Genomic DNA, 72,089 nt, shown 5'->3' on the forward strand with positions numbered 1-72,089 from the left:
AAAGGCTTCCTTCTGTGACACTAAGTGCAGAACTGGAACTCTACTCTTTGATTGTTGTCTAACCCATGGTGGTTTGAGCTCTGAGCTCCTCTGTTTAACCAGTTCCTCTTAGTAGGCTCTCTGTAGAGCCGACTCAAAGTTAGTACAGTTTATGTGCTCTGCTGAATGTGAACGTTTTTGCGGCTTTTTAATAAAATAGCTCTCAGAATTTGATGTACAAGGTAAGTGATATTTGTTGTGATTTTTAAATGATTTTCTTAGCAAATATGGAAATTTGAACAGATACTTTTGCATACATTATTTTTTGGGCAAAAATTAACTTTCTTTTCATATCTTGTGTAATAAAATTAACTTTTCAGTCTGTTCTAAATTAAGAGGAAAAGAGATGTACCTTTTCTGTGACTAGTAATAAGAAATTGACAGCATCTGGGTTTTTGCCCTTGTTAAAGTGTGTTATTACCAGATTAGTATGCTAATGAAGAAATTGTATGGCAATTTTCATCTTCAAGTATAATATTAAGGATAGACATTTCAGGGCGCTAGGGTGGCTCAGCCGGTTAAACGTCTGCATTCGGCTCAGGTCATGATCCCTGGGATTGAGCCCCGGGAGCCTGCTTCTCCCTCTACTTGCTGCTGTCCGTGCTTCTGCGAGCTCTCTCTCTCTCTCTGACAAATAAATAATAAAATATTTTTTTTTAAAAAAGGATAGAAGTTTCCTTAATATGGTTTGACTGCATAAATTACAATCTTAGAAGTTGGCTCAGATTTGTTTTTAAAAGAGAATAGCCTGTAAAATTGTATATTGTGATATTGCTGAGTTCTGGGGTATAGTGTTTATTTTTGTATAGGTGTTACTGTTTGAATTAGAAAAGTAATAGTTGTAGCTTCAGACTACATATACAATATAAGATCATTGTTTACAAGAATGATGTATTCTTGTGGACAAAAAAGTCCACTATGAAATTGTATATTATTATATGTCAAAAAAAAGAGGAATTCCCTACATCTTTTTAAAAACACAATGAAGAGTCTCAGTTTTAATTTGGTTTTGTGCTTTCTGGAGCCCAGCTTGTTGGAACACTGCTGTTGGGTCTGATTAGATTGATGTCATTATAGTCAGAAATTATGCCTACTGTATATTTGTCATACTTCTAACAGGGCATTTTAGACTGTGTGAGACCAGAAATGCTCAGCAGTTTTTTAGAGGGATAAAGCACTGTAAGGAGAGACTGTGGTGGCTGGAATCTAATAAAATCCTCACAAATCTGGATTAATTGTAGAAAAGTCAGTAATAATTAGGTAAGTTAAAAAAAAATCTGACCCATAGTGCTATTTTTTATTGCACCAAAAGATTGGCTCTTCATTCCTTCTTTCATTAAACTACATCAATAGCTTTATATTCTCAACATCTCCTAACCTCATAAGATGAAAGAGAGAAGAAAATAGTTTCTTCTTAAGAAAAATTTAGTCAGGGGCGCCTGGGTGGTGCAGTCGTTAAGCGTCTGCCTTTGGTTCAGGGCGTGATCCCGGCGTTCTGGGATCAAGTCCCACATCGGGCTCCTCTGCTATGAGCCTGCTTCTTCCTCTCCCACTCCTCTGCTGTGTTCCCTCTCTCGCTGGCTGTCTCTCTGTCACATAAATAAATAAAATCTTTAAAAAAAGAAAAAAAATTTAGTCAGTATAATTTATATTTGTTAAGTGTTAAGCTGTGGGACAAGCACTGGCAGAGAGCAGCTCCATGCACAGTAGCTGCTTCCATTAGGGGTGAGCACAGAGGTTGCTGGAGCCGGGGGAGGCCCCTCTAACGTATGTAGTTCTGGTTATGGAAACATGATTTCAGTTGGACATGAGTTGTTGTATCGGATGATTCTGTAATATGCGGTGCTTCTTCATAGTCTGCTGTTTTACTGTTTCCTCACGTTAAGTGCACTTCTGCAATTTTAATGTGTGCATGGTTTCCACTATCTAGCTGTACCAAACTTGAAGTCTCTATTGTTGGACATTTGAGACACTTAACTGACTGAGTCACCCAGGCGTCCCGAGCTGTTGCCAGTTTATTGCCATTTTTAATAGCACTTGCTGAACAACTTCGTAGCTGGATCTTTTGTTTTAGGATAAATTACTAGAGCCTTTGGTAAACATTGCCAAACTGTCCTTCAGAAAGCCTAAACTAATTGACAGCACACATCTGTCAACATTTTTGGTGGCTACTTTTTCTGTACCCATTTCTAACATCCTGCTCTGCCATACTTTTGGAAAGAATTCCGTGTTCTTTTTTCCTAACTCAACTCTTCATAAGGAAGTTCTTAGAACATGTGTATAATTCAGAAGATATAGTCTCAGCTGGCAGTTCAAGTAGTTGACGTTTTTGCTGGACTGTGTGGAAGTGGTGAGGATATTGGGAATGTTGTGTTATAGGGTGAACCTCCCAAGCCCCTGTATTTCTTAAGATGGTGGTGCATCACCATTAGAGTGGCTTGAGGGTTTTCTCCCCTGTAGGAGTACCTGGTGGTGAAACACCAGTGTAGTCTTGCCTATTCTGATTAGTGCGCTTTTGTGACAGTATTGGTGGCATAGTGTTAAAAGCACTGGGAGAAAGCATATGAAATTAACACTGTGCCACCAGTAGTGTCTGTGAAGTATTTTGTCCCTCTTTGTTTTGGTTTAAGGTTTATATGTGGCGATACTACATTGGTGTTAAACGTTGAGTCAGTTAAATTGATAGCATTGAAGAAACATATTTGTATTTTCTCTAGAGAAGACTGAGTCTGAGTCCAAGGCACCTGTTGGTCAGGGGAATGAGAAAAAAATAAACTGAGTCCAGAAATCCAGTTGCTAGTGTGGGCAGAGTTTACTTCAGTGGCATTTGATTAGAATCTAACTTCCTTCCTGGGAATCAGGAATTGGCTGGACTCAGGTTACTGGACACTGATACAGCTAGTTCTGAGGTCAGCTTGGAATATTGTGAATCATGGTATGTTTGGAATAGCCTGTCTGTGGGGATAGAGTTTGTGCCTTTAGAGGGTAGAGCACTATTACAAAGAAAGGAGCAGGAAGTGAGGGTGAGAGTTGCATTCTAGAGGTCAGAGCTGCAAGAGTTGCTGCTCAACCTGTTGGCTCCCACCCTTGTCAGTCTGGACTGCTGGGGTGATCCGGATTAGAACATGTGTTACTCCCTTTCTAAAGCTTTCCATGAGTTGGCCACCTAACTTGTTACTTTACGCATTTTAACTTACTCAGCTTTTATGAACCACTTTGAATGTGTCAGAGAGTGAAGATACACAGAGGTCTCAAGGATGTCAGTCTAATAGGGGAGACAGAAGAGGACAATTGTTGTTAAGTAGGTACCAGGTACTTACTAATATGTGCCCTTTTTAATGCTCATGGAAACCTGGACACAAGGAAAGCATGATTCTCCATTTTTCAACAGGGGTCCATGAAACTGTTCCCCATCACTCAGGGACAAGGTGGCTAAGATGGGATTCAGACCCAGCATGGGAGTTAGTCTCAGATGGTGAGCTCAGATCCTGGCCAGTGTTGTGCTCGAATGCAAGTCACTTACCCCCTCTTTTCAAACATAGAGTAGAACGGTTCTTTTCTTATAAGGTTGTTTTGTGTATTTTATGACACAGATACGTAAAGTGCTTTTAGCTCAATTACTGGCACATAGTAAGAGTTAATAATAATGAGCTCTTTTTGATCCCAAAGTCACTCATAATAATCACTACCAATAATAATTGGTCTTAACTTACAGAGCCCCTTTTCTTTGCCCAGCAGCAATGTTTTTCCTCTTTTTTTTTCTTTGAAGATTTTTTACTTTTAAGTAATCTCTACACCCAGCATGGGGTTCGAACTCACAACTGCGAATTCAAGAGTCGTATGCTCCACTGATTGAGCCAGTCAGGCACCTGCAATATGTCTTTATGCAAACCATGAAAGATCAGACTCTGAGCTATGAGAGTGTTATAGGAGTATTGAAGAGGGGTGGACTGCTCACCTTGCCTGGGGTGGTTAGCCCAGACTTTCCAAAGATGCTAATCCTTGGGCTATCTGGAAAGATTAATGAGAGTCAGCTGGTGGGAAAAGATAGCAAGGGACATTGCAGTGAGAAAGAAATATAAGAGGAAAGATGTGGGAGAGTAGAAAGGCATAGCAATAGAATTACCATGTGTGGGTAGATGAGTCATGAGAATGGGACATAAGGTTAGAAAGGCGGGCCAGATTGTGTGGGGCCTTAGAATGTTATGGTTTTATCCTAAGGACAATGGGGAAGCTGTGGGAGGATTTGTTTTCAAAGTAAACTTATTTTAGAATAGTTTTAGATTTACAGAAGTTATAAAGAGAATTCCTGTGTATCCCGCTCCCTGTTTCCCCTGTTATTAATATCTTACATTAGTATGGTACATTTGTTACAATTAATGAACCAGTATTGATTCATTATTATTATCCAAAATCATAATTTATTCAGATTGCCTTAATTTTTACCTAATGCCCTTTTTCTGGTCCAGGATCCCATCCAGGACACCACATTCCATTTAGTTGCAATGTCTCCTTAGGCTCTCTCGGCTGTGACAGTGTCTTAAAGACTTTCCTTGTGTTTAATGACCTTGGCTGTTTTTAGGAATACTAGTCAGGAATCTTTAAAAAATGTTCTTCAGTTGGGATTTGTCTGATGTTCTTCTAGTGGTTAGACTGAAGGTATTGCGAGGAAGACCCCAGAGGTAATGTGCCATTCTCATCACATATCAAGGGCACATACTAGTAACATGACTTAGTCTCTGTGGATGTTGGCTTTCATCACCTGGCTGAGGTTGTATTGGTCAGGTATCTCCACTGTGAGGTAAATCACACACCCCGTCTCTGTAACATCTTCTTTTGAGGAAGATACTATGTGCATTCCACACTTAAGGAGTGGAGGGTTATGATCTCTTTCTGTGGAAGTATTTTTATTTATTTATTTATTTATTTATTTATTTATTTTTAATAGATTTTATTTATTTGACAGAGAGACAGCCAGCGAGAGAGGGAACACAGGCAGGGGGAGTGGGAGTGGAAGAAGCAGGCTCCCAGCAGAGCAGGGAGCCTGATGCGGGGCTCGATCCCAGAATATGATCCCAGGATCACGCCCTGAGCTGAAGGCAGACGCTTAACAACTGAGCCACCCAGGCGCCCCTGTGGAAGGATTTTAAACATCAGAAGTGATTTGATAGGAATTGTGATTCAGAAAGGTTGCTCTAGCCAGAGTTGGAGAGACTGACTTTGAAGATAGGTCCAAGATAGCTTGGAGAGTTCCAGACAAGGTGAGAAAAGATGAAGACCTCAACTTAAGGCAGTGGCAATGGGGTTGGAGAGAGAGTGATTTGAGAAAAGTTGAGGTATAATTGAGGGGTTCAGTAGGTTGGGGTTAGGGGCCTGGCAGGAAGTGGGGGAGGAGGGGTTCAAGATGACTTGCAGGGGTGTACACTATCAGCATGACTTACCTACCAACTACTGATGTTGACTTTCATCACCTGGCAGAGATAGGGTTTGTCAGGTTTCTCATCAATTCAGGAGCACTTGATGAAGTTTGAGGTCCTTTTGTTGTTGTTTTTGTAAAGATTTTATTTATTTATTTGATGGGGGCGGGGGAAGAGAGAGTGCATGCACATGTGTGTGCACACAAGCAATGGAATCAGGAGAGGGAGAAGCAGGCTCCCCGCTGAGCAGGGAGCCCTGTGCGGGGCTCCATGCTGGCCGCAATCCCAGGACCCTGGGATCATGGCCTGAGCTGAAGGCAGACGCTTAACCAGCTGAGCCACCCAGGTACCCTGAAATTTGAGTTTTTAAGGGCTTTATAATATTTCTGTATTTACTGTAGACTTTAATTCCAGAGAGCTCATGATAAAAAAATTATGCACTTATTTACTCCAACTTAAACTTTTAACATTTAAAAAAGAGCCTGGAGGAGAACCAAAGATGTGTATAATTTGATTGTAGGAAGATAGAATTATTTAGATACCAAAATTGTTTCTGACTTCTTTGATTTATAGAGGACAAACTGTTGTCATTTGCGAATTCTTAAATGTTAAGGTAATTAATGGGATAATATTGTGAGGTGGAAAAATGTACTTTATACTCTAGCTTTTGATCTCTTTATACTTGTGATAATTATGGTGTCTCTAAAATGTAGGCCTTGTATATAACAGTTAACGTAATGGGTTCTGGAACCTGCTGCTCATGGGTGAGATCTTGAGCAGGTTACTCCTCTCTCTATGCCTTAATTTTCCAGTCTGTAAAATGGGGTAGTGATAGTACCTGCTTCAGAGGGTTGTTAGGAAGATTAAATGAGCTAACATAGGTAAAAGTGCATAGCACCTGCTACATAGTAAGGACATATGTTAGTTGTAACAGTAGTAATAAGACTGTACTAGTAATGTCATTCAGATTAATTGACATTTCCTCTGAATGCCCAAAATAAGAAGCCAAAAATTTGGAGTCACAAAATCATCTTTGATTCGTAACCTAAATTTAACACACAGGTTAAATTTACGGATACATAGCTTTGCAGGATATAGCAAAAGTGTGGATGGCCAGTTGGTTGGTTTGTTTATTTATTATGAAAAAGATTTTATTTATTTGAGAGAGAGCACAAGCAGGGGAGGGGCAGAAGGAGAGGGAGAAGCAGACTCCCCACTGAGCAGAGAGCCTGACATGGGGCTCAGTCCTAGGACCCTGAGATCATTACCTGAGTTGAAAGCAGACGCTTAGCCAACTGAGCCATCCAGATGCCCATGAATCTACCAGTTTTTTAAAAAAAGATTTTATTTATTTTAAGACATAGAAACAGTACACAAGCCAGGGGTAGGGGGAGCACAGGGAGAGGGACAAGCAGACTCCGGCGCTGAGTGCAGACCCCAGCTCAGCGCTTGATTTCATGACCCTGAGATCATGACCTGAGCAGAAATCAAGAGTCAGATGCTTAACCAACTGAGCTACTCAGGCTCCCCAAGAATTTACCAATTTTTATTTTTAAATTTGATTGATTGAAGATTTTATTTATTTATTTGTCAGAGAGAGAGCGCCCAAGCAAGCACAAGCAGGGGGATCGGCAGGCAGAGGGAGACCAGGCACCCTTTGAGCAGTGCCTTGTTAACAGTTGCTTCTAGTCCTACAGCTACTACAAGATAAAGGAAGATAACGCCTATATAAAGTAGCACAGAAACAGTCCTTTTGCTTTAATTCTCAAGTTTGGGCAGTGTTGTTTGTAATGTCTTTTTCCTTAATTTCTAATGTATTTGGCCTTATATCTACTTTTTTGATTAAAATTATTTGTACCTTCTCAAATTCCGCAGAGATTAGTCTATTTTATTAGCTTTTTCTAGAGACCAACTTTGATTTTGTTAATCCTATCTTTGTATCTTTGTTTTTTGTTTCATTAATTTCTGCTCTTTGCTGACTTTTTATCTTATTGTTCTTTCCATGTTTTTAACTTGGATGCTTAGCAAAGTCATTTTTAGCCTCTATAACTTATCACAAGCATTTAAAGCTATAAATTTTTTGCTAAATTACCTCTTCCATTGGTTCTTGTAAGTTTGTACTGTTCTGTTGTTCAGTTTTAAGTGATTTTAATTTTTTTTGTCAAGATTTCTTCCTTAACAGATTATGTAAGAGTATTTTATCATTTCTGAATATATGAAGGTTTTTGGTTTATCTTTTTGGTTTATCTTATTATTGGCTTTTAATTGCATTGGTTTCTACACAGTATAATGTCTATGCTACCTATTCTTTGAAATGTGTTTAGACATGCTTTATGGCTTTGTAGATGGTCAGTTTTGTAAATATTTTGTAAATTTGCTTGAGAAGAATGTTTATACTTTGTTAGATGCAACCTTCAGAGTATGTCCAGTAAATAAAAATTGTTCACTGTGTTTAGGTCTTGTCTATCTTTTTTGTTTGGACTGTCAACAGATATATTAATCTCCCAGTATGGTCATGTATTTGTCAACTTCCCATTTTTCCATCCATTTTTGCCATGTTTATTTTGGTGCTGCTTTATTAAGGGCATATAAAATGACAATTGTCATGTCATTTATTTTCTTTTGTCCCACTCCTAGTTTTATTTTGTTAAGGAGTCTCTCATTTTTCTGCCTTCTACTGATTTAGAAATTTATATATACTAACTTTTAATAACTGTTCTTGAAGTTTTACTGTACAGACTTAATTTAACATGTTAAGTTAATCTTTTTTTTTTTTTTTTTTTTAAGACCTATTTATTTGAGGGACGCCTGGGTGGCTCAGTCGATTAAGCGGCTGCCTTGGGCTCAGGTCGTGATCCCAGGGTCCTGGGATCAAGTCCCGCAGGGGGTTCCTTGCTCGGGGGGGAGCCTGCTTCTCCCTCTGCCTGCTCTGCCTGCTGCTCCCCCTGCTTGTGCTCTCTCTCTTTGACAAATAAATAAAATCTTAAAAAAAAAAAAAGATTTATTTATTTGAGAGAGAGCGTGCGCGCAGGGAGAGGGGCGGGGCGGGGGCAGCGAGAATCCCAAGCGGACTCCCTGCTGAGCACAGAGTCTGATGCAGGGCTTGATCCCATGACCCTGAGATCATGACCTGAGCCAGAATCAAGCTTCCAGCACTGAACTGACTGAGCCACCCGGGCGCCCCCCCCCCAATACCTTTGTAAAGTTAATCTTTCATCTTTAGAATGGTTCAGTTATGATTCACTACCCCTGAGTTACATGTTGTTAATCTCTAGAATTTTAGCGCTGGTCTTTTTAAAACCCCTTAAATTGGACATGATTTTTATTTTTTATAGGCAGTGTTTACAAAATCTTGTTTACTTCCCATTTCTTTTTTTTTTTTCTGAGCAAATTCTTTAGTGTAGGTAAAAATCTCCCAAAGTTGTTGTTGTAGTTTGCCCGTATTTCTGAGAATTTTGCAGGATACATTCTTAATATTTCCCCTTAGCACTTTCAAGATATTCTGCTATATCTGGCTTCTGGTGCTTTTGGGAATTTACTGCCTGTCGTTTTATTTATAGGTGATTTTTTTCTCTCAGGCTTTTAGGATTTATACCAACCTTTATGAAAGGTCTTTTTTTTTTTTTTTTTAGGTATAATTGACACACAATAAAATGCATAGATCTTTAGTGTTAAGCGAGATTTAAAAATTGTATCTATCTATGTGTATTAACACCTCAGACAAGTTGAAGAACATTTCCATCACCCCATATAGCTCCTTCGTACCCCTTTCCAGTTACTACCCCTCCTCTACCAACCTCTCTCTCATTTCTGTCACCACATAATGGGTTTTACTTACTGTTCATGGACTTCATATTAATACGTTATGTAGCATATATTCTTTACTATCTGGGGTTTTTTGCTCTTTGTGTTCTTTTGTTTTTGAGATTAATCCGTGTGGTTGCTTGTATCAGCAGTTTGTTCCTTTATGTCTGTGTAGATTCCTTTGTATGGTTGTACGTCTATTCCATTCTTAATCTGTTGACGGACACTTGGATTGTTTCTAGTTTTTGGCTGTTATGAATAAGGCTTCTATTATTATTCTTTTTGTGGATAAATATTTCTCTTGAGTACATATATAGGAATTGAAATGCTAGCTAATTAGGTGGTTTTAAGCCCAACTTTATAAGACATTGTCTCATACAATTTTTAAGGTTGCACATTTTGTCTGTGGAATACCTCAATTTCACCATAATGGGACCTAGGTACGATTTTCTTTTTATTCATCTTGCTCAGTGGACACACTTGCTTTGTCTATGGGTTCATTTCTTTCATCATATCTATAAAATTATCAGGTTTTATTGCTTCAAATACTGCCTCCTCAAATCTATATTCTTTTTCTGGGACCTTGATACACATAGGTTAATCTTTTTCCATCCTCCACAACTCTTAACCTGACTTTCATATTTATCTTCTTATCTCTGTGTTGTATTATGAATAATATTTTAGATTTTGCAGCTTTTCATCTGCATCTACCCTACTTTATTTATTTATTGAGTTTTTCTTTGGACGATTTTTCTTTTTTTTAAGTACCAGCATGTTCTTTTTCAAATCTTTCTGGTAATTTTTGGTGCTGTTTTATTGCTTATTCATTCCAACTTCTCTTTCTTTAATTAAATATTTCATATGTGTTTATAATTCTGTATTTGTTAATTACAATATCTGCAAACTCTCACACTAAATAGCATTTTTTTTTCTAGTTTTTGTCATCTTTGAATTTGAGAACGTCTTGGTTGATCCTATGGTGGCAGTCTGAGTGCTTAATCCTCCAGGAAAGTTGACTCCCTCCCCCGACCCCCACCCCTTCTGCTAAGCTGAGGAGAGGAAAAAGGGGGATAGTCTTGGTTTATTGTTACAGGTTTTTAAAGTTGATTGTTGCCCACCTGTTTTTAGGCTCTAGGTCTGTAGTAATATGTCTCACCATACACTATAAAATAGTAAGAGTAGGGGCGCCTGGGTGGCACAGCGGTTAAAGCATCTGCCTTCGGCTCAGGGCGTGATCCCGGCGTTATGGGATCGAGCCCCACGTCAGACTCCTCTGCTATGAGCCTGCTTCTTCCTCTCCCACTCCCCTGCTTGTGTTCCCTCTCTCGCTCTCTCTCTGTCAAATAAATAAATAAAATCTTAAAAAAAAAAAAGTTTCAAAATTTTATAACATAGAATCTACCTGAAAATATTTGCCTACCTACCACCCAGATTTGTGGAAAGCAGTGAAGCATTGCAGGTAACAGCCAAAGCAATATCATCCTTTCTTAGAGCGGCTGTTAACCTGATTTTTTAATATTTTTATTATGCAGATTTTATACTTTAAATGTATGTACCCCTGGGGTACCTGGATGGCTCATATGGTTAAGCGGCTGCCTTAGGCTCAGGTCATGATCCCAGAGGTCCTGGGATTGAGCCCCCTGTTGGGCTACTTGCTCATTGGTGAGCCTGCTTCTTCCCTCTCCCTCTGCCACTCCCCTGCTTGTGCTCTCTCTCTCTCTATGTGTGTGTCAAATAAATAAATAAAATCTTAAAAAAACCCCAAATGTATGTACCTCTAATAACATGTAGCATCATTTTTGTATTTTTAATATTTATATTATAGTATTATATATTTCCTATAACTTTTTGGAATCAAAATTGTTGATATCTGTACATCTGATGAATTTTATATTCTGTATTCCTTTGACTGTATATACTATGGTTTAGCCAATTCTTATTGATAGACCTTTAAATTTTTCCTTTATTTTAGAACCATAAACAAGCCTCTGGTAACAATTTTATCAGTCAAGGTTCTCCAGAGAACCAAACCAGTAGGGTGTGTGTGTGTGTGTGTGTGTGTGTGTGTGTGTGTGTGATCTTCACCAATAACTTATATACATACAATATGCTGATGCTTTCTGTTCTTAATTTTTTAAAAAATGCTGATTAGGGCCCAGTAAATTAACTTCATAGGTCTAACCTGTATTTGAAAAACATTGCTATCGTATGTATTTTATATCTAGAAATGGATTGTTGGTTTGTAGGGTATCCATCCTTCAACTTTATCATATGCTGCCAGCTTTCTGAAGTAGTTGTGCTAAGGTACATTCTCACTAGTGAATTCTCTTTCTTCTCCCCCTTCATGGAAGTTGGTAATTTCAATTTCCTTGTGGTCCTTCTACTTCCTTCAGGTCTGGGTTTATTTTTTAAGGTTTTTAAAACTTGGAAATCGATTTTAAGCAAAGAGCAGCTTCAGAGTTAGCACCCTCAGAAGATATCAATATCAATCCAGAAATTAATGACATTTCTTTGTTTTCATCATTTTGGTGTTCTTCAATTTACACACAGCAAAATGGACTAGTTTTTGGTATACATATTTGTGAGTGTTAAAATAAGCATAGTTCCATACAGCCACCACCACAGTTGGGATACAGAACAGTTTCATCTCTTCAAAGAATTACCTTGTATAGTTCTTCGCCTTCCTCCTACTTCTAACCCCTGGAACATTGATCTTTTTCCTATCATTATAGTTTCACCTTTCTCAGAATGTCATATAAATGGAATCATATAATATGTCACCTTCGGAGACTTGCTTCTTTCCTTATGATGCATTGGGCCGTCTATCAGTAGTTTATTTTTATTGCTGTGTAGTATTCCAGCATATGGATGCTCCACAGTTTACCCATTTACTCCTTGAAGGGCATTTGGGTTTTTCCCCCCAGTTTTCAGCAGTTGTGAATAAAGCTGCTACAAATATTGTGTGCAAGTTTTATTGAGAACATGTCAGTTCTGTAGGGTATATATCTAAGAGTGTGATTATTGGGTCAGTCGTTTGTTAAATATCATATCTTTATAAAAACTGTAAAACTTTTCCTGGGTGACTTTATCATTTTATTTTGCATTTATATTAGCACCGAATGAGAGTTTCAGATACTCCTCATTCTTGCCAGTGCTTGGTATTGTCCATTTCTTTTTCTTTTTCAGGAAGAGAGAGAGAGCGTGCTGGGGGGGGGGGGCATGGGAGGTACAGAGAGAGAGAGAGAGAATCTTAAGCAGGCTCCATGCCCAGCATGGAGCCCAATATGGGGCTGGATCTCACGACCCTGAGATCGTGACCTGAGCCGAAATCAAGAATCAGATGCTTAACTGACTGAGCCACCCAGGTTGCCCCTTTTATTTTAGGCATTCTAGTAGTAATGTGTTGATTTCTCATTATGGCTTTAATTTGCATTTCCCTAATGGCTAATGATCTTGAGCATTTTTTCATGTGCTTACATGCCATATATATTTTTCTCTGGTGAAGTAGTTGTTCAAATCTTTTGCCCATTTTTTAAAAATTGGGTTATTTTCTCATTACATTTTTGAAGTTCTTGTATACATTCTACATTGTGGATACAAGTCCTTTGTCAGATATGTGACATGCAGATGTTTTCTCACAGTCTACAAGGGTCTCTTACAGTTTCTTTTGCAGAGTATAAGTTTCAAGATTTTGATTAAGCTCAGTTTACCATTTGAAAACTTTTTAAAAAAAGATTTATTTTTTTTAGAGAGAGAGAGAGTTCTTGAGCGGGTGGTGGGAGCAGTGGGCAGGGGCAGAGGGAGAGGGACAAGCAGACTCCCTGCAATCTGGGCCTTGATCCCAGGACCCTGGGATCATGACCTGAGCTGAAGGCAGGTGATTACCCAGCTGAGCCACCCAGGTGCCCCATTTTTAAACTTTTATAGATCGTACTTAGGGTGTCATATCTAAGAACTTTTTTCCTAAGCCAAGTTCATGAAGATTTTCTCATTTAAAAAAAAAAATTACTGTTAGGTTTTACTTTTATCTATGAGATCCATTTTGATTAAAATTTTTATAAGGTGTGAGGTATAGGTCAAGGTTCACTTTTTTTCTTTTTTTCTTTTTTTTGCATTTGGAGATCCAATTGTGAAAATCCCCTTTGTTGAAAGGGTATTGAATTGAATCCTTTCTCCATTGAATTGCTTTTGTACTCCATCACAAATCAGTTGACCATATTTATATGAGTCTCTTTCTTTCTTTCTTTTTTTTTTTAAGATTTTATTTATTTATTTGACAGAGAGAGAGAGACAGCCAGCGAGAGAGGGAACATAAGCAGGGGGAGTGGGAGAGGAAGAAGCAGGCTCCCAGCGGTGGAGCCTGATGTGGGGCTCGATCCCAGAACGCCGGGATCACGCCCTGAGCCGAAGGTAGACGCTTAACGACTGAGCCACCCAGGCGCCCCTATATGAGTCTATTTCTGAACTGCCTCCTGTTCCATTGATCTGTGTATCTGTTTTTTGCCAATTCCACATTGTCTTAAATACTGTTCCTTTATACACTAAGACTTAACATAGAGTGGTATGCAACTTCCAACTTTGACCTGACTGTTCTAGCTTCCACTTTTACTCAATCTATCTGTCCTTTTGTATTATATCAATATGGACTCACAGCTTGTTATTTTATTGCTGTCATGTAAGTTTTTGCATATGTTGTTCTATATTTGGCCAGGGGGGAGACAGATCCAGATCCCATCATTCCTTGAACACTTTCTTACCTTCTGGCATAACAAGATATTCTAGGGTCTTCTTGTCCATTTCCTGTCCTAGTCCTGGAATCAACCATTTCTCTGAGGAGACCTTATAGGAGAATGGTATTTAGAATCAAGATCCAGTGGGGCGCCTGGGTGGCTCAGTCGTTAAGCATCTGCCTTCGGCTCAGGGCGTGATCCCAGGAGAGCCCCACATCAGGCTCCTTTGCTGGGAGCCTGCTTCTTCCTCTCCCACTCCCCCTGCTTGTGTTCCCTCTCTCGCTGGCTGTCTCTCTCTCTCTGTCAAATAAATAAATAAAATCTTAAAAAAAAAAAAAAAGATCCGGGAGCTAGATGCGCTCATTATTGCTGGATTGCAGCAAGATCCTCTTAGTGGACATTGAAATCTATGAGTTTGTACTGTTACCATCAAATCCTGTCCAGCACTACAGAATTCTTTCTAACCTCCCGCCTTTATTTGTAACTCTTTCACTCAGCATAATTACTTTGAGATTCATTTGTATGTTTAAACAGTTTTTTTAAAAAAAGGAAAAGTTGCTAGGAAAAATTATTCCATTGAGTGGTATACCATAATTTTAGGAAATTGCCAAACTTTCCCCCCAAAGCGATGGTCCCATTTTACATTCCAGCCAGCAGTGCACTAGAGTTCTAGTTCCTCCACATTATTGCCAAACCTTGATATTGTTTGTCTTCTTAATAGGTTTGTTTTGAAATCTAGAATGGCTTTAATTTACCTTTCTCTAGTGACTAATTAGCATAACTTTCTATTCCATATGCTCGTTATGCCTTCTTTGGAGGCATGTTTATTCAAATATTTTGCCCTTTTTTTTAAACAATATGATTATTTCTTAATGTTGAGTTTTGAGGGTTCTTTATAGATTCTCGTTACAAGGCTTTGTTAGATACATGATTTGTAATTTCCCAGTCTTTGGCTTGGCTTTTCGTTTCCTTAAAAGGGCCATTTGAAGAGCGGAAGTTCTTACTTTGGATCAAGTCCAATTTATGGATTTTTTTCTTTTATGGATTGTGCTTTTGGTGTTTTATCTAAGGTCTTTTTCAGCCTAAGTTCAAAAAGGTCTTTTTTTTTTTTTTAAGATTTATTTATTTATATTAGAGAGCACATGTATCTAAGCAGGGGTAGTGGTAGAGGAGAGCGAGAATCTCAGATCCCCCCTTGAGCGAGGAGCCCCACACAGGGCTTGATCTCACAACCCCAAGATGATGACCTGAGTGGAAATTAAGAGTTGGGCGCTTTACCAACTGAGCCACCCAGGTGCCCCAAAAAGGTTTTTTCATGTTTTCCTCTAGCAGTTTTATAACTTCTGGTTTTATATTTAGTTCTATCATCAGTTTTGAGTTAATTTTTGTATATTTGTTTATGTAAGGTATGGACCCATGTTTAGTTTTTAAAATATGAGTATCCATTTAAATATGAGTATCCAATTTTTTTAAATATGAGTATCCAGCATCATTTGTTGAAAAGATTCTCTTTCTCCATTGAATTTTGCCTTTTTACCTTTGTGGATAATCAGTTGATCCTGTATGTGTGGTTCTGTTTTGGGACTCTGTTACGTTATTTCCCTGTATGCCAGTACAATGCTGTCTTGATTATTGAATCTTTCTAACTAGTTTGATTCAGGTGGATCTTCCAGTTTTGTTCCTTTTCAAAGTTGTTTTGGCTATTTAGGTACTTTGTGCTCCTGTATGATTTTTAGAATGTTTTTCAGTTCCTACCAAAAAACATGCTGGGATTTTAGACTGGGATTGCATGAAATTTGTAGAGCAATTTGGAAAGAATGTTATCTTAATAATACTGTGTTTTTTGATGTCAGCTCAACACCTGCCACTTGTAAACCTTTGGCCCACTATTTTGTATCATAGATTTTTAAGAATTTGAATGCATTTAAGAAGCTTGCTTTCAGGGGCGCTGGGGTGGCTCAGTTGTTAAGCGTCTGCCTTCGGCTCAGGTCATGATCCCAGCATTCTGGGATCGAGCCCCACATCAGGCTCCTCCGCTGGGAGCCTGCTTCTTCCTCTCCCACTCCCCCTGCTTGTGTTCCCTCTCTCGCTGCCTCTCTGTCAAATAAATAAATAAAATCTTAAAAAAAAAAAGTTTGCTTTCAGGGGGCCTGGGTGGCTCAGTCAATTAGGCATCTGCCCTCAGCTCATGGCATGATCCCAAAGGTTCTGGGATCGAGCCCACGTCGGGCTCTCTGCCCAGCGGGGAGCCTGCTTCTCCCTCTCCCTCTGCTGCTCCTCCTGCTTGTGCTCTGTCTCTCTAATAAATAAATAAATAAAATCTTTTAAAAATAAGTTTGCTTTCAGATTAAGTATTTTTAATGGTTATTCTTGAATAAAGTTGTTAAAAGAATCTTTGGATTCCTGCTGTCAGGTCCCTAAAAAGTTATTCTGGAACAGAAGGGTAAGGGTATTCAAAGCACACATGAAGTATACATATTTTAAAAGGATCTTTAAGGCTTCCCTTTTGGATGTCCCATGTCTGAAAGCAGAGTGTCCTAGTATATAGTGCTTAAACCCCTGGGCACTGTAGCCATTCTGCCTGAGTTCAGTCCTGACTCGGCCTCCTTCTACTAAATGACCTGTTTCCTCACCTAACAAAGGAGAGTAATAAACCTGTTTGTTGATAGTAAAGGGCTTAGAAGTAGATACATTTTGGCATACTCCAGGGCCACCCTCACCCTATGATGGTAAGTGTGCAGGTTCCATTGGGGCAGATTTCAGTAAAGGGTGGGTGATGTCACCATGTTCTAAGGATTAAAAGACCAGAATGGTGCTGTTAATCATTGCTTATTATGTCTGTTAAATTATAATAAGAATTTTCTTTTTTATTTCTCCCAAGCCAAACTAGCAAGACGCAGTCAAGAACGAGACAATCTTGGCATGCTGGTCTGGTCACCTAATCAGAATCTATCAGAAGCAAAACGTAAGTCTTAAAGGACTTTTATTTTCCCTTTATTTAATGCAAAGTTTTAAAGTCACTTTTGTAGCTAAAAGTCTCCATACACGTTATGTTTTTCTTACATTTCTAAAATAAATAATTCGAAGATTTTGAAAGTGTGTATTTCTTTACGGTGGTCTGTCATAACAACTTAAAGATTCTTAACCAGTGGTTTCATAATCTACTTTTTTTCAAAATGCTGTACAAGCTAATACTGGAGTAACTAGGAGGGAAAGCTTAGAGTGGAAAGAAAATTATACTGCAGTGTAAAGCCTCCCTCAGCTGGGAATTTACAGATTAAAAAATTTCTTCTTCTTCTTCTTTTTTAAAGATTTTCTTTATTTATTTGAGAGAAAGAGCATGAGAGGGGAGAGGGTCAGAGGGAGAAGCAGACTCCCCGCTGAGCTGGGAGCCCAATGCAGAGCTAGATCCCAGGACTCCAGGATCATGACCTGAGCCGAAGGCAGTCACTTAACGACTGAGCCACCCAGGCACCCCCAGATTTATAAATTTCTAATTGAAGGTTTACAAAGGGCAAAATGTATGTTATTAGAAACAGGCTTTATTTATACTGTCAGACTTCACCCGCTGGAAGGAGAACTGTTGAACTGATTCTTTGTTTTACGAGTTTAAAATTGTATTAGGGTGAATACTCTGAGCTACTTTGAATCTTATTTTTTGGGGGGGTAAGGGTCATATAGCTGTTAGTAATATTAATTGTATATTCAGAGTTTGCTTTTTCAGCTTTTCTGTCCCCTCTGCTCAAATGATACCAGCAAAATTAATTTTGTATCAGATATATTACCATAAGTTTGGCATTTTCAACGTTTTAATTTTCTTCATAACTTAGAAAAGAAAAACTAAATCCCCCTTTGGAGAATTTTTCAGTGAGGTTCATGGATGGAATTTATGGGGATTTGTGAACTTAGAAATCACATGCAAAGTTTTTTTGGTGTATGTTTGTTTTTCTGGATTTTCGAAGGAGTCTTTGACAAAAATAGGTTTAGAATCAATGCTGTGAAATAAGAGTAGGGCTTGGAAAGCCACCAGTGGTAAATGTTATCAGGAAACTGTTCAATGGTGAGTAAAGGCTCAGATTTTTAGACTTTGGTCAGGATTTCCCAAAGTGTGTTTTCTAATATTAAAATAGGTGTTGACAGGTGTCCACTGCCAAATAAGTCTGAGAGAGGATACATATTAAATATTCTCCTCTTGTGTATTCAGTATCCACGTTAGCATATTTACAGTACAAAGAGCTCATATGCTAAAGAAACAAGTTTAATTTTGACCAGGAAGGATTCTTTTTTTGTACAATCCCTTCCATGGAACAGGGGAAATTCAGCTACTCTTAATAATGCTGAATTTAGCAGTAATAGAATAATCTCAGTCTAATTTGATTTTAAGAGTATCTTAATTTTGCCTCTATCAGGCTGCTGCCTAATGAGTTTATAATGAAGAACAGAATAGCAAAAGGAAGTGTATTGGCATTTCTGATGTCTTTACTGTGCTGGGAAAGACCTTTTAAGTATTTCCTGTGTGTTTATTTCCCCTTTGAGTACTTGCATTAACTTACAAAAGCAATCTATTCCTTTTTTGAACATGTTCTTTTTAAGAGAAAGCTGACAGAGTGCCTCCCTGTAATTTTTAAAGCTTTATTTTCCTGAACTCTGCTAAATAGGTCTGCTTTCTGACGAGTCTTTGAGATGTTCAGTTTTCAGATGGTTTGATTTTTGGGTCTCTCTCTTACACTCCTGGTATGTTCCAGTTGGTCACAGTGCCCATAGGAGATGATGGTACCCAGAACCGAATATCCAGAATCATGAGCATTTGTTGAATCTTTATGCCAGGCACTGCACTAAAATGCATTCGCTCTTCACAGTAACCCAAGAGGAAATTTTTGTCCCCATTTTACAGATGGCATTCCACAATTCAAAGAGGTTTGTGAAACTGACACTGATAATAAGTGGTGAAACCAGTAGCAGTGTCCAGGTTTGCTGATTTCACCCTGGCTCATGCTCTGAGTGCCTCTCTCTGGGAGAACTGATTAACTCTCAGTGTTCTGTATTTCTGCCCTGATCCTTCTGTTCCTGTGGTTCATGGTCTCATGGTCGATCAGTGCCCTTTGTGGTTTTATTACCTGTTGACATCTGTGGAGTCAGAACTTAATTTTGATATTCTTATTTTTCCTAGACCTAGAAGAAAAGAGTAGAATATGAAAAGTTAATTGATTATTAAACAATGGTATTGCCTAAAATAAATTGGCAGTTTTAATGTAAGCCTTTAAAACTTGAGACTTTTATTTATTTATTTATTTATTTATTTATTTATTTATTTATTTAGAGATTTTACTTATTTATTTGACAGAGATAGAGACAGCCAGTGAGAGAGGGAACACAAGCAGGGGGAGTGGGAGAGGAAGAAGCAGGCTCATAGCGGAAGAGCCTGATGTGGGGCTCGATCCCATAACGCCAGGATCACGCCCTGAGCCGAAGGCGGATGCTTAACTGCTGTGCCACCCAGGCGCCCCAAAACTTGAGACTTTTAAAACCAATATGCAAGTAACATTTCTTATTTCTATATTGTTGAGAGTTGAGAAAATACAGGAAATTATAAAGAAGGAATGGCTCCCACATTATTCCATTACCCAGAGATAACTGTTGTAAACATTTTGGGATTTTCCCCAGTCCTCTTTTTTTTCCTCTTGTGTGCATATTTATATGAGATGATGTGGGTGTATATATGTCTGTGTATTGTTTTCCTGAATATTCACCTAAGCATTTCCCACATTGTTAAATAACCATGTTCATCATATGGATAGATCCATGTATTTATTAACCTTCTTCTATTGAAAATTTATGTTGTTTCTGGCTTGTTGGCTATTGTAAAAGAAAGCTATAGTGAAAAACTGAATTCTAGAGCTTTGTCCTCTTTTGTTTGTTGTTTTTGTTGTGTTTTTAGCCTTTTCTTAAGATAGAGCTCTAGGAATGGAATGTGAGTTATCAGGAACTTGCCTAACTGCTCAAGGGTGAGGATGTAAACATAATGTGGTATCCTGATGTGAGTTTGGGTCCTCTTAGTAGGCTTCCATTTGTGGAGCTTTGGGAGTCATACAGTTCTTGGCTAGTAGTCTAATCATAGTTAGGCCTTAAAATGTGATTGTAGTTTGAATGTGGATGGGGTACACAATTTTTTCCATTTGCACACCTGTCATTTCCCCCTCAACTCCCTTCCCCACGGTATATGGTCAAAAAAGAAGCCTTTTTTTCTTGCCGTTCTTCTTTATTTTCAAAGAGTGTGTAAGTCTTGGTTGTCCAGCATTGATACTGACTCTGCGTAGAAGTAGGACGTTTGGAGCATGTGTAGATTGCTGGCAGGTATCCCTCACGTAAGGGTGTCTGTAGGTCTGCTTTTTCTTGTGTTGGTTTCTTTCTTCTCAAGTAGCTGTTTAGAGCTCTCTGCCTCTTAGGGTCACTGCAAGTTCACAAAATTATTTTGTGGTTATTAAAATAAATGCTGTTGTAGAAATTTCACACAGTACAGAATGTATAACGTAGACAATTACCATCCTCTCATGGTCACTGTGTATAATATATGTATTTTTCCTTATATTTTTTAAAATTAATTTATTTGAGAGAGGAGAGAGCAAAGCGAAGGAGAGAGAACATGAGTGGGGGGAGGGGCAGAGTGAGAGGGAGAAGCAGGCTACCCACTGAGCAGGGAGCCTGATGCCATGGTGGGGGTTGGGGCTCCACCCCAGGATCCTGGGATCATGACCTGAGCTGAAGGCAGATGCTTAACTGACTGAGCGCCCCTCCTAATATTTTTATACATATTAATATATAAATTTTTTATCCCTAAGTATGAGCTTTTCAGCAGTTTGTTCTTAATATATCTGGGACTCTGTTCTGCCTCAATATATTTACAATTACCTAGTTTTTAAATAACAAGTAATGGTGTCCCATAATTTAGTCTTTTTTTACAAAATTGAAGTATAGTTGACACACAATGTTATGTTATTTTCAGGTGTACCACATAGTGATTCAAGAAGTCTGTACATTATGCTGTGCTCACAGCAAGTGTAGCTCCCATCTGTCACCATACAAGCTATTACAGTACCACTGACTATATATATTCTTTATATATATGTCCCTTTTATTCCTGTGACTTATTCATTCCATACTGGATATTTGAAGTCTTTCAGTTCTTCTTTCTTTTTTAAAGTTACTTATTTTTTTTAAGTTTTTATTTTAATCACCCGGTGCTCATCATCACAAGTGCACTCCTTAATCTCCATCACCTATTTCACCCTGGTAACCATCAGTTTGTTCTCTATAGTTAAGAGTCTGTTTCTTGGGTTTTAAACTTTTAAAAAGCTGTAGGGGATGATAAATCCCTAGAAATAGAGTTCCTAGGCCAAGGGGCAAATACATTATTTCTTTTTTCTTTTCATTTTTAAAAATAGATTTAATTTCTAGAGCAGTTTTAGGTTCACAGCCAAATTGAGTGGAGAGTATAGAGATTTCCCATATACTTCTGCCCCCACACATGCACAGCTTCCCCCACTGTGGACATCCCCTACCAGAGTGGTGAAGTTATCAGTCAACCTATATATTGATGCATCATTGTTATGCAAGGTTCATAGTTTACATTAGGGTTCACTCTTGTGTTGCACATTCTGGAGGTTTTGACAAATGTATAGTGACACGTATTCACTATTATAATTTCATACTGAATAGTTTCCCTGCTCTAAAAATTCTCTGTGGTCTGCCTATGCGTCCCTCCCAACCCCGTAACTTTTGGCAACTACTGATCTTTTTACTGTCTCCATAATTTTGTCTTTTCCAGAACTATTATATAGCTGGAATGATATAGTATGTAGCCTTTTCAGATTGGCTTTTTTGACCTAATAATAATAATATACATTTGAGTTTCCTTCATGTCCTTTTCATGGCTTGATGGCTCATTTTCTTTTTGGTGCTGAACAGCATACCATCATCTGGATGGACTACAGTGTGTTTACCCATTCACCTACTGAAGGGTGTCTTGGTTGCTTCCAAATTTTGGCAATTATGAATAAAGCTGTTGTAAACATGTATATGTGGGTTTTAGTGCGGATGTAAGTTTTCAGCTCTTTTGGGTAAATACCAAGGAGCAGGATCGCTGGATTATATATAAAGAATACATTTAATTTTGTAAGGAATTGCAAGACTGCCTCTTTCCTCTCCTTTCCTCTCCTCCTCTCCTCCTCTCCTCCTCTCCTCCTCTCTCCTCTCTCTTCTCTCCTCTCTCTCCTCTCCTAGAGAGACAGTGAGAGAGAGCACGAGCAATGGGGAGGAGCAGAGGGAGAGGGACCCTGGGATAATGACCTGAGCTGAAGGCAGATGATCAACTGACTGAGCCACTCAGGTGTCCCCCCTCCTTTTAAATTTCATTTATTTATTTGAGAAGAGAGCAAGACTGTCTTCTGAAGTGGCTGTGCCATTTTGCATTCCTACCAGCAATGAATGAGAGTTCCTGTTGCTCTGTGTCCTTGTAAGTATTTGGTGTTATCAGTATTTTGAATTTTGGCCACTCTAAATTTAAAGTGTATAATTTATTTTCTTTTAAACTAAAAAAATAGTACATACGCACAAGATAAAAATTCTGTACATCTCTCACATTAACCAGTATTATGTTAATATTCTGGATGTCCGTTAGTCCTTATACACTTATTTTTTTTAATGGTCATATAATATGGGTGTTTCATAGTTAAGCGTTTCTGAACAGTGTTGCTGTGAACATCATTAAAGTGGGGTTGCTGGGTCAAATGGTATGTACATTTTACATTTACAGATTTTTCCATGTGTCATCTGAAGAGTTAGAGGAGTGTGCCTCTTTTCCAAAATGTCCCCATCATTGGTTATATTAATTTTTTNTTCTCTCTTTTTTTTTTTTTTTTTTTTTTTTTTTAGGATTTATTTTTTTATTTGACAGAGAGCACAAGCAGGGGGAGCTGTAGGGAGAGGGAGAAGCAGACTCCCTCTGAGCAGAGAGCCCGACGTGGGGCCGGATCCCAGGACCCTGGGATCATGATCCGAGCTGAAGGCAGATGCTTAACCAACTGAGACACCCAGGCGCCCCTTTCTTAAAATTTTTTTAATAATTATTTTTAATTATAGTAAAATATAGTGTAAAATTTACCATCTTAACCATTTCTTTAATTCCAGGTAAATTTTATTGTGAAATTATAACAAGCAAATGAAATATGTTGATTTATATTTCCATCTTAACCATTTTTAAGTGTATAGTGGTATTACATACATTCATATTGTTGTGCACCCAACCTCTAGAACTTTTTTTTAAAAAATTTTGTTTATTTATTTGTCAGAGAGAGAGAGGGAATGACCTCACAAGCAGGGGGAGCAGAAGGCAGAGGGAGAAGCAGGCTCTCTGCTGAGCAAGGAGCCCAATGCAGAACTTGATTCCAGGCCCCTGGGATCATGATCTGAGCCGAGAGCAGACCCTTAACCGACTGAGTCACCCAGGCGTCCCTTTACAGCTGTTTTCATCTTGCAAAACTGGAACCCCGTACTCATTAAAAACCCAAGTCTGGGGCGCCTGGGTGGCTCAGTCGTTAAGCATCTGCCTTCGGCTCAGGGCGTGATCCTGGTGTTCTGGGATCGAGCCCCACATCGGGCTCTTCCGCTGGGAGCCTGCTTCTTCCTCTCCCACTCGCCCTGCTTGTGTTCCCTCTCTCGCTGGCTGTCTCTCTCTGTCAAATAAATAAATAAAATCTTAAAAAAAAAAAACACAAAAAACCAAAAAACCCAAGTCTATATTTTCCCCTCCCCCTGGCACCTGGCAGCCACCACTCTACTTTCTGACTCAAGGAATTTGACCACTTTGGGCACTTCATATAAGTGGAATTATACTATTTTGGTGACTGCCTTATTTCACTCAGCATAATGTCCTCAAGTTGAGTTGTCCTCATTGTAGCCTGTGTCACAGTTTCCTTCATTTTTATAACTGGATACTATTCCACTGTATGAATGGATCAACCACATTTGTCTCCGTTTATCTGTTGGTGGGCACTTGAGTTATTTCTACATTTTGGCTACTGTGAATGCTGCTGCTGTGAATACAGGTGTGCAAATACCTCTTTGAGGACCTGCTTTCATTTCTTTTGGATATATACACAGAAGTGGAATTGCTGGATTTGGTAATTCTGTTTTTTAATTTTTCTGAGGTATCGCCATTCTGTTCTCCAACAAAGCTGTTACCATTTACACTCCCACCAACAGTGCACAGGCTTTAGTATCTCCACATCCTCGTCAGAATTGTTATTTTCTGTTTGTTTGTTTGTTTGTTTTTTCATAGTATCTTAATGGGTGTGAGGTGGTGTCTCACTGTATGGGAATATTAATTGTTTTTTTAAACTTTTCTGAACTGATAGAAAAGGATTTCATTAATTATTACTAAGGTTGAGCATCTTCGCATTTTGACCTTTAAATTCTTCTCTAACTAGCAGTAAAATCTTACCTTATTTTTTAATTTGTATTTTAGAATTATATGTAGTTAAATTTATTAAACTTATTTGTGGCTTCTAGTATACGGTCATGCTGAAAAAGCCCCTCCCCCCACCTATTACAGACATAGATACCTACGTATCTTCTGCCCTCCCAGACTCCCTCCTCCTGCCTCATTACGCCATTGTTCTATTTGGAGTTATTTAATTCTTTTCCCCTTCACTTATGTGAAACTTGTATGTGTACTTAGGTCTATATCTGGACTCTTGATTTTGTTTCATTGATATATCTGTTTCCTGATTTGTACCATTTTTATTCTTTTCGGTGTTTCTGGCTCACGTATTTTTTTACGTGAAGTTTAGGCTCACAGTTTCACATTCTCTCCAAAAGTATCTTGTTTGGGGTTATATGAATTGAGCAGCTTTGTGTGCTTGGTACTGTAGCAGGAGTGAGGGAATCAGGAAGCTTATACTCTAACGGAGAAAGGAGGAAAAATGAACATGTAAACAAGTAATTTTTATGTATTTCCTCTAGTCCAGTTCTTTCTTGGATGCAAAAAATTGAGGTCTAGAGAAATTAAGTGAAATGCTTAAGATCCTACAGCTAATTAGTAGCCAAGTTTGGGCTAGATCTCTGGTCTCCAGATGGCATTTATTACACACATCTGCCTTCATGTGCTGCTTCATTTAATAAACTATAATTACATTCTTAAAGCATTAGTGATGTTACATGAGTTGCTTTGGGCTGTATCTAAGTAAAACTTCAGTGAGAGATCCAACCTTTGGGGTATGCCTAAAAAATGGTCCTTGTAGAGACATCTTTTGTGTAGAAGAATTATAAATTCCAAGTAGCATAGATGAGAACAATATGATTTAAATAGTGTTATGGGGCACCTGGGTGGCACAGCGGTTAAGCGTCTGCCTTCGGCTTAGGGCGTGATCCCAGTGTTCTGGGATCGAGTCCCACATCAGGCTCCTCTGCTGGGAGCCTGCTTCTTCCTCTCCCACTCCCCCTGCTTGTGTTCCCTCTCTCGCTGGCTGTCTCTCTGTCAAATAAATAAATAAAATCTTTAAAAATAAATAAATAAATAGTGTTATGTTAAATAATTCTGGAAAATTGATGAAACAATTGCTTGAGGTTTAGGGGACAAAGGAGTGAATAAAAGTTGAAAAAGTAGTAGAATCTGGAGGTTGGACAGATGGTGAGAGAAACTGAAAAATGTTCACTAATTGGAGATGAGGACAGTTGAGTCTTATTTTAGCATCAGGCGTACTGTTAGTGTTCGGATGCTCCCCTTGGGACCTGGCAGAAAGCGCTCCATTTTCCTCGGGAGAAACAAGGGAAGTGTTGGAGTCCGCTGACTACAGGGTAGAATGTTGAGGAATAGAAGAGTTGGCTGGTGGAACAAGGTGCACATGCGCACTGCAGACGGGAAAGACGCGTTTGCATTCGAACAGGCCTGAGGATGTGGGGAGAAGATGCAGTGCTTTGTTTTGGCGACCTGCCTGGCTATGATACGGGTTGTCCTTGGGGAGGTGAGAAGCAGTGAAACTGTACGTCAGGGCTCTTGACCGCCTTGTGGCTTAGGGAAGAGCTAGGGCCAGAGGCAGTGAGCGTTCATCCATTGCAGCTGAGAGAAGTTGACGCCCTAACTAGGCCATTGCTGTTAAAAGAGAGGTTTAATTGAAATTTAAGAGTCAGACTAGCAGTGTCAGGAGTGTTTGAACTTGCTCAAAGGAGAGAGATCATAGGAATGTGGGGTTAGGTAGGTGTCAGGTGGCCTTTAACAGGCCTTTATTATTATTATTTTAAAAAATATTTCTACTTTCTTTTCCAGGTAAAAAAGTAGGAGTGTTTGACATCTATTAGTTGATGGTTATTAAAACCCACCCATGATAGATAGTTCTTGGTTTCTGGCTTTTTTTTTTTTTTTTTTTTTACCAAATTTTCATTATTGCTTTTTTAAATTTATTTTTATTTAAATTCCATTAAGTAACATATAATGTATTATTGGTTTCAGAGGTAGAGGTCAGTGATTCATCAGTCTTTTATAACACCCAGTGCTCATTACATCACGTGCCCCCCTTAATGTTCATCACCCAGTTACCCCATCCCTCCACCCCACTCCCCTAACAGGCCTTTAAATAAGCAGAATACTGTCATATCTGGGTGTACCTGCACTACTCCATCAGTTCTTCCACACATTTTTATCAATACATACAAGGCACCTGTGATATGACATTGTCTCCCTAGTCCCCACTGTGATGTATGTAGCTGCCCTTCTGCATGGATGCCCCCCTCAACTCCCATCCCACTTGGCCTGTACCCTGGATGCCTACCTTGCTTGCCCCAACCTGATGTCTTTAGGACAGCCTTCTCCCTGTGGGGCTGCTGCTGCTTTGAGTGCAGTACATGGTACTCTTTCCATTCCCCTCGTGTCCCTACCCTTACACACAGACCCACTGAAGGTCTGGACTGTGTAGAGAAGCAGCTGAATGTTAGTAAAACAAAATTGACACGTTAGTGCAAAAAATCTGAAAAAGTTTTTTTTTTTTTTTTATTGGATAGTTTTGTCTTCTTCGAGATGTGTACAGTTAGACCAGAGCTTATTCCCAGTCTGGTTCTCTTTACTGCTTTAATGAAGAAAAAAAAATGTTTACCGATCAAGTGCGGTCAAATGTAATACAAAACTGTGGCCTGAGAGAGCTCTTAGAAGGCAGTTTCAAGAGAAAGGATAGGTTAGGAAAGAGGAGAATCTGAGGATGATTTTTGTTGTTTGACTCACCTGTAAGAGGTGAATTGGAGCCAGAGGGGAAGCCAGTGTACAGCCATGCCCACTGTGGATCGTGTCCTGAAGAAGCAAATTTCCTAGAGTCAGCTGCACTTGCCTTGGGTGTAGAAATTTGCAAGGTAACTTTGGCTGTTGGGAATCAGTGAAACAGATGGTCCTGTTCATTTATGCATCATGTACTTTATAGGTTATATATAATCAGTACTTCTGCAGTTATTTAAGTGTTTGATTACATTTTATTTTTATTGTGTAAAAATGAGAAATTGGTAACAGCGGTAAGCACAAATCTCAATGTTAAAATGGACGTAGATGGAAGTCATTAGCTATGGCAGAGACTGTCAAGCTGGATGATTTTTTTTTAAGCTGGATAATTATAAAGAAAAAAATTAACACATACAATATGCTAGACATATAGAATTGACATGTGAAAAGGCAAAGTCAAATTAGAGATTTTAAAACAAGTTGTAGCCTTCTTGGAATGAAACCTTCCTTAGACCTGCAACATACACAAACATTTCTGTTAGGACATTTGACTTCAGAACACATATTCAAGATTATATTGTGTGCAAAAGTTTCATAGATCTATAGTAAATTTTTTAACATTCATATAAATACATAGTACATTTCAGGAATCTCTATTTAAGACATTCCTGTGCCTTTCCGGTTCAGTATAAAATCAGAAGACCTCACAGTTGGCCGCAAGGCCCTACATAGTCTGACCCCACTTCTCCCCTCCTGAATCCACCAAAAACATGCTCCCTAGAGCCTTTTCTGTTCCTTTATCTGGAATACTGTTTTCCCAAATGTCTACATGGCTCCCTTAGTTCCTCCTGGTTATTGCTTATGTGTCAACATCAGAGTGGCTTTCCTTGACCACACTGAAATAGAGACCACTGCTGCCTTACCTTGCTTCATTGCCTTCATTCCATTTATCGTCACCCAACGTAGTATTTTTTACTTTGTCTCCCTCTACTAAAAACTGACGGGGAACTTGGTATGTTTGCTCAGCTCTCTGTCAGTCCTCTCAGCACGTGGTGGATACAATAAATACTTGTCCAGTGAGCGAGAAAATGATGGGGATGTGGACACTCCTGTGTATGGAGATTTGCACATATAGGCTTTTCAGCTCTCTTTGTTCTGCATCTTGGGTCATCTGGAATCCTCCAACATTTTCTTTTTTGCCGCTCACCTAATGGACCGTTCATTTACTCAGTAAATATTTGAGTGATACGTATGTGCCAGGCGCTGGGGGAATATAAGAATGAACAGTCTGACAAGTCCCTGTCTAAGTGTAACCTACAGTCTGATGGGAACCTTCCCTGGTCGTTGACAGGAGGGAGATGTGGACTTAAAATTCTTAACCTGTTCTTTGGCTGGAATGTCTGCAGGGGTAAGGACAGGTTAAGCTAATACTGACCTTAGTTTTCAGCTTTTTATAAGTGAATGGCTTTCAGAGGGCTTGATAGTTGTGATTAAAATGATGTTTTTAGTATGTGAAAGTCATTTTTATCATTTTTATCTTTATTTAAGTGTTTGAGAGTGAGGTCAGTGTTCAGAACGTACTAGAAAAGGCAGAGCTGGATCTATAGCCTATAGTTGAAGCCCTCCACTAAAAATCAACGGTTACCTTCCCCTTTCATCATGCCAGTGTGTCCTATCTTCATCCTCTTATACTTAAAGAATTTCATCTTGTTTTAATTTATTTACCTTTCTGTTCACAATGTACATTTGCTTCCGGTTTTTTATTTCTATGACTACTACTGGGAACTTCCTATGTCTTAGTTCTTGATATCCATCCGGAATGTAGATATTCAGCTATGAGAGATCAATGCCACATTATTTTCCAAAGTGGTCAAACTGGTTCATCCTGCTACCAATAAAATGCAAAATTTATGTGCTCTGTGTCCTCGCCAGTAATTGCTGTCGTTGAACTTACACATTTTAGGCAGTGACCGTAACACTGTTTCTCGTATCAAGGAATTCTATTTTTGTTAGGTGTGATAATGGTATTGTGGTTCTATTAAATATATGTCTACTTTTTTTTTGGTCCACATTCTTAAAAAGATGTGTATTGGTTATATATATGTAGGGATGAGATAACTGGGATTTACTTTAAAGTTCTTGAGCACAATGTAAAGCACATTTTGGGGTCCACTGGCCAGATTGGAATAGAGACCCAGATTATTGTTTAAATGTTGAATTTACTGTTCTGTGATTATGTTAGAGAACATACCTACTCTTAGAAGATACATGCTTAGTATTTAAGAGTACAGGGCATAATTATGATAGTCTCAAATGGTTCAGAAAAGAAATTGCATATATATATATACACACACAAGCTTGTTTTTATTATTAAAAATAGCCTAGAACTCCTTCACCTCATCACATGGGTATAGCCACTGTTAAAATTTTGCTTTCGTTTCTTTTCTGTACGCTTCTGTGCACTCTGAATTTAAGCACGAATGGGTCATACTGTATATAATAGTTTTTCAACTTTAATTTTCCTATAATTAAACATTAAACAGTTTTGATCCCTGAATATTCCATCATATAGCTTAATTTATTTAACCATGTCCCCATTCTTGAACATTTCTATTTTTTCAGTTTTTGCCTACTATAAATAACAAATGAGTAAGCAGGAATTTATAGTGTCCTTTTCCAGTAGAAAAGAAAGTCTCTCTTGATTCTGCAGATCAGATTTCCCAGCTAAGTGCATTCATAGTTCTTTTTCTTTGACACTTAAGACAATCGGAGTTAATTATTTGTGTGATTTCTTTCTCCAGCCAGACTGAATTCTGTGAAAGCGGGCTGTTTTAATTGTGGCTGTATTAGCAGCACGGGGCACACAGTAGGCCTGAAATATTTGTTGATTCAGTGGAGAATGGTTAAATATAAAGTATAGTAATTATAAAATGTCACCTTTCTGCCACTTACTTCTTCAAAAGGTTGGGTTTCTTTGCTGGATGAAGGTACCTCCCTCCCCCCGCCAAGATTCAAGCATTGAAAGTGGGTAGGACTTAGAGTGGGAAAACCTGCCCCCTCCCAACAAACATGTTGTTATCCCTCTTCCCCATTCTCACTGTATCACTATGCAGTTGACCTTCCATTTTCAGAGCTGGGGAAACCAGGGCCCACAGAAGGGAAGTGACCTTGCATCAAGTCTGTGGTGGGCAGAGCCTTGTGTTCCTGTGCCCTTCCTAGAACCCAACCTCCCTGTGTGTTTCCCTGGCTGTTTTAGTCTTGCTTAGGGATCTCTCTTTTCTGTATCCTTATACACAGTGGTTTGTACTAAGGGAAGGATCCTTGTATATGCAGGGTGGCAGAGGCAGGGTTAAAGGACAAATGTCCCTATCATTTGAAGTTTGTAGACAAATCTGTGAGGAGTCACTGGGATTTGCAGGCTTGTAAATCCCTCTGCCCACCTCCTCCTCTGCAGGATGGGAGCTTGAAGTCGGTAATTTATTTAACTTATTTATAAAGATTTTTTTTAATTTATTTGAGTGAGAGAAACAGAGAGAGCACAAGCAGGGGGAGGGGCAGAGGGAGAGAGACAAGCAGACTGTGCTGAGTGTGGAGCCTGATGCTGGGCTGGGTCCTCAGACCCTGAGATCATGCCCCAAGCCGAAGTCAGACACTTAACTGACTGAGCTACCCAGGTGCCCCTGAAGTCGGTAATTTAAAAAAGAACTTCCATATAGTCACTGAAAGGAAAAAAATGTTTACATGATTGAAATTCACAAACCTCCTTTTATATAGTAGTAACATAAAAAGCACATTTCTTCCTGGTTCTGTGGTCCTGATAGTGTCTAATCTCTTTAATACCAAACTTAAAAATTTTGTTTGCTGAGGTGCTTTTTATCACATTAAAATGGGGAATGTTATCAAACTCATGTTTTTTACACATTAATATTATGCTCTAATTCTCTCATGGGGGCCTTGAAAGCAAATCGAACATCTTGAGTGTGGTCAGTTCTTTCCTTGATCTAGGTGTGTTCCTTTTCTGAAAAATCACCCAGCTGGGCCTTTATGTGTGTGCTTTTCTCTGTGCCCATCATACTTTATAAAACTATATATTCATGAAGTACACACACATCCACGCACATAAATATACATACATAAACTTACATACGTGTATACACATGTATATAAACAAAGGAGGGTGGAGCCCAAGAGTCAGTACTTCAAGGAAGTTTACCAGCTGGTTCTCATCAGTTAGGATTGGGAGCTTCTGGATTGGAGCACAGCTCTCCTGGGGTTCAAGGACTGGGTTTCTCTTGATAAATTCTGTGGTTGTAAAGTGCACCCTGCCCCATCTCTAATTGAATCTCACACATGTTTATGGAGGAATTCATTTTAGTAATAGTTAACTTTTGTGTATCTTGGCTGCTTCACTACTTTGTAAAGGATTCGAGCAGGATATCTTACCTCATTCTTGTCAAACAGGTGAGGAAATGGGTTTAGCTTGCAAGTTCCTGATAGAAAACCAAAGATGCAGGGCTCTTTCCACTGTTGCCTGCTATGAGTTTATGGGTGACTCTACAGTGTGTTCCCCTCCCTCCTTTTATTGTCAGGGAATGTGGCCTTTAGTTAAGGGGGATGCAGTCCTTGTTTGGAGCATAGTCCTTCCTTCAGCTCATACTGTTAAAGGAAAACGTGCCTGAGAGCAAATGAAGTTATTTTGAGTACACAGCTACCTGCTTAGGGACTTAGTTGTCAGGTAGGCTGATTCTCAGTGTGAGAGATGCAGAAGGATAGTGTGTCACTATGCTGATTTATTCTTTACCATAGGCTTTGCGCATTTTTAAGGGAAAGTGGTTATTGTTTTAATTACAACTAAATGTCATTCTAGTGATGATCAGTTTTTAAAATACAGGAGATCCTACTTTTGCCTTTCTGGAAGGCTCACGAGTGTAGGAGGACTGGAGTGAAGGTGGATTATTGATCCATTTTCAAGAGAGCACGCACACAAGTCGGGGGGAGGTGCAGAGGGGGAGGGAGAATTTTTTTTTTAATATTTTATTTATTTGAGAGAGACAGAGGTAGTGACAGAGAGCATGAGCAGGGAGGAGAAGGAACAGGAGGCTCCCCACTGAGCAGGGAGCCTGATGGGGTTCAATCCCAGGACCCTGGATTGTGACCTGAGCTGAAGGCAGACACCCAACTGACTAAGCCACCCAGGCGCCCTGAAAAATTTTTTTTAAGATTTTATTTATTTATTTATTTATTTATTTGACAGAGAGAGAGAGAGAGACAGCCAGCAAGAGAGGGAACACAAGCAGGGGGAGTGGGAGAGGAAGAAGCAGGCTCCTAGCGGAGGAGCTGGATGCGGGGCTCGATCCCAGAGCACTGGGATCACTCCCTGAGCCGAAGGCAGGCACTCAATGACTGAGCCACCCAGGCGCCTCTGAAAATTTTTTTTTACATTGGTTATTAGTGCACGCATGTGCATATGTGCACGAGGAGTGGGAGAGCAGAGGGAGAGGGAGAATCTCAAGCAGACTCCCTGCTGAGTGTGGAGCCCGACGTGAAGCTGGATCTCATGACCCCAAGATTATGACCTAAGAAATCAAGAGTTGGACCCTCAAACCAGCTGAGCCACTCAGGCGCCTCCCTCCCAAAATTTTCAATTACTCATAAAGTGTTAGCCCTGGAACCACTTTTAAGATCATGATAGTCAATCCACTCTTCTGCTGATGAGGAAAGGAGGAACAGACAGGTGGGGTGGAGCTTAGCCAGAGTCCTTACCAGTGGATACTGGATAGGAGGAGGAATACAGAATTGCTGATTAGGTAGGAATAGATGCCAGAAGCTGAATTTAAATACGTGTGGTTTGGGAGGGTGTTCGTACTTCTTATTTCCACCTGATCAGATTGTAAATGAGACTGGGTTGGATTTTGTTGTATTTACTGGAGTGCCTGCAGGGGTGCTTTTTCTATAAAGCAGGATTTTAACAAAACCACATTAAGAAACAGAATTTTCATTAAGTGCATTTTATTACTGACTAGGAAGGACTGGTTCATTATGTTGTATTCTCGTAGAGTCTCTGGCTTATCTTGTTTCTTGTGCCCACCCCCCCCCCCCCAAGATATTCAGAGGGATCATTGAAATTTAACTGTAGTAATATCTGTGCCCACCAGGTGGCATAATTGCTTTACTTAAATTAAGCTCATTTCGAGTCTCAGTTACAGTGATAACTCATTTCTTATTTTAATAATAGAAGGAGATGCCACGACATTTATCATATTCATAAAAAAATTTTGGTATGCTCAGTTTGAGTTATGAGAGAGAAATTGGTGCCACGTTTCCTTTGTAGTACTAATGCTACTGCAAGTGTTAGGATAATATATTTTGTTTTTAAACTGTATTGAGGTTATAGCTTTGTCCTCAGCCCACCTTATGGTGTCAGCCTCTTGCTCTGAATAGAATATGCAAGATCACAAGGTGTCCTGAGTGTCTGCAGTGTCTAGAGGAGGGAGGAGTGGTGAGCTCAGGTTACCGTGGCAACTTTCATCTGCATTTTTCCTTTTTTTGCAGTTGTGTTTGAGACTCTCACTAATGGTACTGAGGACATTTAGTTCATCGGATGGGAACAAGAATATAGAAGCAAATGATGCCCACTGCAAGGCAGCCAATTCGCCTGTTACCCTTGCTTTCCATCACTTCCTTCATCAACCTCAGTTTTGTTTTCTTAACTCTATTCAAGCAACATAGACGACATTGGTTAAGCCTTGCTCAGTTCTCTGTGCCATGGAGACTGTTCTTATCTGAGTGCCCTTCTCCCTCTGTGTCCTTTACTCAAGAGATAGGATAGCGTGTAGTGGTTTAATATCATGGGTCCTGTGCTCAGACACTCTGCGTGTGTATATAAGTCCTATTTCTGCTGTTTACCAGCTGTGTCACTTGGCCAAATTACTTAACTTCTCTGAGCCTCAGTTTCTTTATTTATGAATGGGAGTGATAATAGAATTATTGGAGAGGATTAAAAAGATAATCCTTGTAAAGAGCTGAGAACAGTGGCTGGCACATAGTAAATTCTCAAATATTAGCTATTGTTATTACTTAATATAGCTGTTGAATCTTTAGGAAGCTTATCTTGATTTAACATCATTACCATCATTATTTACTGATTATTTTGGATTTCTGCGCTAGTCTACATCTATACTGTTATTTTATGTATTTCTGTTGTCTGTTACTTCCAGAAATTAGTTTTTCTTCTGTATTTTGGCCTGCTGTTTAGTACAGTGTTTTGCACATAGTAAGGCTAGTTCAACAAATGTTTGATTAGGCTTTAGGAATTTTGTAAATTTCCTTTCTTTCTCTCTCTTTCTTTTTAGGAATTTTGCAAATTTTCTTGATGAATCTCACACACAATCTACCTTTAAGTGATGTTACCCCAAAACATAACTCATTTACCTGTGCTTTCCGTAATACTAAGTTCTTGTCAAAAAACCAGTGGTTTGTGTAGTCTGTGTACTTCTAAAGAATTGGAGTGATACATGACTTTATCCATCGTAATTCAAGATCAGACAGTTCTCCTTGGTTGAGGTATTCACGTTTTTAAAAATATTGCATTATACAATGATGGAATTAAAAAAAATTTTTTTTTAAACATATTAAAGAGCATGTGAATGGGGAAGGGGCAGAGGGAGAGGAAGTGACAGAATCTTAAGCAGACTCTCCACTGAGCACAGAGCCCCATGCAGGGCTCAATCTTAGGACCCTGAAATCATGACCTGAGCCAAAATCAAGAGTTGGACACTTAACTGACTGGGCCACCCAGGTGCCCCTGAAATTGTTCTTAAAGGAGAGTATACTTAGTGACTGATCTTTCTGCTTCTGACCGACAGATGAGAATGTCAGCTCAGCTTCTGCTTGCATCCAGATGACTGCCTGGTTCTGTCCCCTGGGCCCAATTTGGGGAAGGCTGGCGGATGTGAATGACTGGGCCAGTGGAAATGTCCTGGCATTTCCTTAAGCCACGTGGACTTTGTGCATTGTCCTAATCACAGCTTACTTAATGACTCTGCATGCAATGGCTCCTCACCCCCAGATTGGGACTGACTCTGGTTAACCTTTAATTTCTTAGAGGTGAAATCAAGATCCCTGTTGCCAGAGATGAGAAAGTACTGGAAAAATCCCCAAGGAACCCTGTGTTCTTTGTTTTAGAGTTGTTGGTCTCAAATAGCTTGTAGTTCTCTTGCTTCCCTTCCTGTTTCATCTTTCATCCACCGCCTGAAGTATCTGGTCATCCTTTGTTTTTATGAAGGCATGTGGGAGTGGATTTTATTGTCTTAGGTTGAAAGCTTATTTTTGCTTAGGGAAAGCATGTGGGAGGTTTTGAAAATGCACACGTTCTGTTTTCATCATGCCCTACTAGCAGCTACTGGCATGCGCTCTGTAAAGGAACAGAGTAGCTATAGAGAAGACAGGGGTCTAGAAACTGTGTTGGGTAGCCCTGTCCCCCTGATAGTGAGAGGGAACAAGAGCTGAGGACTATCTATATACCATAGGGAGGCAGGCAGAGACCAGGCTGTCAGCAGCATCTTTTGTGCGAGCACATGGCTCGGTTTCTGAATTAACTCCAGTCGGAAACATTGTGGGAGGACTTCTCCTGTGCTGTAATTTTCAGGTAGGTGATAACGCAGCTTTACTGGGGAGAGCTGCTTCCTGGGAAGATGAGGAGAGTTGCTAAAGGTAACACAGTCTAAACTGTAGTGCTTACTATACACCAGGCCCCACTGCCTGTGAACTAATTTCGTCTAGAGACAGAGTCAAGATTGGACTTCCACCTTTCGTAACCACATACCTAACCTGTACTGCCCTTTACCTTGCTAGAAAAGAGCCTTTCTTTTCTGTGATCTTGTACACATCACAGCACCCCCAGCATTCATTTAGCAAATTATTTCAATCTCTGTTGGACATTGGGGACAATGAAAAGAATGAAAAATTGTATTTTTGCCAATGGGTATCAGATGGTAATTCTTTGGCAAGTTGCAAGCCTCCCCATGTATGAACTTACTGGGGTCACACCTTCAGGGCACCAAGTGATCAAGTGACTTCCCGTAGGTGGTTCTGATGGAATTCTTTCTTCCTTTGCTTTGGATTTGATTGATCAGGCTAGTCTCTAAGAAAATCTAAAAGAGGTGTGCTTTCTGAAGATTACCCAGTAAGAATGCCTTGCTGTTTACAACGTGGAAAATGTTCTGTCAAAACTTAGCTGCAACACTCGGAATCCACTGTTTAGCCCATTTTACTGTTCCTACCACCAGCTAATTTTTATGTTAGAAAGCAAAGAAGCAGATGAAAATAGAGTAGCATCCAAAGAATGCTTTTGTTTTCCATGTAATTTTTAAGCTAAATCTGGTTGGAGACCATGGGGACAGGCTTACTGGCCCCGCTACTGATGGAGCGGAAAGGACTCTAGAGCAGATAGCACCTGCCCCGCTCCGACAGCCTCTGCAGGTAGCTGCTTGAGGATCACATGACTGAGTGGGGGCTGTGCACACGTCACACATTCCTCCCTCAGCTAAGGGAAATGATAGTGTCTGGAAGCGTGTATGCTTGCAGAGTTGAGCTTGTACAGCAGAAGTTTGAGGTTCATTTACCAAATATGCATTTAAAGAAACAACCCTTACAGCAGATCCTCTCTGGGATTGACCCTTGATTCACTGCAGATTGTTTTTCTCTTTTCCCCTGACATAGCCTTGGCTTGAACACATCTCATTACTTAGTTTTTATCATCGGACCTGCATCCACCCCTCAGGGTCTGGGTGTGTTGCCATGTGCATCTCGGTCTCCTCCAGTGTGAACCTCCACGTCTGCCACACGTCTTAGCAGCATCCTGGCCAGGTGTGCACAGCCACCTGTTCGGGCAGCTGCACTGGACATTAGCATTGTTTTTTAGACTCTCAGAGCATTTTTCTCTTATTTGGCATAATCCACCCTATTGTGAAGTAATAAGCAAGGGACACACTTTGGAATATTTCCTACCCCATTTTTAAAAAATGTTCTTAATTTTTTAAAAAAGACTTATTTATTTGAGAGAGAGAGCTAGCAGGAGCATGGGGAGAGGCAGAGGAAGAGGGAGAAGCAGGCTCCCCACTGATCAGGGAGCCTGACGCAGGGCTTGATCCCAGGACCCCAGGATCAGGACCTCAGCCAAAGGCAGGTGCTTAACCAACTGAGCCACCCAGGTGCCCCTCTACCCCGTTTTTAAAATCACCAGTTTTGGCTTTTGTGTCATTTAGTTTGTCATTCACTGACTCTCAGGTAAATTGGAATTTTACTACAGTTGACCCTTGAACAACGTGGGGAACCAATACCCTGTGAATTAAAAAATTTATATACACCTTTTGACTCCCCAAAAACTTACTAGCAATAACCTGCTGTTGGCCAGAAGCCTTGCTGAAGACATAGTCAATTAACACACATTTGTATGTTGTATGTGGTACATACTGTGTTCTCACAATAAAGGAAACTAGAGAAAAGGCAGTGTTATTGAGGAAGTCTTAAGGAAGAGAAAATACATTCACTGCACCTGACTGGAAAAGTGGACTCACAAACCTGTCTTGTTCCAAGGGCATCTGTACATATTCTGAGTGAAGTAACTATCAGTTTGTAAGTACTTTAAATATGGGAAAGAAAAGGAAATAGAAAACTGGTGCCTTAGTATTAAAGCTAATATTGGGTTGTAATATACGTAGTTACTTTTTGAATTAAATTGACTTTTTCTTTCTTTTGGTCAGTGGAAAAGTTTTCCCCCTAGGATTAGAATGCCTGTTAATAAAAGAATTTGAATTCTTTTTCAAAATTGGTATCTCATTTCTAAATTTGTTGTCAGTTGTGCCGCAGTCGGGTAAGATGGTCGTGCTGTACTCGCACAGCACACTGGGGCTGAGGAGCTTCGACTTGGATTAGGCGGCCTCTGTCGGCTGCCTGTGGAAGCGCGGCAGGTGCACGGTCCTCTCTGAGCCGGTAGTCGAGCCTGTTGTTGCAAGTGTCGAACTTGGTCATTGCCCCTGGAGAAGGCTGAGGGTCTCTGGAGAGGGACAGGCCAGTGGAAAACTCAACTGTTTGTTGCAGACAATTCTATGCTATTTGGGTTTTTTTTGTTTCTTGTTTTCGGTGTTGTGTTTTGGTTTGGTTTTTTTGAGCTTGTGTTATTTTTGTAATTTATCCCCCCCCCCCAAAAAAAAGCTATACAGGCATATAATGAAGTGTTACTGATTGATAGTCTCTTTTATTCCTGGAAGAAAGACTAGAAAATGTAGAGAGGAAGTAACTTCGGGGGGTGTATTAACTTCTCCTGGAGATTGAGTCAGTCAGTTTTGCTTGGCATTACCCTTAGTGCTTGAAAATCGGCACTTGTCACCTTGTTTGGAGTTTGAAAGCAAATACCAGGCATTGGTTCATGTAATTCAGCTCTTAGATTTTTTTAATATAAAGAGAAGTGGCTTGTTTTTCAGCTTTGGCTGAGACTAAAAACAAACCCCCAATTTAATACTTCTTTTTATTTCTTTTAATTCTCTTTCAAAGTGCCAATACAATATTTACCATAGGAAATTTAAGTAGAACCAAGTTTTAAAAAAAGAATCACAGTCTTCCCATCCAGAGCCAAGTACTATTAATACTTGAGTATATCTTGAGCCATTCCTCTGTGGGATTTTATACATGTAAGATCCATAATGGAATCATACATGATTCTGTTTTGTTACTGTCTGTGTTTTTATTCTTGTGCATGGCAGGCCTGAAACATAGATACAGTTCTAGTGCTCATGGACTGTTGTTTCCTGCCCCTCCATTTGTTCACTGGTCTCTTGTCTTGTTTTTCAGTAGATGAATACATTGCCATTGCTAAAGAGAAGCATGGGTACAACATGGAACAGGTAATGATGTGGTTTTCTTTTGTTGTTAAAGATGGGTTTTTATTTTAAAAGGGGGGAGTTGTAGCTAACCTGTTAAATTGTTTGTGTTCTGTGTGTTGGGTAGCAGTGCAAATTTTTGGTGGTCACTAGCAAATTGATGCTCCAGTCCCCTTTTTCTGCTTGAGAGGAGTATTAGAGGACCCTTTGATTTGAAAGACATCTGTGTATTTCTGCAGGTTTGTAGTATTATTTATGGCACTCCAAGGTAGCTCTAAGGTGCCAGATACTTTAGCATAATGCGTCCCTATTTGAATATGCGGTTTGTCATTCGTGTGTTTGTGTGATGGTTTTTTCCTGACTCTGTGTTGTCACACTCAGACCCACTCAGACCCACAGTGTTTTCATATAATTGTTTTGAATCACTTTCAGGTTTTCATGGTTTTCTTTTAAAAATTTTTTGGAACCTATTAATGAGAGATATATGAAATTAATTTTGCTCTAAAAGTGTGATTATAATCTTATTCCAGCCTTATTTCTAATTACTATTTTAAAAATAAGTATATTAAGTTGGATTAGTGCTTTGGCATTGATCTAGATATTACAGCCTGTAAGTTACTAGCATTTATCCTTATGAGATAGTTCCAGAATCTTTCAAAGCAAGAGATGTATGCTTTCTCTTTTTCCAAACCCTACTCATGAACTTAATGAAGTTGCTCAGAAGATCACCAATTTTTTTTAAGATTTCATTTTTATGTAATCTCTACACCCAGTGTGGGACTCGAACTCACAACACTGAGATCAAGAGTCGCACGCTCCACTGACTGAGCCAGCCAGGCGCCACAAACATCGCCAATTTTTAATTCTGTTTAGAAAGTGTAAAAAGTACTGGGCGATAGGGACATCTGGCTGGCTCAGTCAAAAAGGCATGGGAGAGCAAGACATGGGAGAGCAAGGTGGATGGGCAGAGGGAGAGTCTTAAGCAGACTCCATGCTGAGCATGAAGCCTGACACGAGGCTGAATTCATGGCTTTGAGACTGCAATCTGAGCTGAAACTGAGGATCGGAGCTTAACCAGCTGCAGCACCCAGGTGCTGCCAACTACGTGCTTTAATGAGTTACTTTGTCTTGTTGTATATGGAGCCATTCAAGTGCGGCTCTAAAGGAGCCCAGATTCTGGGGCCACACGGCCTCTGCCACCTACCGCACTGGACCGTTGGCAAGGACTTCATTTCTCAGGCCACTGTATTCTGTTCTGAGAAGTGAGCGTGATGGAACTTGTCTCACAGGAGTCGGCGTCTAGGCAGGCGTGGACCCACGTCAGTCACACAGCAGTATTGTCTGGTTGCAGAAGAGCGCAGGCTCTTCTTTTGCTAATCTCATTTATTTCCATTTTAATGTTTTAATCCTGTCTTTGGTCTAAAATTTCACTGATACTATTTTTCTAGGCTCTTGGGATGCTCTTTTGGCATAAGCATAATATTGAAAAGTCATTGGCTGATTTGCCCAACTTTACCCCCTTCCCAGATGAGTGGACTGTGGAAGATAAAGTCTTGTTTGAACAAGCCTTTAGTTTTCATGGGAAAACCTTTCATAGAATCCAACAAATGGTAAGTAAATGAGACCACTGTATTTTCTTTTTTCCCCAGCCTCTCTCCACCGCAGCGTACCTGAAGGGTAGGAATGTCATCCACAAGCATGAATATTCTAATTTTTAATAAAGCTCCCTTTAGATAGAATAGTTTATACTTGTTGTGGGGTGAATAAGAGGCTTTACATTACAAGAGTGAAGCATTTCCTAGTACTTCCCAGCTTGATAGCAGCTGTAACAGAAGCCCTCCACCACCCCCATCCCCATCTCTCTTGTTGGGATTCACCAGATTAGTCCGATAGAAAGCACCTTTGATGGTTGTTTAATGAGGTGGGGCATCATGGAACCCTGTCTGCCTGGAGAAGGTTTGCTTATCTCTTATATTCTAGAAGGCTGTTGGGTGGACTCCTCCCAGGAAAGCTTATTGGTGGTTACATGAGTGCTAAAATGAGTTTTTAAATAAATAACCTAAGAGTTAGGCTAGAAACTTTAGGTGAATGCTTGAATTCATCTCTGACTGCCTTAGCAATCTTTCCTGGGCTCAGTGTCACTTCTAGTCACACCGTAGTAGTTTGGAATGACTTGATAAGAGTTTTCTTTGAATCTCCTTCTCAGAGAAAAGGGCCGTGACTTAGGACGTTTCTGGGTGTATAAGACAACCCTTTTTAACTATACATAATAAGCACACTTGATTTGGGAAGATTAGCTGTAAATCGAAACCAACTCAGTTTTTATGTTTAGCTTCCTGATAAATCTATAGCAAGTCTGGTGAAATTTTACTACTCTTGGAAGAAGACAAGGACTAAAACCAGTGTGATGGACCGCCATGCTCGGAAACAGAAGCGGGAGCGGGAAGAGAGGTCAGTACTTGCCTGGAGGTGGTGTCTCCCCACCTAGGGATCTCTTGGGTCAGCAGAATTTCTAAGAGCTGGTAGAGGCACAAAGGAAGGGTCGAGTGATGGGTTTCCTCCAGTGCTTTCCAGCTGGAGCCGGATGTACACAGATACTCTTCCTCTGATGCTCATGAGTTGTGTTAATGCGAGTTCTGTTCTGCAGGTGTTTTTTCTTACCGCTCTCTTTCTGCATTCAGTAAGCTGCCATTCTGAAAGAGCAAACTTTCCCACATGTTCTTTCCTGCCCCTGAAGGTGTCTCCTTTTAATAAGAAGGAATCCATTATTTCCTTGGTTGAATTTATTTTTTGATATACAAGGTTTGTTTGACATGTTTTAATGTCTGATATGTTAAAAGATAACTGTACAGTTTAGATTTCCTTCATCCCTTTTTTGACCATCTGTTTTGTGTGTAAAGAGAGAGAGAGAGAAAGATTTTATGATTTCTTCCTAATAAGAATCTAGTTTTAAGGATAGCTTGGTGAGTAGGCTACATCTTAGCCAAAACTTCCTCGGTCTTATAAATGGCAGAGTAGTGGGAATAGCCCTGTGCTCACACACAGAAGCAGGTTTGAGTGTGAACTCCAGAGGCTGTAATTGTGTGCTCACAGGTGAGTCCGCTCCACACGCTTCTGCCCCAAGCCTCACTTCCTCGACTCTAAAATGAAGGAGCTGAAAGTCCAGAAGGCAGCACATACACATACTGGTTTTTGTGTTAGGTTGGTGAGACTATGGGTGGCTTTTTAAGATTGTTTCCCACACTTTCTGTAATGTTATTTTTAAAAATTAACAGTACAAATAAAGTGAAGAAAGAGAGACTATATGATCTCCATGGCCCCATTTCAGGAGAGTGTTTTATGATTTTAAACAGAATAACGTAGGAACAAACTGGGAGTATGACTTTTGGAGAATTCAGATCCGTGGGACCAGCTGAAACATTGGGGCAGTGGTGGGAACATCTGCAAAGCTCTCTCCAGCTGTAACAGTCTGTAAAGGTGTTGACCTTGATGCACCTGCATGTTGTGTGGTCTGCCGCATATATATAGTGGGTCTGTTTTGGATCATTACTCCTAGTAATCAGAAGTGGCAAACACTACTGAATTTGTTTTTAGTGTTCCCTTAACTTTCGATTAAAAGTTTCTATATCCATTATATGTTTGGTCTCATTTACTTTTTATAAATTGACTCTATTAGTACAGACAGGGTATACTCTACTAAGCTGAAATCAGAGTTAAATTAAGAAGTAGGTGGGATTTGTTGTCCTTGTGTGACGTGGTGAGAGCATCGGCTGACGCCTGCATACTCCCTTCCCTGGTGCTTTGCATCAGCACCAAGAGTAGGGAGAACGGCTGTGCTCCCACCTCCTGTGAGCACCTTTCCTGCTGTCAGGATGCAGACCAACGAGGGCACACCACATGGCGGTCGCACTGGAGAGATTGTTGGCGTAATGGCAGGGTCAGCCCCAGGCTCGCTCTCCTTTCGGACACTCTCTCCTCAGCCAGGGTGGGTGGGGAGAAGGGTAGCATAGCCACCCGGGATGGATTCCTGAGACAGTGGGGACATTGACATTTGAACATCTGACTGCTCTCCTGCCACCACTGTTGAGCTGGTCGAAATGGGGAGCAAACTGAGCCAGCTACTTCACTTGTGTCAGCCTTGTTTTCTTGTTTTTTAAAATAAAGGTCCTAACTACTACAAAGCTCTTTTAAAAAATTAATAATAATAGTACATGGAAGGCTATAAACAAAAGCATTTGAAGTACCATGTCAACATGAATGTTCTTTTTTTAAATTAACCTAATTTGAGATGACAGTCTCTGCAGGCCAGCAAGAAGGCTTTCCCATTCTCACACTTGTGTTGAGTTATGAGCGTCTACTCATGGGACTTGAAAGGAGTTCTACTTGTTGGGGAGTTTGTTCCCAATGCAGTAGGACTTAATTCTTGAGTAATCTCCCAGTTATGTCTCATGATCATGTCCTAGACCACCACAAGCTAATTATGGGGCAATTACATAAACGTCTTAAATTTGATATTTCAGTGGAGAGTTGAGAAAAAAGCCTTTTACAGAGATAAAGCAATGGTGTTCTAGACCTGATTCGGAAGATAGAGACCTATTTTAATAGGGTTTTTTTTTTTTTTTAATCATTTAGACCAAGAGAACTATGGAGCTTGTATTATTTTATTTGAATTTTAAAAATGTTTTTTATCTCGGCAGTCTGGACACTTACTAATTTTATATTAGATCTGTCATTAAATCAATTTATTGCTTCTATTTTTATATTAAATAGAATTAGTACCAAATAATCTTTCAGTAACTTGTTCTTGTCTTCCAGTGAGGATGAACTGGAAGAAACAAATGGAAATAACCCCATTGACATTGAGATTGATCAAAACAAGGAAAGCAAAAAGGAGGTATTTTTTTTCCCTGGTATTGTTTAGGCAAATAAATTTTATTACTAGTTCCATAAGTAAAACATTACTCTTACTCTATTTAATATATTAAGGGCTATGTGCAAGGCATCATGATAAGACTTCTTAAACATACTAACTTTGCTTTATATTTATAGACCTTAGAATTTTGTTTGCCAAGAAGCAGGAATAAAGGAAGCCCTAAAGGAAGTGATAGCATTACCGAGTAAGGATTTTGTCTCCACTGGGCAGCCGTACTCACTGCCTTTTTCGCTAGGTCAGCGAGTGGTGGGTTGGTGTTGGTGAGGAGCAGGTGAGGGTTTGGTTCCTCCTCTCCGCCCTCGGGGTCTCCTTCCTCCTGATGGCCAGCCCCAGGGACCTGCATAACGGTTCTCAAGGGGATTGCAGGGGGCTGGCAGGGACTCAGTGCAAGTTTTCCCGTTATTCAGAACCAACAGCGTAGGTCATATGGCGATGAGCGTCACACATGATGAATTTTTAATCTTTCACATCTTAAAAATCATTATGGCAGAGGATTCAAGAGACCCATGAATTCCTACAATTGTATATGACTTTTGTATATTTATAACATTTCTTTATTGTAAACTGTCCACTGAGAACGATGGAGTGTCTAGATGATCTTTGTAACTTTTTGAAATGGGTTGTAGTGTAAGGTTATTTTGCCCATTCATTACAATTGAGTAAAGCCTAAGTGGGATCCCTGAGGGCCCTCCAAGGAAACCCAAGGCCCCTTGGCACAGATTGGAAACCCCGCAGAACACAGCATTATCTGCGGCAGGCCCCTGGTCAGCTAGTGATACAGTCCCTGGAGGAAAGGACTTCTTTGTCCATTGGTGCCCATCAGCCCGTTGGTTCAGGCTGGAGTGTTGCATCCCAGTGTGGGATATGACTTTTATATGTTCATACAAGTGTTTTTCTGAAGACAGAATCTATATCTATAGTTTCAGTAAAACCTCAAAGAGTTCTCTATCTCAGAAGGTTCTAAAGTATGAGAACAGCTGTTTTAGACTGTTCTGGGAAAAACAAAAGTGTCTGGACATACCTAAACTTAAAAATCACACCAGTAATACATGCTTTTTCTAGGCAAAGTAGGTGATCCAACTAAACAGAAAAGGGAGAGTGAAGATGATTCACACCCTTAATGATTATCACCCTTAATCGCCGTTAACATTTGGGTGACTTCTTCCAGATGACTTCCTGTGAAACGAATATGCCTATTTACATAATTCTGAATCTGCAGTCACTTTTTAAAAAACATAAAATGGGATCTTAGTATATGATTTTTTATAATGTTTTAAGTTTACTCTTTCTTTTTTTTTTTTTTTTAATTTATTTATTCGACAGAGATAGAGACAGCCAGCGAGAGAGGGAACACAAGCAGGGGGAGTGGGAGAGGAAGAAGCAGGCTCATAGCGGAGGAGCCTGATGTGGGGCTCGATCCCATAACGCCAGGATCACGCCCTGAGCCGAAGGCAGACGCTTAACTGCTGTGCCACCCAGGCGCCCCCCCTAAGTTTACTCTTTCTTGAACGTGTTTTTATGTCAAATATATTTGTATACATAGCTGTTAGTTTACCATACACATATCACATAATTCAATCAAGTAATCTTAAGGGTTTTTATCAGTCTCCCCCCTGCTTTTTGCTACTATAAACAATGCTGAAGTGCTGATCTCGTGACTAAATATTAGTACACTGAATTTTTTCCATTGGAACAAATTTCTGGTGGTTGAATTGTTGGGTCCGTGTCTCCTAGTTACATTTTTAAGGCTTCTTTTGGTACGCTGCTACATACCACCCAACTGAAAACTGGTAATTCTTTCTGGACGGCACTCTAGCCAATGATTTATATAAATGCCCAAATAACAAGACCATTTTAACGGTTAGATAAATTAGATTGTTTGGGAAATCAAATCGTACCTGCAGTTTTTAGGAAGCTTTGTTTTGATGCATTGTTCTGATTCTGAATTAGGCTCTTCAGTGGGACATTTTAAATGAAAGAGGAAAGTCTTGATTTTACATTACTTTCTATAATTCTTATTTATATAGCACAGTTTCTGATTAAAAGAGAAAAATAATTTACATCTTCTTTATGAACTAAAATGTTGTCAAAACAGACACATGGTCAATCAGTGATCTTTACTAACCAGTATAGTGCTGTTACAGACATAGGTTCTTGCCTACTAATATTTTTATGTATTGTTTGTGACCACTGGTTCAAGACCTCATTGGCCCCATTGTAATTACAGAGTCTGCTTATCTCAGTTTTTTAAAATATGAAGCAAAAAACCTCAATGTATTCTCAGCTTAATCAGCAAATGTTAATATGCTAACAAGATGAGATTATGAACAATTACAAAAACTTCTTCTTAAAATTGTCATCAGGAAGACAGTATCCTTTCCTTGCCAAGGAATTATTATTATATTTAATTTCCAAAGGTTTTGGTTTTAGAGAAAGCACTTAAAAAATTACCAGCAATCTTGCATTATAAAATGATAGCGTATATTTTTGAGGCACATTACGCAGTTTCCCTAAAAGTTAAGTGTCCTCCAAAAAAGGGTATATAAAAAGTAATGGTTCCATATGGGAGGTTATATTTTAATAAACTTCTATGTAGATTCAGAGAATTTAAATGGATTTTTATATATGTGCTAAATCGTTTTTTTCTCTTTCTGTGGTCCCAAATGCATCTATTTTGCTAAGAACTGTTAGAATAAAATAGCTCCCCATTCATATATACAAAGCACACCAGACAAGAATACAGATCTTTTTTCTTCCTGTATTACTACAGGGAACTGAGAATGCTTATTGCCAGAGGCTTAGAGTGATAGAAGGTTGTGTTTATACAGGAGGGCAGTGGATCTACTTTGATGTGTTTAGCCAGAATTCAATAGCCAATGTTTTTGTTAACTGCCTGTAGAGTTTGTAGATGGTAATTATGATATGGCATAGTAGTTGTCTTTGATGTTTAGAGCCATGTAAAGAAAATACGCTTATTACTGTTCCTTTGGCATTTCAATGTTTTAGAGTCTCATTTATCAAATATGTATATCATGCAGGTGCCCCCTACGGAGACAGTTCCTCAGATCAAAAAAGAAAAACATAGTACACAAGCTAAAAATAGAGCAAAAAGGAAACCTCCCAAAGGAATGTTTCTGTCTCAAGAAGACGTGGAGGCTGTTTCTGCCAACGCCACGGCCGCCACCACGGTGCTCAGGCAGCTAGACATGGAGTTGGTCTCCATCAAGCGGCAGGTACCGCGGGTCCAGTCCTGGGTGCAAGGGCTAACGGTGCTCCAGAGGCCTTTGCATGTTTCACACCTAGCTGTGCTCTTCAGAGATCTCTAAAGGGCATTTTGTTTCTAAGGAATTGGACAGAAGATCTTAGGTACTGATCCGTTGATGTTTCTTAAATTAACTTTGAAATTGGAGAGATATATATATGCATGCATATATAGTAATGGTGAGAGTGTGTGTGTGTCAGTGATTTTCACAGTGTGAGCACACCCACCACACAGCCACCCTCTTGATCAAGAAAAGAAATGCTGCCTCTGGAGCCCTGTTCATTTCCCCTTGTAGTCCCTGCCCTTCGGGGACTGAGCGTTGCCTCCAACACCTCACTAATGCCCCTCTCTAATGCCCCTCTCACTCATTACCCACCTTCTTTGAGTAGCTGACCACTCATCTGACTTTTTAAACCACACATTATTTTTATCCATTTTTTGAATTTTATATAAACAAAATCATACGTTGTGGTTTCTTTTATGCCCAGCATTCATTCAACATATGAGATCCATCCAGGTGGTATAGAGCCTTAGATGTTGTTCTTTCTCGGTATTGTATAAATATCCTATGACTACCCATTGTATTACTAGCAGATATTTTAGGCCATTAACAAATAATACTGATATGGTTTTTATATGACTCTTGGTGTGTTATGTATGCATCTTTGTTGGATACATACCTAAGAGTAGAATTGCTGAGTTACAGAGCATGCATATGACCAGTATTTTATCTTATTTTATATTATTTTATTTTATTTCACTTCATTTTCTCTTCTCTTCTCTTCTTTCAAGGGGAGGGGGTTGTGCAGAGGAAGAGAGAAAGAGAATCTCGAGCTGATATGGGGCTTGATCTCACAGCCCTTGAGATCATGACCTGAGCCAAAACCAATAGTTGGATCCTTAACCAACTGAGCCACCAAGGTGCCCCTGTCCGGCATTTTCAAAAACAATGCCAAACAGTTTTCCAGGGTGGTCATGTCAGTTTATGTGAGTTGGGTTAAACTACATTAGGGCTTACTAACTATAGCCCTATTGACATTTGGGGCTGGATAATAACTTGTCATGAGGAGCTGTCCTGTGCATTGTAGGGTGTTCAGCAGCATCTCTGGCTTTACCCAGTAGATGCCAGTAGCACCTTGCCCCCATCAATTGTGCCAACAGAAATGTCCTCAGGCATTGCCTGATTATACCCCCCTCGGTGTGGGGGCAGAATTACTTCCTCCTTCCCATTCTGAGGCTTGCTTGCCTTTTCACTCTCTTAATAGTTCATCTTTTGATGAAATATTTAATTTTAAGGTAGTCCAGTTTCTCATTCTTATCTTTTATGGTTAGTGCTCTTAAGTTTTGTTAAGAACCTTTCCTCAGGTTATGAAGCTGTTCTCCCATGCTATCTTAAAAGTGTTGTTTTCCCTTCACATTTTGATCTTCAGTCTGTCTGGAAATGTTTTTCTGTGTGTGCTGTTACATGTAGGGTTGATACTTGTGTTTTCATGTGGATAGCGAGTTAACAGTACTCTTGATTGAAGACTATCCTTTTCTCACCTCAGTGTATTAGGACCTTTGTTTTAAATCCTGTGTCCGTAATGCATGATCTGCTTTGGCGTTTTCTGTTGTTACTCTGGTCTGTGTGTCCATTCTTCACCGATACTATCCTGTCTTAATTATATGTACCTTACAAATCTGGGTATCTGGTCTAGATTTTAAGTTCTCCAAGATTGTCTGTTCTGGCCTTTTGTGTTTCCATATAAAATTTAGATTCACTTTCTCAGTTTCCAGAAGAAGAATTCCAGAATTTTTATTGGGATTGTATTGAATGTGTAGCTTAAAATAGAGAATTAACATTAAACTGGAGAACTAACCCAGGACTCACAAACGTGTTCTGTCCCCCACCGACACAGATCTGTAATTCCTCGGTATTTTGCCATTTCTGTGTCCAGGGCTTTGTCAGAGTTACCCTAGATGTTTGGTACGTTATGATGCTCTTGTAAAGAATACTGTTTTTAAAATTAATCCTTTTCTAATTATTTGTGTCTCGTATGAGGAACGGCTCATCATTTGAACCTGACTTTACACGGTACATTTAAACTGCAGATTGAACTGAGTAGCCTAATGTCCTTTCATTAGTGCCCCGCCTCTCCCCCATCCTTCTCTGGAATTCAGGGCAAATTGTGGTGGACTGATGGTTTACTTTTCGTTTTTGCTGCTTTTGACTTGTTGATCTTGATGACTCCAGGGAGGGTTAAATAAGAGGCCAACCATCATTTCACAGATGAGAAGAGGGGGCTGCGGGCCGGGTCTGTCCTCTCGTGTCAGGTGGCAGCACAGAACAGGACCAAGTGTTCCCTGTGCAATCAGAGGATTGGCTTCTAGTCTTGGCTGCTGGCACAGCTGCACCCTAATCTTAGGAGAATCACTTAATCTTTCTGGGCCTCTTTTCAAATGAGGAGATTAATCCTTCCCTGCCTGATCTTACAGGCTATCTGAGGGCTGCTTCATAAGAGAGCATTTTGAGCTCTGTTTGTGCTGGAAGAGCTCTCTGACTGGGGCTGTGAGCTCCCACATGCATTTTCAAGGGGACTCGTTTCCCCCTCCGCTGAGCGAGTTCCTAACGCTTGCCATTCAACGTTAATACATGGAAGAAAGAAAATGAGACACCTTCTTCCATGGAGGTGTGACTGACGCTACAGTCAGATAGATAAAACAGTCTTTGGTTTCACAGTCAGGGTCAGGAGCAGGAATTTTTTATTGGAAGGTAGCTACTCCGAGTTCACACTGAATAGAGAGGGTTACGTCTCCAGTGAGGAGACGAGTCGTTTACCCCCCACAGCCTGTCAGGGCTGCTGCCAAACGCACTTGGCACTTGCCGATTCACAGTGGCCCCCGGTCCACACACTGGGCCTATTCTCTGGATGCCTCCGTGTGTGGTGGGGTCTCAGGGAAGGGCTTGCCATGAACATAGCAGAAAACCTGACTAACAGCAGCTTAAACAATTCAGAATTTATTTTTATCAAATAGCAAGACACCCCAGCGCCAGTGGTTACTGGCATCAGCCCGTCTGTTCAGTGGTGTTGTCGAGGACCCAGATTCTTCCACATCTTCTCCTCTGCCATTCTTAGTGTCCTGGCTTTTTGCCTTGCTGTTGTCTCACATTGGAAGCCTCAGAAGCCATTTTGTAGCCTTCACATCCGCGTTCAGGGCAGAAGAGGAGGAGTTGGAGGCGGAGCTAACCCGTCCGTCCTTCTAGCAGGAAAAGCTTTAACCTTTCCAGGAAGTCCTATACTTTCTGCATGCCAGAGCCTTGCGGGACGGCTCCTCGTAGCTCCGAGGAAGACCACCAGCCTCTATGGAAGGTGCTTGTGAGAAGGGGGCTGGGAAACAAACGTCTGTTAGATTAGCCAGCAGCCAGTGCCTGTTGCATTAGGTCTTTCTGAGTGGAGAGTAAGACAGCCACACAATAAAGTAGAGGAGTCGCATACACAGCGGGGATGTCTAGGTAAGGCACCAGGCCACGTCGACTGCTTTTTTTGTTTTTTTTTCCTTCAATGCTGATTACTTTCATATTCTGTTTCTTATGCAGCTTGTTCCCACTCTGGCTTCCTTTCTAGTTGGCGTGATGTTGGCAACTAAACCCTATTCTTATTCTGATAGTAAATACCGAGTATTTCTGACAAGGAAAATACATTAGGAAGAGAGATGAAGGTCAAGGAGAATTTAGAGCTAATTTTTAGTTCAGAATTTGTGGATGTTTTGCCGTGTAGTCATGTATGTAATCTCTGTGCTGCTTTATTGATTTTAAAGAGAAAACGCATGTGGTAAATAGGTTGGTCTTCTTAGAAAACATATGTTACTTAATCACAGTGCAATATATCCCCAGTTTTATACATATGTGAACAACAAGTTGGAACAAATAGAATAACATCTTTAATTGGAGGCATGGAGTATTCTAGATTGCTGACTTTTGAGAATTCGCTAATTCCCTGTCACAAGTTTCTGGGCCTAGTTTTTAGCCTAAGGAGAGTTCAGTGAACATAATCTTGAATGTCTTACAACATTTTATGGGTGGTTGGTGCCCGAGAGCTCCGAGCAAGAGTCTTAAGACCCTGCTGTTTGATCGGGTAGCCAGTAGACACACGTGGTCATTTAAATTCAAGCTTGGATTAAAGTAGAAGACATGAAAAATCTGATTCCTTAGTTGCATAAGCTACATTTCAGGTGCTTAGTAGTAACATGTGGCCGGTGGCTCCCGTGTCAGGTAGCCACAGCTGCAGAATATTGCTGCATCAGAGAACATTCTATGAGGCAATGCTGCTCTGAGAGCTTGGCGTCACTGTCCCAGCAACTCACTGTGAATCAGTTTCTGGTACCAGTTTATTTGACTTGTACCTTTTCAAAGATAAACTAAGGCAAATTTCAGTAAATTAGGGTCCTCAGTTTTGGTTTTACTATAGAGTAAATTTTGTACACATTTCCTATATTTTTCTTTTCAGTTGTTTTTATGTTCTGACTTGACAGTAATACAAAAAGATTTGGCATGGGCTGTATTTCTGGTAGGCTTTAAGGCCCTTACGAGTGGCAAACAGGCTCACTTCGTGGTCCCTGACAGCGCTAGTCTTACTAGGCCACCAGTCCCCTGCACATCTCCACTCCCTTTTAAACCTTTTAGAAGAAGTAAAAAACATAGGAAAGGAAATGCAAAACTAGAATCCTATAAAACATAAGTACTTGAGAATGAAATTTTCACCTAAGTATAAAAAGATTTGTAGAGGAGAGAATTATTAAAGTGTCCATGAGACCGTGTCCCTCACCACCGTCTCTTCTAGTCTCCCATCCCTCCCCTACCTCTCAAAGCCCTGCTTTTCTTTATTTGTCTTAATCAGGTTGCTGCTTTTGAGGGCACCTTCTGCTCATGAGTGTCTTTGAGGTTTTATTTGGGAAAATGAATCTTTCTCCCCTTGCTTGCTTTTTTTTGCCCATGGGATTATTCAGAAAGGAAAAACCCTAGGGTCTGAGTTCCCTTGGTACTTGGCCTGCAAATGCCTCTGCACGTAGGGTTGAGCGGGAAGGGCCCATTCCCATGACCCAGCTCATTCAGGAGTCCATGCAGAAGTCAGCAGGAGCCATGGATTGATTCACTGTTTGGTATTGTTTGTGTCTTTCTTTTGATTAGGTAGGGGCAGTGAAAGATTCAGTGCATCGAATCCAAACAATAATGTGGAAAAGATAATTTGTGAGAAAGGAAAGAATTACAGTTGATCAAAATTAGGCTTGTGGGAAACTGACCTATTGCTTTTTTCTCCTCATTAAAGAAGGCTGCACTGTGGGCTTTTGCCCTCTGTGGTGCCTGGACAGACAGTGCTTGGGGCTCTGGGAGGCTGCACCTGCAGTCCTGCTCTAGCGCCTATGCCTCTTCTCTTCGGCCTTGACTCTGCCTGCTCTACTGCTTGAGCTCAACTTTGTGTGGCGGGAAGCCCAGGCATTGCCCGTCTTTTATGTCAGACTGCAGATATGCTCCTCAGGGGACGAACTATTACCAAATGATGAGTTAGGACTGTGCACACAGGAGCCCTTTCACCACCACGCCCTCCTCCTTGTTCCTTGTTTGCTGCTCTAAGCAAGTCAAAGCATCTAGGTAGAGGCTCTGAAGGGATACTGTAGGGACCTCAAATCTTGGCTACCATACAGATCAGGTACTTCTTTGCTCTTGGTTTTTTTGACTTTTTTTTAGTTCTGTTTTCGTTTCATACCTTTATAAAAGTTTTTCATTTTTAAAATTAAAATATCTTCTTTCTCTTAGATTCAGAATATTAAACAGACAAACAGTGCTCTCAAAGAAAAACTTGACGGTGGAATAGAACCATACCGGCTTCCAGAGGTAGGATTATGTTGACATCATCTTAGAAGTCCTAGCCAAGTTTTATGTGCTTAAGAATTTAATGCCTATATAATATATCTCCAGTATACATCCCATAAAAGAAAGGTATAGACACAATTTTGAAAACCTAGTTGATGTTGAAATTCTGATAGGAGAAAAAATAAGATTCATTAACTCCCATAAGGACATACACACCTGTAAATGTATTATGCTCATATGACTCATTTGGATATGCAGGTCATTCAGAAATGTAATGCACGTTGGACCACAGAAGAACAGCTTCTCGCGGTACAAGGTATGGGCAGTCCTTCTTGTGGCCTTGAGGCTGTGGCAGCCTTTAGGAAAAGACATGCCTCACCCCACTCCCATCCCACCACTCGTGGGAGTGTGTTGGGTTCTGAATGGTCGGAAAGTACAAAACCCCAAAAGCAGATTGCCAGAATTTTACGGTTGGAGGTATTCTAGTCCTGGGGATCCTGAAGAGAGGAATGCATAATGTCCATAGCCACAGGGTGCTGGCTGGGTGACTTCAGGTGTCTTGGGACACGTGATAGATAGATGGTGCAGATTTCCAGATGACTGGATCATACTGGACTTCTTGGATCAGTCATCTACGAAATCGATCTACGTTGCTGTTTTTTCCCACTGGTGTAATACATTAAGATAGTGCCTGCTGTTAGAACCCCCGCGTGTTTTCTTATCTAGATAAGGAAAGGGTAAGTCTCAGTTGTGTGGGTTTTTCAAAGTCGTTTTTCCCCTGTATTGAAAAACAATGCTCTCTTACATCCTTAGCCATCAGGAAATATGGCCGAGATTTTCAGGCAATCTCCGATGTGATTGGGAACAAATCAGTGGTACAAGTGAAAAACTTCTTTGTAAATTATCGACGCCGCTTCAACATAGATGAAGTTTTACAAGAATGGGAGGCAGAACATGGTAAAGAAGAGACCAATGGCCCCAGTAGCCAGAAGCCTATCAAGTCCCCGGATAATTCTATCAAGATGCCTGAAGAGGAAGACGAGGTAAATCTGAAACAGTAGGATCGCTGCCAGGTTCATGCTTGATATTTGGTTTCTTCTTTGATGGCCTTTCTCAGCTGTAGAAATATTTTTAGCTCTCAGCTCTGTTAGAGACTTGACTTTTACCTATAAATACCATAATATGTGTGTTGATACCAGTTAGTTTTTGGTCACTAGGTATATTATTCATATTTTAATTCCTGTACAAATTCTTAGTTTCATCCTGGTTTCCTCCAGCCTCAAAATATTCCACATTACCAGCATTTCTTAGATCAAGTAAGAACTCAGCCATAAAACAGTAAGTTGGAAGTGCCTTGAGCAGTGGCAGTCAAGCTCAGTCATGTAAAATGGGTTGTCATCTCAGTGGGAGGTTAATGAACTTAACTGGTGAATCGGCATAGCTAGCCATCCAGGAGCTCCTGGGTCTGTCTCTGCTGTCCCAAATCGTCCTGCCTTTGATGCAGTTTGGGGATAATGGGTTTAAATATTGATGGAGATAGTTCCAGGTTGTGTGGTTGGCTGGACCTTCCAGGCTGGTGGCTGACATTCTAGCTGTCTCCAGGATAGCCGCCCCGATCCCGTCAGCCGACTCAGCACAGCTTAGGCAACCAGGTTACTGAGGCCGCACGTCCCCATCTGCTTCCTCCTGGGACAGGGCTGCTGGCCATTTCCCCAGCTAGTCTGACTGGCCCTGCTACATGTATTTACCCCCACTCCCACAGACGAGGAGAATGGGGCTAGGCAGGGGTTCATTGCCGATCATTTGACATTTGAGTTTGTTCACTGACACGAAACTCCAAGGATTAATTGAGCTTTACAGGAAAAGTCACTTTCTTATCAAAGCTTCTCCCAGACCATACAGGAATGATTTGAAATTACCTATTTTGTATTGTCTGTGCTCCCCCTTTACTCTAAGAGGCTGGTTATAAAAGCGGTCCAGAGCCCCCCCTCTCCTGACCTGAGCACACAGAGTGCCTCATGAGGGAGAGCCCCTGCCCAGCATGCCGTAGATGGGGCACCCCGTGCCTCTGCGCCAATTTGAAAGGCCACAAGGCACTTATATCCGTCAGAAGGGTGTTAAAACAACCTCATTTTGTTAGACTCCTTAGAGTGTTCTGCCAGAAAATCTTTGTAATAAGTGTACAGAATTTGTGTTATTAGGGGCGCCTGGGTAGCGCAGTCGTTAAGCGTCTGCCTTTGGTTCAGGGCGTGATCCTGGTGTTCCGGGATCGAGTCCCACATCGGGCTCCTCCGCTGGGAGCCTGCTTCTTCCTCTCCCACTCCCCCTGCTTGTGTTCCCTCTCTTGCTGGCTGTCTTTCTGTCACATAAATAAATAAAATCTTAAAAAAAAATAAAAAAGAATTTGTGTTACTAATACTGTGTTTCCCGAGCCACACGTATGCGTGGCCCAGCCTGAGACCCTGGAACCTAGCAGCATGTGAGCAGAGGGAAGGGGTTTGCAGCTTTTAGCAGTAATTCTTGTCCTGGTGCTAGTTGCCACTTTAGCAACAAATTAACTTCCCTCACATCCTGAACTCAACTTAAAAGCATTGAGAGATGAGAATTACCAGAGAAGGAACATTAGAATTTGTAAAAATGACAGCTTTCACGTGTGTTTTCCAGCTTTAGTCCCAGGAAGCAGAAATAATAGGAAACTCTGGCTCTCCTTCTTCTTCAAATTTAATCAAAGTGGGTGTTGGCAGGGTTAGCCTAAAAAATGTGGTTGTATATTTGGGACCAAAGGCCATCACCAATGGGGTGGGATGTGAATTCTTTCCCATATACTTTTCTCCCTTTTCTTAAGCCCGGTTCATTCACTGACAGTTACATTTCTTTCTTTATAGTCCAGAAGGGCCATTCTTCATGGTCCACTCACCACGTTGATTGCACATCAAAATACCCATATAATTCTCTTCTCAGTCTCTGGGAGCTTTGGCTCACCCTTGACCGCCTTTCCTACCAAGCAGCATGTCTTCATTTCTCTCTGGTGGTTGATCTTCCATGTGTCTGTTTGCCCAGCCTTCTCTTCAAAACCACTGCTAGTACCTGACTTCTCTTTAATGTGTGATCTTTATGTTATCTATAAACCTTCTCACCTCTGTAGTCATTTAAATCCCCCCCATCACACGCTTTATTCCCTTTTCCTTGGTTTCTTCCTTCCTTCCTCCTTCCCTCCTTTCCAAGATTTTATTTATTTGAGAGAGAGCAAGACCAAGAGTGGTCACAGAAGGAGAGGCAGAAGGAGAAGCAGGCTACCCACGGAGCAGGGTGCCCAATGCACGGGACTCGATCCCAGGACCCCGGGACCACGACCTGAGCCAAAGGCAGATGCTTCACCGGCTGAGTCAGCCAGGCGCCATGGTCCCTTTCTTCTTATACTCCTTGTTGTACCAGCCTTCCCACTCTACCACCGTGCTTTTCTCTTCTCTGTGTGGCAGTTTGCAAAAGGAAATCAGTCTGTAAGGACCAGCCGCTTCTCTGTGTCCATGAGGGGCCTGAGGGAACTTGTTAGAATGTTGGTTAATTGTCTTTCTAGTCAGTGCCCAGAACTGGGTGCCCTTGTAATTTCTCATTCTTGTGTAATCTGTGGAATCCAGCAGCTAAGAAAGAGGTCTGCTAGTGTCTTGCACACCCCTTCTGCCCTCAGATTTTATGTGTTAAATGTAGCACAGGGAGGAGGACATCAGAATTGCCTGAAGCTCCAGTAACGTAATGGCCTGTTAGCTGTAGGCTTTTTTTCCTTCAAGGCTGAGAAGGGAAGGCAGCCCATGGGTTTTGAGCTTTTGAGATTCCGAGTTCTCTGAAGTGGACAAAGATGTAGTACAGAGCAGGGGTGGGTACGTGTCAGAACGGGTGAGGGGATGCTAGACAGGACTGGGTCAGAGTCTCCCTTAAAGTTACAGAATGACCGAATGTGTTACTAGTGAGGAGAAATCTCCTGACCTGACTAACAACTGTTCTCATAAATTGTGATGTCATCCGAAGGAACTGCTGTTTTCAGATTTGGGGTTCATAACCCGGTGGTTTCCCTAGCAATAAGCGAGACATCAGGAGGGTAGCAGTGAGCACTAAGACACCTTGTAACCTTCTGGTTTGGGTCTGGGAGTCTGTTTTAGTTAAGAAATGCCTTTGAGGCTGGAGTGCCTGGGTAGCTCAGTCGTTAAGCATCTGCCTTCAGCTCAGGGCGTGATCCCGGCGTTCTGGGATCGAGCCTCGCGTCAGGCTTCTCCGCTGGGAGCCTGCTTCTTCCTCTCCCACTCCCCCTGCTTGTGTTCCCTCTCTCACTGGCTCTCTCTCTCTCTGTGTCAAATAAATAAAATCGAAAGAAAGAGAGAGAGAGAGAAAGAAAGAAAGAAGGGGGAAGGGGAAAGGGAAGGGAAAGGAGGAAGGAAGGAAGGGAAAGGAGGAAGGAAGGAAGGGAAAGGAGGAAGGAAGGAAGGATGGAAGGATGGATTTTAAAGAACCTGCGATCTTAGCTGTCCTGTGGGTCCCTGTGTCCCAGCGCAGGCCAGTGGCTGTTGGCTGAGTGGGGTAGGTGCCGTGGCCTCTGTCCAGCCAGTGCTGACATGCCGGAGTGCTGCCTTTGGCCATGCGCTGTGCTGACATGCCCTTTCCAGGGATTTTATCTAATCCTGTGGAGTAGACATCACTATTGTGTCTGTTCTGCAGATGAGGAAACAGACATTGGAAAAGAAATAACTCATCCAAGGATCCACATCTAGAAAGTGACAGAGCCAGGATCTGAGCCTGAGATATCTGGCTGTGGAGGCCGCCTTCTTACCCTGCTTGCCGTGCCCAGGCCCTGCCCTTAGGAACACACCTGTGTGCAGGATAGACAGGTGGCCCGCACCCTCTCACCCTGTCTCGCCACACCAGAAGTAGCAGTTTGTGGTGTTTACCTGCTCTTTGATTCTTTTCCCCCCCTCCCTTCTCTCCTCAGGCTGCTTCTGTTCTTGACGTCAGATATGCATCTGCTTCATGAGAAACTCTGGTAGCTTTGAGCACTTGGTATGGACGACTGTGTTATCCAGGATATCAGGTATTACAAGACATCACCTAGCCATCTGCATCACATCTCTGTGGACAAAGCAGCTATTACCAAAAAAGGCATACACTTCCAGTCCTGTGCTCCATCTGCCTTAATTCTGTGCTCGTTCCTCCATGTTGGCGCCACTTTCCAGAGAGCCCCTTTGCATCTCTCACACTCTGCCTAAGTGCTGGGGAGTCTCGTGGCCTGCACGCCTCCTGTGACTCTGGGGACCCCTCCTCAGTTGAAGCTCCTGAGCCCCACCAATGGCCGCTCTGCCCAGTCAGCAGCTTCTTCAAACAGGTAGTCCACTTGGAAGGCACGACTCTGTTCCTGCATGGCCTGCAACTTCTACTTTGTGCATAATGTAATTTTCAGAGTGACTGTGACCCTGTTGGCCTTTTAGAAAGTTTCTCTTGTTCTTTTCTGAGGCATCCACCTAATTGATATCATGCTTCTTTGGAAATCACAGTATACTGGCAGACTGCATTATAACCTCCATTGTGCCAAACATCGTGAGACAGCTCACATTTCCCCAAACATTGGGTGTAATTAAGGTTTGTAAATTTAGCTGGCTTAAATCTCGCCCTTCTCCCTTCCCAAGTAGTAGAAAGCTCATTCACAGCAACTGTCCTTGGACACTAGCTTAAAGGGAACATGGACCTCAACACTTTCTGCCTTCAGCTTTCAGCATTGTAATCCCAGGACAGGAGCCACCCTGTCTTTTCCAGATCCCCCCCTGCCCCACCATACAGCTCCAAGAGATGCGGTCCATACCACTGTACCTGGTGCTTGTGCATTGGAATTGGTGCCTTCTCCTTTTGGCAACCATGTTATCGATCCTTTTTCTGTTTTAGTGTCTTATTTCTTCTTTAAAGTTTTTGCTTGCCAAAGATAACATCACTGAGATTAGGAGACAGGGGAGAAATTGCTGCAGATTCTGACAGAGTGCAGATTTTAAATGTCAGGTTAGCTCAATAAAGGGTATTAGAATAGCTGGTGAGGGTTTTATAAAAGCTACACATTGTTTGTTCCCCATTCTATTGGTATGCCTGGCCTTCTACGTGTCGCTCCGTATAGCTTTTTTTGTCCTTCGTGTACTGATGTGATCATATAAACACCATCCTTTCTCTTTTAATATTATAGTACAGGACAGAGAAGTGATCAGTTTATTGGCTCTACTAAGGCCAAGACGAAAAGAAACAATGTACAAAGTGGTCTGTAATGCCTTTTGGTTGGACTGGGAACAAGTAAATGTTTCTGATAAATGTTCTGAGATTTCCAGAATGACTTATTCTCGTACCAGACTGTGGGCCCGCTGCAGGGCTGAGGGATAGACTGTCAGACTGCGTTCTCTTGTAACCTGTGTCCCGCCCACGGTCAGTCCAGCCTGCACTAAATATGTTGAAGGAACTTTTGTTGTTGTTGTTTTGCATCCTTTAAATATTTTTCCTGCTTTCAATACCAAAAAGAAAAAAAAAATGCAGATGCTTTAAGGCACAAACAGAATTCTTAAGAATTTAAAATATGCAATTAAAATTTGATGTGTTTTGACTCCCAAGCACCTTGCTCCCCCCCCCCCTTTTTTTAAGTCAGCTGATTGTCTCTTTAGGAAGAGGGTCAGCTAGAAACCTAGACTGTTTGGAATTGTATGTTTTTAGAAATCTGGAGAAAGATCATTCACAAGGGGAGTAAAATGGGACTTTCCCAACTTTGGTCATCTTGTCCCCTACAGGGTGTCTGTGGGTCAGGTAAGAGCGTGTGAAGAACATCCGAGGAGGCCAGAGGGCAGTCACAGCTTGCTGCTCCTGCCTAGACGGAGCATAATAACACAGCATAATAACACTAGACATGAGGTAGGGTTTGTTTTGGCTCGTATCATAAGCCTGCTGTGTAATTGGAAAATGGCGGGTAAATCATGGAGAGAAGGTGGCAAAAGTTTTGCACGTTGCTTAAAGGGGACACTAGGCAAGGAGCGAGGCCATAGGTTCTCTTTGCTTCTTCTCAAGGCCTCCTTCCTCTTAACGGAAGCGGCAGGCCGTTTACTGCAGTGGGTCTTGTTCCACCAGTAGGTCTGTTCCTCTCTGCACGCCCGGGCTGTTTTCCTTTTGGCAATGCGTGAGCGCCGCATGCTAGTTCTTGGGGAGCGTGGCAGGCAGCGCAGCAGCCCCGGGCTGCTGTGTGTATTCTGCACCATCCCCTCACGTGCTCGCCCGGTCCTGAGGAGTCACTGCGCCAGTGCACTTGGTCGACCACCGCAGCCCGGTTCTGGCTTTCTCTCCACGGGAAGGGGGCATTGTTGTCATTTGCCAGAAGGAAGAAAGATGGTTGTCTTTGACTCCTTCCTTATAGTTTCAAGCATAACGTAGCACTGTGTTTTAAACTGTTTCATTACACTGTCTTTGCAATGATGTAAATGCAAGAAATCACTTAGCTTTAAAAGCTGAGTGATGAATCTTATTTATGTGAAGCCCCTTTTTAACATATCAAGACTTCGGTGCATCAGCAGCTTGTGTTTGGATGTGTAAGGGTCCACAGTGGCAACTGCTTCAGATGCAATGTTCACTTAAGCTTTGTCTTCTTAAAAATTGATCAATGTGAATGTCATAATTATATATATATTTTTGTGGAAAATTTCTCCTAAGTATAAGTTATTGTGCAAAATAGAGTACCATTGAAGCAAACGATAGTTTTAACTTTTAGTTTAGAAATCCTAAAAGATATAAATTGTATTACATATGCATTAAAAGTTTGTTTTATTTAATTTTATGTAGGTGTGTAAAGTGTTAGGTAAAAATTGTTGTCACTTATCCATTTAAACACCTTGTTACTTGAATATTGTGTTGACTGGTCTGAAACAGTGATCGATCCTGTAACATAGCTCTTTTAACCAGGAAGGCCATGCCTCAGTTGTGCTGATATGGCCGGTGGCACACAGTCAGGCGCTGGTGTCCGTAGGAGCCGGCAGTTAGTGTAACACACCCACTGCGTGGTCTTGGTGTATTTGTGCCCACCAAGACACCAGTTTCTCAAAATGGTATTTGATAGCTTTTAACCTATAAGACCCTTCGATGGTCACCAACCTCTCTAATCAAAAAATGAAAAGGAAAAAATTGTTGAGTTTTACAAGCTTACTGTGGTGGACTAATTAAGCAGTTGTTTTCTGTGTGTGAAAGTTCCCTCAGATACCACACACCACTATAAGTGTGCTCATTGTCACTTTAAATTTCAACTATGCCCTATTTTTGTCTTTCTAAATATCAGATATACTATTGGTATAATTGCGTACCAAAAATAAGCCAAACAGTGCATTACACTAACTGGATCCCTGCTTAACGGAGCAAAGGAAAGATGGAGCCAACTCAAACGAGAGCCTCGTTTCCTCTCTCGTCCAGCCTGTGTCTAAGCCCAGTGACCCAGGATCCAAGCTTTCAGTATCAAGTGAAACTTGGCTTCATGTTGACTCAAGGTAGTTAGCTAATCTGAATCTAGTGATCTTGTGCACTCTTTCCGCCCCTCCCTGGACCCTGCCGCTTTCCTCCTTACACTAAAGCACAATTGCAGGTATGTTACAATTCAGAAGAAGGAAGGTCAGGAGAGTCTATGCATGTCGTGTGGTAATGAGTGTTTACAGTCACCTTCTCCGAAAACTAAAATTTATACTGGAGTGGATAGTATTCCATTATGTAGACCTATCAACTTTGCTAAGTGCTTTTTAGATTGCTTAAAAATTTTTCAAGATTTTAAAGATGTATAAGGTTAAGTTTGCAAATATAATGGAAATGCTGTATATCTTTTGAAGTGATAAAATCCACGTTGGAGTTTTAAAGAAAATATGTTGTAATAATGCTGTTGTAAGTAATATTTTAATGTCTCTTTTTGCCTGTTTTCTATATCAGCACACTCATTGTGGTGAATGTTCATAGCATTATAATTGCTTAGCCATTGAATGATAACATTTGTTATAGTGGAGATCAAAAAATTTATTTGTGAAATTCTGCAGAATTCATTTTTCTATTTCTAATATTTGCTGAAGTTAAATAAAAAATTTTCAAGCCATTGATGTAATAAAATATGAGATAGAACCATTTTCTACAACCTCCCCTTTCCATCAAATCAGTGCCCCGCCCTAGTGCATAGTGGGGTTTTGTGTTGGGCCTTGGGGTTTCAGAACGTAGATGCCCCCCAGACCTACACCCTATGGAAGCAGCCACGGATGCCTTCTGTGTTTAGCCTTTGGCTCTCCTTGAACTGCATTTTTTTTTTATTTTAATGTACGATGACCTTATGGTTGGGACCAAGCTGAGGTACCTGAATTCATAAAAGTTGGCAGCTGTTGAGGGCTTACACTTTAAGGTTCAGTGAGAGGACTTTTTTTTCCCCATTAGTGGTTTTTCTCTTTTCAGCGTGACCAGGCTTGACTCCTGGATGCTGGCCTCTGCACGGCCCTGGACTGTGGCAGTGAAGAGGCCGACCACCGCCTTGTCGCCTCTGGTGTGCCGAGAACGGACACAGCTCTGACCTCAGCACCTCCGAGCGGTATGAAGAACACTCAACACCCACCGGCCACCTCCGCGGTCTCCGCTTTTGTAGCCAGAATGTAGGATCTGGCTAGAGAACTGCTCGAGGAGCCTCACTTCCAAATCCGGCGCTGCTTCAGGCAGCACTGAAGATCTGCAGATGGGGTCCCTCTCCAGGCGTGATTCGGCAGAGGGTAGAAGGGGGTTCGCAGGACGCCTGTGAGAATTCCTTGCCCAGTCACCACACTCGGTGTCACAGGGAGGATGCCGTGTGCTGCCCGAGGGTCTCCGTGGGTGACACCTGAGGGCAGCACCCAGGAGGGGCGGACAGAGGCTCAGAGGCCTCCACGTGTGGCTTGTGGAGGTACCTCATGGTACCAAAAGCAGCCTGGGCTGTCCTGCCAGGAGGTGGAAGCAGAGAAACTGAGGGAGAGTGCAGGTGCAGGGAGGGAGGAGAGGAGGGTCAAGGCTGAGGAAAGGATATGGCCCACTGTCAGCAGTGTTGGACGTCTGCCAGGATGGGAGCCAAACAGGCTGCTTGGGCTTGGCGTCCATTGCCTTAGAAGAGTGACCAACACTAAGAAAAGGAGGTGGAGGGAGCTGGGGCAGTGCTGAGGGGAGGGCTCCCAAAGTCTGGCCTAGACCACCACACCTGCGCGGGGCTTCAGGCAGCAGGGACACATGGCATGGGTCCTGACATCGAGGGTGCTGGAGGGAGCACAGGCCCCGCTTGTGTCTCGGGCCCCAGCGCCCCTGGTCTCGGCCGGCGCTGCCGCCCGGCTTCAGCAGGCGTAGCTGACCGCTCCCCTGAGTGGGAGGCGGTGGCGGCTGGGCCAGGGAGCAGGAGGAAGTTCGGGCGCCAGTGGGCAGCCCCCGCGGGCCACGGTGATGACCGACTGGAAACGGTCCCTGTCGCTTCTCATCCCCCACTCCTGTTCCCTGGAGTCACGTTCAGAATCAAGCCCTCCGCATAGGCACTGCTTTCTGGTGCACTCGCGGCCAAGAACACAACGGGGGCGGCAAGAGTCTCTCTGCCGGCAGGTGTGTCTGGGGCGTGATAGCTTCTGTGGAAAGGAGAGGCCTCAAGAGCACTTGGCAGCCTGTATTTCGGGACCGGGCGTGGCAGCGCCCCTCCTCAAGTCCTGGCTGTCCCCACTCGGGCCAGAGAAGGCGTGTACTGAAGGCCAGCCTACCGCGTGAAGTCCCGTAGCCCTGCTGCTCAAAGCCTTGGCCCTCGAGTCTCCTTCCTGCCCAGCCGTGAAGACCACGCTCACACCCGCTGCAGCTGCTGCATGCTTGGGGCCTCGGTAGAGGCCGGGCGAGCTCCTGGGGGTTCCTGATGGAACCCGCCCCCCAGGGCAGCCTCCCATGGATGAGACCCTGAAACAACTGCTGGCCTTCCTGCTCTTTCAGCTCTTCTTCCCTGGACTGTTCCCCCACCTAGGTTCCCGTTAGCCCCAGAGGCCTGACCGCACTCGCACCAAGCTCCACTCCTGTGTCCGTACCTCCGTGCGACCCGTCCAGAACGCTTCTCCCCTGCTCCTTATCGCAAGTTCTCCTCGGTGTATGCACTGCTGTGTATCTGGTCACCTACCTCTGAATCCCCCTCGCGGCTCCCCCCATTCCTAGTGCTGGCGACAGCCCGAGCCCTTCCTGGGCCACTCATCTCGTCCTGACACTCTTGCTGCCCTTCTCTCATCCGCTCCTCGTCCCCCAGCTGTCAGGGCTTTTTACTGCTTAGAACGGTCTGTCTGCTTCTACAGAAGCCCAGCCCTGCCACGTGACCTTTCCGCTTCAGGAACGTTCTGTGCTTGTCTGGGCTGCAGTGCCTGATCCTGCCTCCACAACGTCCACCTCTCCACTGGACTGTAAAGAAATGACTTGAGATGTTTCTTACTCTCTGAAGTAGGTAAGCAATGCAGTGGGTATGGAAGGCATGCGGTGGGAAGTGAGTCCCCGCCCTCCACCCTCTGACCGCCCTGTCCCCTCCAGGGGCTGTCACCGGTCCCTGTGCCCAGCACAGCCTCCAAGCACTTGTGCAAATAACCATCTTCTGTGCAAGTAACCTCCGAGGCATCCTGTTGTATGCCTGCCTTTTTTCACCTGACGCACCAACATCTTCCTCTTTCGACACATACGTGTCACGCGGCTCCGTGTCTCTGTTGGCTCCGTGGTCGTCTGGTTTCGGTCCTCTGGTTAGGACTGTGATGATGTCTTTGTACTGTCGTCAGTGCTGGGCAGAGTGATCCTGTGTGGTGTCGGCAGCCTGGGAGTAACCGTTTGATCTTGCCTACCTGCCAGTGTAGCTGTAGAATGAATACCTAGGATTGGAACTTCCGAGTCCAACGACCCATTGATGCTCACACCTGACACAGACCCTAATTGTCTTCCAGAGAGGTCGGAGCAGCTCCTCCTTGCATTTCTGTTGCCCTCGCATCCTTCCCACACTTGGTAACCAAGCCCTTGATCTGAGGTGTCTGCTAAGCTCTTTGGGGCACTGGGTTGTCTGAGATCCCAGCCCCGGGTCTGGGCAGGCGCGGGCGTCCCCTGGCCTCTCGTTCATGTTGGGCCCAAGTAGAAGCTTTGCTGAAGGGGTCTGCTGATTCTCCTGTGGTGAAGACCCTATAATGAGGTATTTTGTGTATGGTGGCTCATGGCACTTCATCGATTGGAAATAAATGTGCCAACAATTAAGTCTTATATAGTGGATAATTGCATAGCAAATTATTTGTGGTTTTTAGTAATAATTGCTTTATTTATTGAAGATTGCCTTGCCCCCCCCCCAAGGACAAAATACGCTTTATTTGATTTACTGCTCATAGCACCTACCAGACTATCATGCCTGTTTTATAGAAGGAGGGACTGAGACTGCAGAAGAATGCCTTCCCCAAGCTGGTCAGCCGGAGTCTGTTTAGACTCCAGGATGCTGGCTCCCGTCCCCGCTCAGTGATGGCATCTGTTGTGATCTTGGTCACACCCTCAGCCCTGCAGGCCCGGCTCCTTACCTGTGAAGCCAGGGTGATACCCTTTATTTTATTTTATTTTTTTTTTTAAGATTTTATTTATTTTACAGAGAGCACAAGCAGGGGGAGGGACAGGGGAGAGGGAGAAGCAGGCTCCACGCTGAGCAGGGAGCCCATCGCGGGACTCCATCCCAGGACGCTGGGATCATGATCTGACCCGAAGGCAGACACTTCGCTGACTGAGGCCCCCAGGCGCCCCAAGGGTGACACTCTTTAAAGGGTGGTGAGGGGAGCCAAGATGGTGCGCAGAAACACTTCAGTCTCGCCCGGTTTCTTGGTGGAAGAGACACCTGATCCGTGGCTGGTCCTTTCATTCTGTCAAGACAGGTCTTAGTGGTATGACCACTGCGGGCCCCTCCTGTGGGGCAGGGCAAGGCGGAGCTGCTCGAGACCAGTGGCCTGCACACAGAACACTTCTCTCCATAGATTCCTGCCTCCAGTCCTTGCCCCAGGCCAGTGATCACCACGTGCTTTTGGTGGCATACTCTGACCACACATCTGCTTGTGTATTCACTGGCAACTGGCACGCAGTTCTTGCGATTAGCTTGTTCCAAATGAGTAAAACAAACCAGCAGTTCTACACCCACTATTCTGACCACGACTGACTGTCCCCGGCCAGATTGTTCTGAGGTGTGGGCTGACTGCTGTCACACAGGTGGGCCCCCACTTTGGAAAGGAGGGGACTGAGGCCAGAGAGGTGAAGTGACTTCTGCAGGTCACTCAGCTAGTAGGTGGTGGGTAGCCCTTGAGACAGAACTCACAGAGCGCCGCTGCCGTGGCTGCTGCTAAGTGGGCCGAGCCGGGGCCAAGGGGTCTGGGGTACAGCCTCTTCAGTTTGGCTACAGCCCTAGCCGGCACATCCTGAGCCTCCCTGCCACCCCCAAGTCGGTCTGGATCACAGGCCCAAGCGCCATTGCTGGGATGCCCTTTCCTGCCGGCAGCCTCCTGTCAAGCCCTGGCTGCGGGCACGTGCTCTTCCTGCAGAGGACGACCAGCACCATCGGGATGGTTCCACTGCGCTGCTTGGAGCGCAGCACCTGCCCCAGACCTGCATGGCACCCCATGCTGACAACCTGGCATCCGGCCCTCCTCTGCCACGACCTGCCTGGTCCTTCCGACTCCTGTGGCCCTGGGCTGTCCAAGAGGACTCGCTGCCATCCCGCCACCTTGTCCTTTTCCGGGCCCTTACTGAAATACTGCCTACAACTGAGGTTCAGCCCACAGTCCCTTCCTCAGCAGAGTAACCCCTGGCTGCTCTGCAGCCCTGGAACACTGAGCCCGGTCCCAAGTGGGTGCCCGTGTGCCACCAAACAGCCTCCCCAGCAGAGCTAGTATGCGACTCGGCCTTGGTGTGGCCCTGACCACAGGTGGCCCTGATGATGTCTGCTTAGGGAACACAGCCAGAGCGACAGCCTCGGAGTCCCCGTGCCTCCTGAGGTCACTTCCCCTAACCCCGGGCTTGCTCCGCAACTCACTTTATTTGGTGGACCCTTAGCAAGTGGGCCAGGAGCTTTAGGGGTGGCCTTCTCTTGCCACTGAGACCTCTGCTGCCCTGTGAAGAAGCCTGGGACAACCATGTGGAGACAAGTGACTCGGCTGATGGCGCAAACCACCAGACCTGGGAGTGAGGCCTGTAGCCGCAGCGGAGCCACCAGGAGACCCCATGAGTGACCTAAGGAGGCCAGTAGAAGAACTGTCCAGACGAATCCAGGCTGCTGTCCCACAGGACCGTGAGCACATGGAATGACTGCAGCTTTAGGCCACCGATTCAGAAGCGGTTTGCCTCTGGCAGCAGATACCAAGACGCGGGGAGAGGGGTGGGGCCAGGGGCATTTGAGAAGGGTCAGGCTGCAGAACAGGGCCAGGCTTTTGGTGCCTGGGGTGCTGCTCGGATCCCCAGCTCTGAGAGGCAGTGTCACAGATCCCTTCCGGGAGGCAGCTGCAAGCTGCTGTGTCCTGCCTCGAGGGCTGGCAGTAGGGAGTCCTCACAGGGACACTTCGCTGTTGGGAAGCACTGGCGGCCCCTTGGTGCTGTTCCTCTGAGACCCCAGAGCCAGGCTGCAGCCCACGATGGACTGAGCATATTTGTTGTGGGCAGGCAGGTGCTAGGGCTTTCTTGGCAGTTGCTCTCAACAACCTTCCAGGCTAGACTCATAAGTCTGGGTCCTGCTGGCTGATCGCCTTCTTCATTAAGGAGATTCCTACTGGCCTCTCCCCTCATTCCTTCCACCCACATTGTCCTTGCCTTCCTGCTCTAGCCTCTGTGTGCCTGGAGCATCTTCTTCCAGCTTTGAGGCCAAATCGTGCCTGGCTAGAAACTGGGGGCTTGGATCCTGTCCCTGAGTCGCTGTGACCTTAGGCAAGCTTTAGTCCCTCCGTATTCTCTTCCCCTCCTGGGAAGAGAGGGGCATTCCCTCTTCCTTTAGGTGACGAGGCAGGGAGGTGGCCATCCAGCTGCCTCCCTGACTAAATGACAGATATTTCCCCAGCTAACCTAGATTGGGTTGCAGGCAGAATGAGGCTGGGGAATGTCCCAGTCTTTCTGGGAGCAGCCAGGAGGACTGATGTTCCTAGAGGCCTGTTCAAGCAAAGTGCCAAGGCCAGCATGCTCTACACAGCCCTTAGGCACCCTTGGCACCCAACAGCAGGATGGGGAGCGGAGCTGGGGCTGCCTTAGAGGCAGCCAGCCTGGAGCCTGAGGCCCAGTCCCTGCTCTGCTGCATGGGGTCAGGGGAGTCATTCAGTCGCTGGGAATTGTGGTAAAAGGAAACGGTGCCTTGGGTTCATTTGGTTGTCAGCAAGTATTTGCTGGCTCCCGTAGTGTGGCCCTGGAAGAGTGACTGAGCAAGACTGGCGAGGTCCCTGCCCTCAAGGAGCACACTGTCGGGGAAACAAGGAAGTGGGAACAACCACATAACTAAAATAACCACGGGCTTCCTGTGATGAGATTAGTTGGCTAGGCTGGGATGGACCAGAGGGTAACCACTGGCCCATCTCAGCCCAGAGCCTCCTGCCCTGTGCGGCATCTGAGAAGGCCTCGTCAGGCAGCTTTGGTTTAACTTCAGGACACGGAGCCCATCCTGCCAGGAGCATAATCCATCCACGAGCCAGGGTTTGGTAATTAACAGGTTTAGCTGCTGAATGGGTTGAAGGCTCTCAGCAGCGGGAAGGCAGCCCTGGATATGAGGCATGAAGGCAAAGGCAGGCAGGTCCCCAGTGCAGCATGACCTAGGCTAGGATGTGGACCTGCCCTTCCTTACATCCCCACCTCCGAGCCCAGCTTGTGGTCTCTGAATGCCATTTCCCAATAAAAGGAACCAGGAATCTTTGGAGAAGTGGCTGGTTTCAGGTATGGCAGGAAGTGTACAAGGAGAGCCTGGGAGTCTTGTGCCACAACCTAAAGAAGCACCCAGAAAATAATGGAGTTGTATCTAGAGGACATGGAAGGCAACATAAGAGGCCTCCCACTGGCCTAACATGGACCAGTTTGCTATCAAAAGCATAATGACTGATTGAAATGCAGCCAGTAGAAGAATCCAAAAGTTCATAATGATAATACAACACCCAGTGATCACGCCTGGACACTAGAGGGTATCATCACATGCATTCAACTTTCCTATCCAAACTTTTCAGGACACTCCAATCACCAGGAGCAAACATTTTTTACAGAAGAATTCCAGCTCATACATGCAGAAGGACATGAAAATGACTCAATTCACAGCCTACTGTAAAATCATGGACCTAATCACAAATCATTGGTGGCTGCTAAAACTTACATCGAGTAGATGGGTTGGCAGAGAACTTGGTAACAGATCAGGCTGAACCGGAATCTACCAACAACCTCAACAGTCCTCAGAGAGGACTGTGGGAGATGGCAGAGTAGAAACAGTGGGGATCTGTGTCTCCACCTAGACGACAGTTATACCAGCAGAATCTGCCTGACAACGTTGTTTTGGAAATCTGGAGCCTACTGAAGCCTTGCAACTTCCCAGGCGGGTCTTGGACAATAAATGGTGATGGCAGTCCCTCAGTTTCAGCTCATGGCATCACATACAGCAGATACCCAGCCCCATGGCAGGCAGCGGGGGCCCGTTCCTGGAGCTGCCTGTGGGAGCAAGAGTCCTGTCCTCCAAATATCTGGATCTGTGTTCTGACCATGGAGGTGCAGACACAGAGGCAGGTAGACATTATTGCTGCAGGCCCCTCCCCCTCAACAGAAACAACCTCCAGGGACTTCAGGGACCAACACTTTGACCCCCCCACACCCCCATTTTCTCTTTCCCCTCTGGGATCCAGACATTGAAGACTAGGACATCCAAAAGGAATTGCACATATGGAGGAAATTAGAAAGTCACTGCACCATTCAGGAAATGTCCAAGGAAGCCCAAAGATTACACCTCAGGCAGATCCCTGGCACATGGTGGCCTACATCAATAAGAACAAAACAACAACAGTGGCAAAGGTTGAGGAAGGCAAGGATCTAATCACCAGAGTTACCACATTATTAGATTCAAATGTCCAGTTTTCAACAAGGACAAAACATACAAAGAAATGGTCCATTCAAAGGAAAACATAAACCAACAGAAACTGTCCCTGAGGAAGAGCAGATGGCAGACCTACCAGAGTTTAAACGACTGTCGTAAAGATGCTCAGGGATCTAAAGGAGGATGAGGAAAAAGAAAACAATGTATTAATCAAATGGAAATCACAATAAAGAGATAAACTTACAAGGAAACCAAAAAAAGTCCAAAGCTGAAAGTACAATACTGGAAATGAGTAATTTACTGGAGGGATCCAACAGCAGATTAAGCAGGCAGAAGAATCAGGAATTTAAAGATGGGATCATTGAAATGATCAAGTCTGAGTCAGAAAGAATAAAGATTGGTGAAAAGTGAACAGAACCTAAGGGACCATCAGATAAACTAATGTACTGACTGTGGGAGTCTCGGGAGGAAAAGAGTGCAGTGAGAAATTATTTGAGGAAATAACAGCCAAAATTTCCCAAGTTTTATGAGAGCTACAAATATGAACATCCAGGAAGCTCAGCGAACCCCAACTAAGATGTGTCTCCCCAAGACACATTGTAGCAAAACTGTCCAAAGCCAAAGACAGTCTTGAAAGCAACAAGAGAGAAGCAAGTCACTACATAAGAGGGACCCTCAGTAAAATAATGAGAAGTTTCTCTTCAGGGGGCCAATATATCAAAGGGCTGAAAGAATCCTACATCTAGCAAAACTGTCCTTCAAAATTAAGACAAGATAACCAAAAGCTGAGAGAGTTTGTCACCACTAGACCTGCCCTGCAGGAAATCCTCAGGGCACCCCTGCAGGTCAGAATGAAAGGACACTGGACAGTAAGTGGAAGGTCTGTGAAGAAATTAAGACCTCAGTAAAGGTAATACACGGGCAATTATACAAGCTACTATTATTGTGACAATGGTTTGTACCTCCACTTTTTTTTTTGTTTTGTTTTCTGCATGATTTAAGAAACTAACATTTTAAAAAATCAAAAGCTAGTATTATTGTAGTCTCATTGTAACTCCATTTTCCCCTAAATAATATAGAAGACTAATGCATTAAAAGAAAAGCAATTACTAGCTTAAGCTGCTGGACACACACATATAAAGTTGCAGTTGTGACACTAAGAACTGAAATGGGTAGGGAGAGCTGTAAAGGGGGAGAGTTGTATGTTATTGAAGCTAAGTTGGTATAAATTAAAATTAGGGTTTTATAATTTCGGGATGTTAAATAGAATCCTCATGGTAACCACAAAGAAAACAGTGACAGAATATATATTCAGAAACGAGAGGGGAACATATTGCACCACAGAAAAATCAAATAAATGCAAAAGAATACAGTAATACAGGAATTAAAGGACAAAAACCTATAAGAAGTGTAGAAAACAAATAAGATGGGGGCGCCTGGGTGGCACAGCGGTTAGGCGCCTGCCTTCGGCTCAGGGCGTGATCCTGGTGTTGTGGGATCGAGCTCCACATCAGGCTCTTCCGCTATGAGCCTGCTTCTTCCTCTCCCACTCTCCCTGCTTGTGTTCCCTCTCTCGCTGGCTGTCTCTATCTCTGTCGAATAAATAAATAAAATCTTTAAAAAAAAAAAAAAACACAAATAAGATGACAGAAGTAAGTCCTTCCTTAACAGTATTTAAATGGAAATGGATTAAACTCATCAGTCAAAAGGCAGAGATCGGCATGATAGATTTTATTTTATTTTTTTAAAGATCTACTTATTTATTTTGAGAGAGAGTGTGTGTAAGCCCCCATACTCATGTGCACATGGGTGGTGGGACAG

General features: G+C 42.4%; 1 protein-coding gene across 1 annotated transcript; it reads left to right on the top strand.

Moving 5' to 3' along the window:
* The first annotated feature begins 16,581 nt into the window (after nt 1–16,581).
* RCOR1 (REST corepressor 1) lies at nt 16,582–59,712 on the top strand. The gene is made up of 10 exons (XM_008684210.2): nt 16,582–16,955; nt 39,099–39,151; nt 40,576–40,737; nt 41,460–41,578; nt 43,943–44,021; nt 47,099–47,293; nt 53,117–53,194; nt 53,432–53,489; nt 53,987–54,216; nt 58,155–59,712. Exons 1-10 carry the CDS (start codon nt 16,913–16,915, stop codon nt 58,194–58,196), a joined length of 1,059 nt encoding a protein of 352 aa, XP_008682432.2. The 5' UTR covers nt 16,582–16,912; the 3' UTR covers nt 58,197–59,712.
* Nucleotides 59,713–72,089: the final 12,377 nt, after the last annotated feature.

This window comes from Ursus maritimus, unplaced genomic scaffold (genome assembly GCF_017311325.1).
Source record: "Ursus maritimus isolate PB19 unplaced genomic scaffold, ASM1731132v1 scaffold_25, whole genome shotgun sequence".
Taxonomy (NCBI): domain Eukaryota; kingdom Metazoa; phylum Chordata; class Mammalia; order Carnivora; family Ursidae; genus Ursus; species Ursus maritimus.

Excerpts from the sequence above, each read along its gene's own strand:
- RCOR1 (XM_008684210.2), top strand. The coding sequence starts at position 16,913 with ATGCTGGTCTGGTCACCTAATCAGAATCTATCAGAAGCAAAAC. Across the intron at positions 44,022-47,098 it reads ACAAGGAAAGCAAAAAGGAG|GTGCCCCCTACGGAGACAGT; the intron begins GTATTTTTTTTC and ends TATATCATGCAG. Across the intron at positions 53,490-53,986 it reads ACAGCTTCTCGCGGTACAAG|CCATCAGGAAATATGGCCGA; the intron begins GTATGGGCAGTC and ends TTACATCCTTAG.